Genomic DNA, 71,367 nt, shown 5'->3' on the forward strand with positions numbered 1-71,367 from the left:
GGCGCCCCCTCCGAGCCGCGCGCGCTGCCTGGCTGGGCTTAGGCTGCGGTGTGAATGGAGCGGCGGAGGCTCCTGGCTCCTCCTCCTCCCCCGCCGCCGGCCCCTCTTATTTGAGCTTTGGGAAACAGGGGGCAGCCAGGCAGCTGGGGTAAGGAGTTCAAGGCAGCGCCCACACCCGGGGGCTCTCCGGAACCCGACGGTCTGTCCGCTCCCCCCTTCCCACCCGCCCTCCCACTCATTCACTCACCCACCCACCCAGAGCCGGGACGGCAGCCCAGGAGCCGGGGCCCCGCCGCCTCCTTGCCGCGATCCTGGACTTCCTCCTGCCGCAGGAGCCGGCTTCCACGTGTGCCCCGGAGCCGGCGTCTTCTCACTCGCTCCGCTCCGGCTCTGGGTGCCTTCAGCAGCCCGAGCAGCCGGGGCTCCGGGGCCCAGGCTGCCTCTGGGCCAAGTTAGGTGAGGCCGAGTCCAGCGCCGAGCGTCTGCAAGGCCGAAGGAGCCGCGGGGCGTCCGGGGCTGAGCCGCAGCAAATGGGCTCTGACGTGCGGGACCTGAATGCGCTGCTGCCGGCGGTACCCTCGCTGGGTGGCGGCGGTGGCTGCGCCCTGCCCGTGAGCGGCGCCGCACAGTGGGCGCCCGTGCTGGATTTTGCACCCCCGGGCGCCTCGGCTTACGGTTCGCTGGGCGGTCCTGCGCCGCCGCCAGCTCCGCCGCCACCCCCGCCGCCGCCGCCGCCGCCTCACTCCTTCATCAAACAGGAGCCGAGCTGGGGCGGCGCGGAGCCGCACGAGGAGCAGTGCTTGAGCGCCTTCACCGTGCATTTCTCCGGCCAGTTCACCGGCACAGCTGGAGCCTGTCGCTACGGTCCCTTCGGTCCTCCTCCGCCCAGCCAGGCGTCCTCCGGCCAGGCCAGGATGTTCCCTAACGCGCCCTACCTGCCCAGCTGTCTCGAGAGCCAGCCCGCTATTCGCAACCAGGGTAAGCGGGCCGGGGGAGCGCCCCCTACACGCGGGGTGGCGCCGGGGCTGCCGCCGCGCTCTGGCATTCCCCTGCCCTATCCCTTCCCAGACCCCGGCTCTTAACCGGCTGTCCCCCCCCCCCCCAGGACTGTGCGGGTAGCGGAAGCAGCGGCTAGGGGAGAGGAGGCCTGGGAGAAGGAGTACGTGCCGGCAGAGGCCCCTGACATCCTGCAGAGCCGGGAGCCCGACTGGTTCGCCTGAGCCGGGAGGTCATCTGGGGCCCCTCGGACCCCGGGAGATTCCAGGACTGCTAGTCTCCGTGGGAGTGGGAAGGGGGAACCGGTGCAGCGTCTGGCTCTGTCTCAGGAAGGTGCTCTGTAGCTCAAGGCCCCACAGAACAGTTAAGAGGCACTGGACCTTTTTAGCTTTTACACTGTGGGGCCAGCACCGGGGGAGCAGCCCGTGTTCCTACGCTGCGCCAAAATGTCAGGGGCCGCTCCAGCCTTTACTACGGTGACGCCACACGTTAGACGCCCGAGAAGTATCACGGAGCAAAGAACGAGTAAATGAACGGGCTAGCAACTAAACAGTGGCTTTTCTGGAACCGTGTCGGTTTCGCGTCTGGTAGTATATATAATAGCGGATGTCTCCTGGGTTCCAGCTCAGGCGGCGTCCGCAAGGGCTCCAGGGCTGGACGAGAACTCGGTTCATCCCATTCCAAGCCCTGTGGGACCGGGTCCTACGAGAGGCCGTGGAACGAGGCCCAAGCATCGGCCTGCCTTCAGCGCGCCTTGGTGCCTTCTTGTTAAACTCGGGGCTCCGCTGAGGAAAGGTTTTTGGCCAATTCGGGTTAGAAGAAAAACAGTTTGTTTGCCGACTTCAGTCAGTGTACATCGAGGGACACAGCCAGGAGTGTCCTTCTCCCGCTCTGGCGCCCGCACACCCACTTACCTTTCTCAGGGACTAGAGCCGAACCAATCGTGCCAGGCCCCTGTCGTTTGTTTTCCAGTTTTACTCTAAATGGACTTCTGTGCTCTTTGAGAATTTAAACCAATTCGGGTTGATTCAGTATTTTAGGAAACGCCTTACAAACGCAATGCCGGATGCTTTTGCTGGAGCAAAATTTCGTGCGGGCCTAAGGGACTGGGATGTTTCTGGGATGCTGGAACGGGAGAAGCAGAGCGTGTACCGTTTGCAGGAGGTGCCAGGGCTCCCACGGCGCAGAAGGGCTCAATGCTGCTGGTCCATGGTCGATGCCAACACCTTTTAAACGAGTATCTTCAGGTGGTCCCTAGCTGAAACCAGCCTGGAGCACCTGGCTCACCAGAAGCCCCGGTGAAATCGAAACCACCCTCCCCTCTTCGTTTAGGGAATCCGAGATCCGTGTTCTGTGGAGGACCCTCAAGCAGCACCCCGGGTCCCTCCATTCTAGGTGTTTCCTAAATGGAAGTTAGTGTTTCCCACTCAAGGGATGTTGGAACAACTCAGTGTCGATTCAGAGGCTTCCGTTCTCTGATAGTGTCACCTCTAATTAGCAGGCTGTTGTTACCTTTTACAAATCTCCAGTTTTCAGTTTCTCCATCTGTAAGAGGAGAGCTGAGATGAGCAACTTGGGGGTTCAGCATCGCCTGAAGTTCTGTGCCACTGGAGCAGAAGCCCAACTTTCCCCTGGCTTGGGGCTCTAAATTCAGAAGGCAGCAGACCAACCTAAAATTGACTGGACCAGAAAGGGCAAGACTGGCAGGCAGGTGTGTGATGTGAGTGAATCTGTGTGTGGATGTGTGCTCTTTGGAGGGGCCTGAGAAGCCATTTGGTTTTCTGGGGCTCAAAATACTACTGTGCTGTTATCATTTATTTGAGACCATCTAGGTTCTGTGGGGATTTCACTCTGTTTGGGTCTCTTCTATAGGCAGGTCTGGTGCCTGGGATCCCCTCAGTTCAGCATGAAGGGGCTTGCCAAAGAGATAAAAGGCTTGGGAGTTGGGGACCAGGACTAGCAGGTGAAGGAGTTCTCTTCCCTATCCTGGGGAAAAGCCTGGTGGAGAGTCGGCCCCAGATGTATGCCACAACCTGTAAGGCGGTTCCTGTCTGTGGGTTTAGGTTTTTCTTGCATTGAACATGTGAGTGGGTCATGCTTGCCTGGCTGTTGGGACTTACTGGGCAGCTGGGAGCTGGGGTGAGATGTCAGAAGTTGCTCCAGCCTCAGCCCTGGCCTTGGCTACCCTGAGGCCTGGAAATTCTGGATTGATTCTCTTGATGTCTGGGGTTCCTGTGGCTCCCCCAGGAATGCAAGGTCTGGCAGGAGGCTTGTGTTGGGGGAAGCAAGGGCATCAGCTCCTTCCCCAGAGTATGAGAATGGCCATCAGCAGACCCAGGACAAGCTCCAGCAGAGAGGAATCAAGACTCTGAATCCCTGTCCCTAGGCAAAGCAGCCTAACCCTGGCCCACAGGAGAGGACAGTTGGCACCCCCAGGCATCATACCATCTCCCTCCCTTTCCCATTTCTTAAACAGTATAGGTGGTATCTTAATCTTCTAAACATTAATTCAGCATTTATTGAGCATCTACTCTGTGCAAGGCACTGGAGATTGAGCATTAAGGCAGTGTGCATCCTTGCACACTGGAGTTATGGAGTCTGACATTAGAGGACTTCCTTATTTCTGGATGAGAAAATCTAGGCTCTAAGAGATTAGGTGTGCAACAGGTCCCTCTGTGGCACAGCTGGGACTCAAACCCAAACCGTACTAGGCTATTTCTACCTCCTTTTCCAGGGATCTTGGCCCCTCTGTTGAGACAGATTTCCTTTGACCTGTTGGATGGGCACTGAACCGACTGTAGTGTGTGTGTGAGGGTTAGATGGTTTGTCAGGGCAGAAGTGGGGTGAGGACTTGGGTAGCCCCAGACTTAATGCGGGATTTAAGGAGGGGGAAAAAAAAGATTGCTTGTCAGTCAGCCTCTGATTCCCCCAGCCCCGAGGGCGCTCTGAATCGTAGGGCAGGAGGCGGCCTTGGCATCACCAGACCACCCTAGGGTAGGTATAGAGACCGGCTCTACCCAAGGGCGAAGGGCGCCCCCCTTTGGGTCACGTTGGAGAGGGTATTCCGTTGGGGGACAGATTTTTCCTTATTCTGCCACAGCAGTGGAGTCATCATATTCAGCCTTATGCCCCCCTCCCTGACTGAGCCTGCTGTCCACTCTACGCCCCAGCTTTTGGGAGGCCAGGCTCGGCCAGGCGGTTCCCGGGTTCCTCCGCTGCCGCGCGCGGGGGAGGGAGGTGCAGAGCGTGTCTCGCCTCTCCGCGCGGTCAAGGTTGCACTCCCTTCCCGGGCAGAGACTAACCGTGGGAAAAGCGCTACCTCGGACGCTTAAAGCCTCTCCCTCGAAGGCCTGTACAAGGAGCCTTTGAACACGCTGCCCCTTTTTGCCGGCAACCGTTCCTCCCTGGGCCCCTGCCCCCGCGCTCTCCGCGCGGGGCCCAGCACGAGGCCCCAGGACAGTGCGATCTAATCAGTCCCGGGTCCGATAAGCTTCTAATTAAAAGAGCCCTCTGTCCCCTCCGCAGGCGCTTTCAACACGGCCCTTCCCGAGGGTCTTGAGGGAGGGGTTGGAGGCTGGCCCCTGCCACCCCCCCAACCCGGTCTGCGTGTCCTGCCTGGGAGGGGCCCTTGGGAGCCTCGCGGGGCGCGGAGGCGACGTGGCGGGTTCGGGAGCTGCAGCCCGCAACCCTACAATTGCGGAGCCCGCCTCCAAGGACAGCACGTGCTCCGGGCCACTGCCTACTCATCTGCTCAAGAATGGAGAAGGGTTCGTCTAGAGACAATTTCTTTGTGGTTTCTATTTCTTCTTCTTAAAAAATATCTTTTCAAAATTCGGCCTTCTCTCTGCAAAATTGGGTACTGAGAGCCAAATTTCGTTTGTAAGCTGACGGGTAGGCCTCAAACAGGGCCGTGCCTTCGCTCCCAAAAGGAAGCTCAAGCTGCTCACCCACGCCTGACAGCTACTTAGCAGGCGAGAGATGTAGGACTCGAATCATGCAAATTGTAAAAGCTGGTGGCTTCTTAAATTGTCAACCTGTGAGCTTTTGCCTGCCTGGTACGATCCGGTATTTACGACCTGCCACGACCCTCTCTCCCACTCTGACACACCGCACTGCCCGGAGCTGGCAGGAGAAGCTCCGTTTTTGTTTTTGTTTGGGGGGTATGTTTCAAAGATGGGGTAATGGTCTCCTTCCTCTGTACATCCTAAGTCTTTGCAGACACTTGTTGCAGAGTCTCTGTCATGCCTGGGTGTTTGACACATCCCACTCCCAAAAACTGAGTGGAGTTTGGAGATCCAGCGCAATGGCTAGGCGAGGAGCTGGGGGAATGAGCGGGGGATGGGTCGGCACCGTGGCCCTGCGGGAAGCCTTTGTGAGCGCCCGAGCCGATCTCATTCGCCTCCTGGCCTGGACCTCAGGCCAGAGACGCTGGGGCCTGCGCATAAAAGGAGGGAATCCCACCATTGCGTTGAGGGCCCCGGGACTGACCTTCATCGTAGCTGGAGGATACTTTTTCCCCAGAGGTGGCAACAGTTTTCCAGAAGCTGGTGGGGTATATGTTTAAAGCAATTTAATAACAATAATCACAGAAGGAGACCACAGTTTTCAATCAAGACACCACATTCTGTTGGGTGTCTTGGGGAAGAACCGGTCCGTCTGGCCCTTGGGTTCTTGGTAGGGAAACTGGCAGGGGACCCGTGCACTGCCATGGAGGGAAAGGGAGCTACGGAGTCAGGTACACCCTAAAACAGGCACGCTTCCCCACCTGGGGCGAGGAACCCCGCGGTGGTGGTCAGAGTAAGGACGCACTGGATGCGAGTTGGGTCCGAGAGGGTAAGGAGGAGGGCATCGGTCCGATGCCGGCGGGCTCAACTGAAAGGGCCCCTTCTTTTAACCTTCACCAGCTTTCCTGAGGGCCTTGGGTGTCGTCGTGTAGGGTCGCGCAGCCTCAGATAACATTACTCAGTAACTACTCTCCCCATCTAAGGCCCATGCCGGTTAACGGACTCCAAGTAATTAATGAAAGTTGGTGCGCGGTGCCCTGATTTACGGCTCCGAGTCAGCGCGGGGTCAGCGGAACAGATTCATTTCGCTCGCCCGCGCTGCCCCTGAGCAAGAGCCACGGTGTTTCTCTTCGGAGATGAAGAACTTTCTCTGGCGAGCGGTTGGCGGTCTTCATACTTCACTTGCCTGAGGATCGGTTCAGCAGCGGCAAACACCGTGGGAGACGAGGGGCGGACATGAATCGGGAACCGGCGGGGAGGTTAGGGTTTTCCTTGGGAAAGGGCGGCGCGCCGGCCCCGAGGTCACACCTTTGGGCTTGGACCCGGCTTCCAGCCGAAAGTTCTGGAGGCCGGTGGGGTGGCATAATCCTCCGCTGGGGTTTCAAGTTCGGGGTTGGGGAGGCCGCGTGCTCCTCGCTCCGGGTTCTGGTTTGGTAGACGCACCGACCCGGCTCCCCCCGCTGACGTTGTGCTTCTCTCTCCGCTGCGCTCGCAGGATACAGTACAGTCACCTTCGACGGGACGCCCAGCTACGGTCACACGCCCTCGCACCACGCGGCGCAGTTCCCCAACCACTCTTTCAAGCACGAGGACCCCATGGGCCAGCAGGGCTCTCTGGGTAAGCAGGAGGGAATGATGTGGGGTCCTTCTCCCCTTCTTCCGTGCCAAACCCCCCGTCCCCGGAATTTCCAACCCACCGCAAATTGTGAGAGAAGGGATTGTTAGAAATAATCAGTCCAGTCTCACCCAATTTAAAAGAAAAGATTGAGTTTAGACCCCACCCCAAGTATGTTGGGGACAGCTCTACTCAAGCGAGTGTACGAACGTCTCGAAGGTCTTTTCGGTGTACTAGGAAGTGACTGCTAAGGGAATGTGAAGTGAGAAGCAGATTAGCTTCTTACGATCTGGACGCTTTCTCTGGGCACGCCCCGGCATCCAGGCCCATTGCCCCCAGCTTAGCCTCCGAGCCTGGCTGGGGATGCTCTCTGTCCCAGACTCTGCCCGCGTCCTCGCACCCTCCCCCCCCATTCCCCCCCAGCCTTTGGGGCGCGCTCACTCGGCTCTCCTCGGCTCTCCGCAGGCGAGCAGCAGTACTCTGTGCCGCCCCCAGTCTATGGCTGCCACACCCCTACCGATAGCTGCACAGGCAGCCAGGCCCTGCTGCTGAGGACGCCCTACAGCAGGTAGGAAGGCGCTCAGAACGGTGTCTGGGTTCCCGGGACCCCGGAGGGGGCGCGCGAACCGGCGGGAGCCGGAACGTCCGACGCGGGCAGCGCGGACCGCGGGCATGTAGGGTCCGGAGGCAAAGGACGCTTTTAGCTACTTAAAGCAAGTTTAAGCAGATCTCCTGGCTCTGATTTGAAAGAAGCAGATTTCCTCGTCTCCTGGCGCTCTTGTTTTGAATATAAACGAGGGCGGTTACTGTTTGAGCTAAAGAAGAGTGGCGCTTCGAGAAGTTATTTTTGTAAGGGCTCCTAAAAGAGCCCTTAGCTTCCTCGGGACCAAAGATTAAACATGGAGTGCACTCCCACTCCGTTCTTCTCGCTTCTCAGACCCCTCCTCGCCCACTGGCCGCACCGGCCGGCCTTCTCTGGGAGTAATTCGAGGGCGCGTACGCTCGGACCACAGACCGCTCCCCTCGCGGGTGCTCCAGAGTCTGTGGCTGCGGCGGCGCTCGGTGGGCGTGGCTCCCAGCGCCGGGCCCCGCGCGGGACCCGACCCGGACTGCCGGCCGGACGGCGGTCGGGTCGCAGCGGTGGCCCCCGGGGACACTGCTCCAGCCCGCGCCGGCCCTCCTTCCCGTTCCAGGGAGGCAGAAGACCAGCTTCTTTTCCTTCCAAGCTTTTTTTCCTGTCCCTTGTGTGTTCTCCCGGCTCTCGCTCCACCCTCAGCCTTTTCTCCCCCAAATTTATTCTTCAACTTTGGGTGAACTTGGCCGGCATCCCGCTTCTCCGATAGGGTTGCCTAGTAACTGGTGCACACACCGGCGCGCGCGGGGTTGGAAGGTGGGGCGGGGGGAGGGAAGTGGCGGCTCTCCGCCTTTGAGGCGGGGGATTGGGCGAGCATTACCTCATATTCCGCCCCTAACCCCCACCCCGGGGATCCTGATACCGACTGCCCCCAAACTCATCTCCATCCTCCCCCCTCCGCTCGAGGACCCGGGGCTGACGTCAAGGGAAGGAGGTAGTGAGGTAATGAAGGAAGGAAAAGCGCCTGCCCTGGAAGATTGGGTGGGGGCAATGGCCGCGCCTGGGGGACCTCCAGTCCCACAGGTGGAGGAGGGGAAGGAGTCTTCCCTCCCCAGCCGGCGAGGGCGCATCCCAAAGTCTCGGTGTGCTTATGAAATTGAGCCTGGGACTGGTCTGATTCTCCTCTCCGGGGGAAGTACAGGGTCGAGCTCCTTCGAGTTCTGTATGCCTGAGGCACACGGATTTCGGAAGCCTTTCCTTTTGATGAGAAGATCCGGCATACCTAATTGGATCTTGGATTCGAGATCACTCTCCTTCCCTTCCCTTCCCTTTCCTTTCCTTCCTTTCTTTCTTTGAGCGAGAAGGAACAAAGAAATGCATGAAGGTTGCAGAGAGAGAGAGGTAGAATGACCACACCTCCTCATCTTTCTTTTGTCACTAGCTAGAATCCAGTTCTGTTCTTTGGCACCTCAGTCCCAGTGTCCTGTCCCAAGCCCACAGTCTCTGGGCTTCCCCTTGGTGGGTCCCATCACTGGAATGGGTGCAGAACCCACAACCATTCTCTGTTGTGAACACTCCCACTCCCACCCAGCAAAACTGGTGGCAGGACCATTGCCACTCTTGAGGAACTCTTCCTGCCATTGCCAGAGTGCCATTGCTGTTATTGGAGCATAGCCACTGGGGGCGTAGTTGGGATGGTTCCCCATGGTATGACTTTGGCCCACTCCTCCCTCTTTAGTCCTGATTGGAGCCTTACCCCAGGTGGAAAGGAAGACCTTGACACTGGAGTGGGTGTTGTTTAGATGTGCTGGGATATCTCCTTGGGGGTTGGGGTCTGGGAGGCATTGGAGTCTAGTTCAAAAGGGACACAGGTACATACATTTCTTACTCTCCTCTCTCCCAAGCCTCGAGCCACACTAGGAAGGGGCCGCCAGAGGGGCTGAGCAGCCTAGAAAGAGGGGGTGGGTATAAAGTGATCACAGCCACTGGTTTAACAGCAGTTCTGAAACTGAGTCCCTGTGGTGGATTTTGCCCTAGGGCTGGATTTGTGGTTGCCACTAAGTAGGAAAAATCACTAGGTAAAATTCTCACATTTCTAATCCAGCTTCTGATTGTCCACTACATAAAGCAATTTTGTCAGGTTCATCTTTTGGAAATACTTGCTTATCCCTTTCTTCTTTCTACATAATTGGAACTTTTTTTTGCTTCTCAATTTTTATATTTATGTCACAAAAATAGCATTTTCTTCTGTTAGAGAAAATTTCTAAGCAATAACACCTAAGCAAGAATTTGTGACTCCTGTAGGGAAAGAGTTTGCTCCCTTGAAGTTTGTACTGTCTTTGAAATTCCACTCACCCTCAATTCATAACATTTCTAATCACTTTTCAAAGGTCAGGTACTTGCCCTGCAGTAATGATGAATGAACAGGTGTAGGGATGTTTTAAAATTGGTTCTACGCATTGACATTACTGCAGTTATGTCATTTCCTTCTTTCTTATTCATGAAAAAAAGTTTGAAAGGGTATTGAACTGCTTTTATGAATGCAATATTTGAAAAAGCATAGGAAACAAGACTAAATTTTAATCACTTAATGGCTTAACATTTGGGTTTTAGTTACTCAGTGGTGCTTCTTTGGTCCCTGGCTCCATTCCCTTCTGTCTAAAATTGGGACCTCCTGGGAAAGACTTGCTTGTATTTTTTTCATTTGCCTTGTCGCACTTGACCCCCTGGGGCAGCCTGCCCAGCCTCTTACCCGCTGCCCTTCCAAAGCTTCTGTCTCTCCAATCTTGAATTTAGTCTTCCTTCCCAGCATGAAATAAAGGTAATGGTACATATACTGATATTAAATAAGCAGTGAACAATGTGAATTTGCTTTGAGGAAATTCTCAAAATTCTCTCCTTGTTAGAGGGAACTGTCCAGTGATTCTCTCTCCTCTCTCAGGTAACAGATCTAAGGAGTTACAGCTGTGCACATTTGTGTGTAGATATGAACAATAGTGAATGGAAAATGTCCCCAATCAACTTATAGGAAGTGATAGGAGATGGTTTTCCCCATCCTCTCTGCCATCCTCCATTTTGAAGGTGGATAGATTTCTGTCTAAAGGTCACTGAGGTTTCAGAAACCAGATTTCAGCCCCTAGGGGACCCAGTGATCATAGCTGGGTGAAACATGAGTAAACAATGAGGATTTATTGCATGCTGCCTATGTGCTGGACACAGTGCTAAGTGCTTCACTCAGTTCATTCATTTAATTCTTCTGATTACTTTGTGAAGTAGGTACTCTAATCTCCACTCTACTGAAGAGGAAATAGGTTCAGAGACTCGAAATAACTTGCTTAAGTCACACAGCAAGTCAGAATCAAGACCAGGACTTGATCCTCAGTCTCTCTGACTTCAAAACCCATCTGTGCTCTGAATCATGGAGGGATTCCAGGACACTCAGCACCCCCCACCTGGAATGTTCCCCTTATACAGTCTGTAGCAGTACTGTTGCTGATAAATATGCAGAGCAAATGCTTATATAGACTTGCTTCATCCGCACACCATTCTAGGCACTTTACAAGTATTGACTTCTTTAATCCACATGACTCTTGGAGGCAGGCAATAGATTATCATCCCCATTTTACAGAGGAGGTCCTGGGAGGTGACTTTGCCCAGTATGACACAGTAAGGGACAGAGCTGATGTTTGAGTTCAGGTAGTGAGGTTTCAGAATCCCTCCTCTTACCCACTTCACCCTGCCACCTCTCCTGATAAGGAAAGGCCATTTTATTTCCAAAGGTGGCATCTGTCCGGGGTCTCACTAGAGAAAGGTCTTTATTTCCCAGTTACGAAAGAAATCCCATTATCCATTAGTTTTATCCATAACTATCAATAGAAAGCCCTTAATGGATTGGGGGCAGTATTCTTCCTGGTGAGTATTGTCAGAAGCAACTTGAGCTTTCTCCTGAAGCCCTCACTCACAAAGCAGCTGTCTGTCCTTCAGACCTCAGACTTCTCTAGCTTTGCCTTAACCACTGGGTGTGAACTATTAGGGGTAAAGTTCAGTCCAGACACCTGAAGACTTTTCTCCCCATCCGTCCAGACCCAGGAAGAACGACTGCTTCTGGGGCCACCGTGATTGTGCTCAGAGGCAAGGTTCCAGGGAGGTTGGACCTCCCGCTCTCCTGAGGGGAGAGGGTAGTGAATCCACTCTCACTAGGCACAGATTTGTCCTGACTTCTGCCTAGAACAGGCAGCTGGCAGTGTCTTCCCTGCTCACTTCCTTGGAATCTTCTTTCACAAAGCCCTCTGCCTTCTCTTCTTGCGGACCTCCTTGGAGCCCCCCATCCCTGACTCTGCCCAGTTCATGGGTTGATATTCACAGCTACTTTGAAAAGGAGTTCTGTGCCCCTGTGTTTGAAAAATATTCCCCACACTTTTTTTTAAGATATTTAGATATTAACTCTTTCATTAGGTTTGCACATCCTTCTTTAGCAACTGTGCTACCAATTTAAACGAGCCTATTTCCTTTCGCCTCCTAGTAGGTAAAACTGCTCCACCTTGGGAAGCAGTAACTGCTGATTCAAATATTCTTAATTGAATGTTGATGATTCACAAACGATGCGGTTGACAGTGGAGGCTTTTTGGTTGACAGTGGAGGTTTTTCATGTGAGAGAGACTTCCGTAGCAGCCCTAGAGTTTCTGGGGAATCCAGGTCAGCGGGAAGTACATTATCTACCATTGAGGTTGGCCTTCCACTTAGACATGAATCAGAGGAACAGCTCATGCCCAAGGAAATAAAATGACAATTGAGAATGCCTCTTTTCACTTGTTTATCTACGTACACTTTACATGGTATAAAGTCTCCCTTAAGACAATACTGGTATTTGTTTCCCACATCGGGAGGCACGAAGGCAGAAAGTCTGAAGTGGTTTCCAGGGGTGGACAGTGTTATCACAACCAAAGGCTTGAAATGGACTTGTCTCCAGGGAGGGGGAAAAATCTAGTTTCAAATATTCCTGCAACTTTTGTGCTGACCAAGTGTTTATTAATAGAAGTTGAATCCCCAGTGGGGTTTTCTTTGGTTAACTGGTGAGCTTGAGAGAAATAACAATACCAAGAGATTGACTGTAAAATAATTATTCACCATGGCCTGCTGGGCAGAAATTTCTCAACAGGCAGCCTCCATGGCGCCTTGGAGGGAAGAACACAGGAAAAGGGCTGGCTGCAGCCTCGGTGCCTAAGCCCTGGTTATCAGGTAGGGGGGGAACCCACAGAGGCCTCTCTGTTGGTGTGGGGCAGAGCTGTTGAAGCAAAAGTTGGCCATCATGAATTCTGATCACAGGTGCCAGCTAGATCTGCATTTTTCTTGGTCGGCATTTTCTTTTCTCATTCTTTCTTTTTTTTCCTTCGATCTCGTGGGGGAAACTCTTGACGTCCACCAAAGTGCTCCTTTGCCAGTCAACCACCATCTGGCAGAGGTAACCCCAACCTCAACCGGGTTCAACAGCTCTGTGCCAGTGGTGACATGAACTTTTCTACCTTGTTCTGCTGAATATAGTAAACACACTCAAAGATGCAAATGTACTTGAATTACACATGCATTTGAAGAGTGGGGGAGTCGCAGCCCAGATAATAGCTGAGGGCTTTTTTCCCCCTCCTTTATTTTTGTGTGGAGGTCAAGAACTCAGTAATACTGCAGTCCAGGCCAAAACAAACTCTATATGATCTACTACCAATTTCCTTTTAAGTTCCTCTTTTTGCTAGGACTGACTTCCTTTTATTTTACTCCAACTTGCATTAATCCCAGTTATAGAAGTTTCTTTCCTCTCTCCCTTGCTTCCAACTTCAAACATTTCTTACGTAGGAAACAAGGGGCCTTAAAAAAAAAAATCTAACTTAAAAAATATAAAGGATACCATGACTTTTGGAATATATTTTGGCAGCCTGCGATTTCAGAGTTCACTTCCGAACAGACGGAGTCAGACGGGGAACTGAAATGCCTACGTGACCACTGTGGTTTGCTTTGAGCCAAACCACCTGCTTATCTGATCTCCTCTGGGAATGAAGTGGTCGACACCTACAGTGGTTACTTAATAATTAGATGCTTTATTTGTCAGAGGCCATATATTCCTGGACCAGTGCTGCCTCTTTTTGTGGGTTTTCGTGATGAAAGCTGGGTGTTGACCGATTGCCCAAAGCGATCAGAGCTGGAGCATGCTCGGGCCCAGTATTTTTAGCTTGGGTTCACGTTCTGTCTCCTCCCCGACAGCAGTTGCTGTCATGCTGTCACTGACTTCCAGTGAAGAGGTTGTGCCAGCCAAGCTGACTGGCCGGGACCCCGAAGAACCCCAGCCAGCAAGAAGGCAGGATGTGGTTAAAATGGTGCGCTGATCCTATCACGGAACTCAGGAAACCTATTCGTAGCTTGGAGATTTTCCAAAAGTCCGTCTGCCCTATCACCCTTCCCATCTTCTCTCCCCTCACGAGAATTTGCAAGCTGAGCTATCAGGACCACTAAAACAAGAAGTGGAGCTCCTCCTGTGATCTTGGCATACTATTCTTAGTTAGCTGAAAAGGATATGTCGGGCATCTTGCATCTTAGAACTTTCTGGAGACAGAGAAGGTCACCTTGCTTCCTGGAGCGTGTTCTCTTTCACCTCCAGACTTGTCTGTATTATTGTTACGTTATGACTACTGTTCTTTAAGTAGTAGAGGATGACCTGGGAGGCCAAATGATGCAGGATGCCTTCAGAGGGGTGCGGCAGGTGGGGCGGGGGTATCAGGCAAGCAGGCGCCAGGCACTTCCCTGAGCCCCAGTCGTCCTCTGATAAATGGGGATCATAACCATACCTGCCTCGCAAAGTTGTGGGGCATATTGAGGATGTGTGAAAAGTACTGTGCAAAATTTGATAGATTAGAAAAAATTAAAATATATTATCTGATACATATCTAAAATGTATTATCTGATATTATATTATCAAAGAGCTACTTTTAGGGCTTTACAATATTCCTGTAAAGTTAGACTGATTGAGATTAAGATTTCCATTTGGCAGGAGCACCTGGGTGGCTCAGTCGTTAAGCGTCTGCCTTCGGCTCAGGTCATGATCCCAGGGTCCTGGGATTGAGCCCCGCATTGGGCTCCCTGCTTGGCGGGAAGCCTGCTTCTCCCTCTCTCACTCCACCTGCTTGTGTTCCCTCTCTCGCTGTGTCTCTCTCTGTCAAAAAATAAATAAAATAAAATAAAATAAAAAAGATTTCCATTTGGCAGATGAGAAAACTGAGGTACAGAGAACTGAACTGATTGGCTCAAGGTCCTAAAACTTATAGAGCAGTGCTGTCCAATAAAACCAATGCAAGCCCATATATATATATATATAATTTGGAATTTGTTAGTAGCTGCATTAAAAAAATAAGACAGTGAAATTAATTTTTAAAATTCTATTTTTAAATAGTCAAAATTTTGGGGTGCCTAGGTGGCTCAGTCGGTTAAGCATCTGACTTTGGCTCAGGTCATGATCCCAGGGTCCTGGGATCAAGCCCCATGTTCATCTCTGTGCTCAGTGGGGAGTCTGCTTCTCTGCCCCTCCCCCAGCTCGTCCTCTCTCTTTCTCTCTGTCAAATAAATACATAAAATCTTTTTAAAAATAGTCAAAATCTTATTTCAGTGTATGGCACTAGCCATATTTCAAGTGCTCAAGAACTGTGTCTGAGCAGTAGCTCTCATATTGTGCAGTATAGAATATTTGTTAAGCACACACTAGGAAGATACATGTATGTAAGACATAGACAGTATATTTGAGAAAGTTTGCTTTCTGGGGGCTGAGAAAATGGCCCTAAAAATACTTTCTCTTTGGGGTACTTCCTTATAGAGACCCTTAGGAATCTACTGGACTATTCTTTAAGTCTGTGAGAAAATTCCTAAATCACAAAGTTAGATATTTGGCACTCACTGACCCATGTGCACAAACTCTGTCCCTCATCTTACTTCTCATCGGCCCTGTTGAAAATTATGATCTTAGTCTTATTCAAGGATGAAATAATTTCAGAAAGATCCCACATCTCAATAGGGCCTCGGAAAATTGTCAACCGGAGCTGAGTGATTTTAGTTGGTGAACAATTTTTTAAAAATCAGTGACAAAAATACAGAGCTGCCTGGGGAATACAATGCCTGTTGGCTGAGATTAATGGCAAGATTAATAAATGGATTGCTTGATGAAAAGGCGCGAGAGAACAAAAACCAGTAGAGATTGTGGAGGAGGCTGCTTATTAATGAGCTGTCAGCCCAAAGAAAGTTCAAGAAACTCTTCTGTGTTAAATGCAGCAGGGCTGGCACTTCTAATAAAAATTGGGGGTCCTTCAGAAATTAATTACATCGGCCTTACAGCAAGAATTTGTGGAATTGCGAAACGTAGTGGCACGGACCAGCACGGGCCGCTAGTGCAAATAGAGAAGCTGCAGGAGAAACTAATCATTTTTTTTTCATTGATATGTAGGATATTGTAGTAGCATAATAGCCAGTCAGACCTGAGGATGAATGATGGGGTCCAGATACACACTGACTAATGAAAGGACACCATACTTCGAGCTTGGAGTCACTTCACATTTCATACGTAAAATTCCGTCCTGGAATCTGATTTTCTCCTTATCCTGTGTGCCCGCCACGAAGGAGTTCCAGATCACTTTCAGAGTGATTATACGAACGTCAGAGGCACTCTGCCATGATTTATCAAGCTATGCCTAGAAGGAGCACAGCATCCATTTATCCCGAGTTGCCGTGATTTCCTTGTCCTCTCCACAAGTTCCCAGTTTGGCTGGCCTGACAAAACCTTCTCTTAATTAAAATTGGGTGTTGCCTCTGCCCGAGGAAGCAATCCGAAGGCATGCCACCACAAGATGGAGATTTCTAGGTTTGGGGTCTGATATCGCATGTTAGATGTTGCAAGCTGCTCTCTTTCTCTGCTTCCATGAAGGCAGAGGAAAGGTATTCCTCTGTAATGTGTTTAGACCAAGGGTTTGAAGACAGCCCATCCATCTCTTGGGTCTCAAATTTCATAATTAACCATTTCAGTTCAGGACTGAATGTCTTCCCCATAGAGCTTGGTAATTAAGGAGTTTTCTGCTAATTGATTTATGTGCTGCTTTTCTAGGAATGAGATAAATATAAGAGGAGAGGAGAAAACAACTTTTGGTTGGTTTACATGTAGTGTACTTTCTCCTTTGGGGTCTTAATGTAAATGATCATCCATTATTTTTCCTTCTTAGAGCTTGATAGAACTGGGGCTGGGGCTTTTTTTTTTTTAAACTCCATTCGACTTGTACCAGGATTATACAATTTCCAAAGAGGAATTCCTTCAGTTGTGCATAGACTTTACCATCCTCTTTCCTTTGCTTGTCACATCCTTGAGTATTAGACCATCCACCACCCATCACTCTTTGACTTTTCAGACCCTCATAATCCACATGATACATGTCCTTTTGATTAAAACAACTTAATGGCCTTTTCACGAATAATTAATCTGCAGTCTTTTTACTTTCAGCTCCAGGCTTTTAACTTTAATGTTGAGTTATCCAACCTGTGTTGCCTTTTAAGGGTTCCATTCCCTTTAGCCTCTTCCCCTGAAAGGTTTAATACCTTTTCAGAAACTTCAGTGTTTGCTATACTAAGGTTTTTTTAAAGGCTTCCAGATTACTCTCACATCCTTCCTGCTCTGTGTGAAGTGAATAACTAACTGTGCAGGAATCAGTGGGATGAAATGAAAATCATTTCAGACTCACAATATTCTGTCATTTTGGAAAACACGGAGGCTTTCGCTGCAAAGAAAAGGTAAAACCCATTGCTTTTTGAAGAAATAATTGTATATTTCTTTGTAGTTATGTGTTTCTAATTCTGGATGTTTTTCTAACAGTGACAATTTATACCAAATGACCTCCCAGCTTGAATGCATGACCTGGAATCAGATGAACTTAGGAGCCACTTTAAAGGGGTAAGGTTTTCTCTGTTCCATTGCCCTTCAAAAAAAAACATACACCTGTTCGAACCATTTTAAAGGCGCTTATAACTCACGAAGAAAATGCAGTTTTAGAAAAATAGTCATGGCTCTCTGTAGAACTAAGCTGCTTTCCTCCTTCCCCCAGTTGGTGGGTTGCATTCAGTATTAAATTTTCAGGAATATAAATAGGGGATTTTTGTGTGTGTCCGGAACAAGGGAGTTGAGACTATTGAGAAAAAGTAATTTGGCCTTTACTTATTGAGTGTTTTAGAGTTCTTCAAAACTGTGTCAGTTCAACCTCATTTAATGTTTGTTTTGCTACTGATATCACAGATGTTAACTATTACATTATCTTGTCGAGAAATACTTTCAGTTTATAATGCCCGGGATCCAAATTCATATTTGAGTGCTGATTGGGACACTTTTGAGTCAGATGTGCTCATACCCGGTTGTACCAACGGGTTTTCTTCATGCTCTGTAGACAGTCACAACGGGGAGAACACAACATAGGCAGGGGAGATTCTTTGCACCTGGAAATTTTAAAAGGCAAACAGGTGGGACTTGCTTTCAACAGTACAAGAACTCACTGTTCGCTTTCTCAAGTCTGAGTCAATGGGCATTAGGATATGACTCCAGTGACGTCCCCGTAATTGTAGCAGGTGCTTTTCTCAGTCCCCTCACTTACTCTTCCTAACAATACTGTAAGGCTTAGGTATGGTTACCCTGTTTTCTACAAATAAGCAAATCAAGCTCAGAAAGTTAAGTCACTTCCCAAGTTCACATCATATTAAGTGGTAGAGGTGGGATTCCAAGCCTGGATCTAATTCCAAAGCAGAGGCTCTTTCCAGCCTCCCTATGGTGCCTTCCACCCAGTGGCACTGGAGACTAAGTCCAACACTCTGGACGAGACAACTAGCTTCACATCTCTGTGTATTAGTGGCTTCTCATTGGATTCTGGGATCTGGGAGCTTGCGAGAGCCACGCATGCTCCAGTCCCCATTCCCCACCTCTTCTTCTCTTCTAGAGTTGCTGCTGGGAGCTCCAGCTCAGTGAAATGGACAGAAGGGCAGAGCAAGTGAGTGGATGATACGATGATGGCAAAGCCAATGATGTAGGCCTTGTTGACTGGCGCCTGGGGCGATGCAGGAGTTAGCATTGACAGTGGGTAATCAGGGTAGCAGTTGGTGCAATGGGATGGGAAGGATCTCTCCCTCCCTCTCTCTCTCTCTTTCCCTCTCTCCCTCTCTGCCTCTTATTTGTTGTAGACATATTGTGGGCAAAAACGGAGGTGGTGACATTTCTCATCAACATACTCCTAGAAGACAGTTTTTACAACGATGTACTAGGAGTCCTGCTCATTTCCTCTGGAATGTTTTACCAAACACTAAATTTGTGGTATTATACATCTTCCTGTTAGATCAGTCAAATCTTTCAGGCATCTATAACTTGCTTTTTCTCTATTTGCTTTTAAATCTCTCAGGGAGAACTTAATTTTTACCTCAAATCTGTGGACAGAATTCTTACAAAAACTTTTTTGTTGTTGTTCTCAAACATCTGTGCCTTCCGCAGCCCTATAGGCTGCACCCTGGGACATTTCTGTAGCTATTTCTTTTGACTTTATTTTCTCTGCATGAACACCAGAATTGGTCTCCTTCTTCTCATCCTTCTTTCTTTTGTTGGCTCAGTCCTGGCTTTTGTATCATCCTTCAGTGATCAGCAGAGTTGTTTTTCAATCTTCCAGGACTTACTGTTAGATCCTTCTTTCCACCACCAGCTCCCATTTTTTCTGCTATTTTATCCAAATCTCAGCTTCCTCTCTCTAGACCCAAAAAGCCTGTTGATATGAATTTTTTCTCTCCACACTTGCGTCCAAGGGGCTGCTGACAATTTCAGCATTTTGTCTTTCTACCTACTCTCAACTTGTCTGATGTTTCTTGGCTTCTTGCTCTTACCCTTTCTTTCTGGATCCCTTCCTTTTCTTCTCTCTCTTCTTCTCAGAATTCAGAAACTGTCTCCACATTAAATGCCAAGAGCAGATATAACTTGATTGTGAAGTGAGTAGTATGTTTCAATTTTTAAAATTTCTTCATGTTGGAGTACAAGGTTTGTTTGCTTAATTACAAAAATTACAGATACAGAATCTTGGCATGTGTTTGATTCTGAGTCTTTCCATAGTTGAGATAATTTTGATACCTTTTAAGGTCTTTAGACACATGATATTAGTCACTTGCTGAGGAATCAGAAGTTGTATTGTGAAGATAAAGCACAAAATGTGAATAGTTTGTTTTGTTCAATCCACTTTAAGGAAGAAAGAAACTAGAAGAGTTTTTATTAGTCTGGTGCTTACATTTTGGAAAAGGATTTCTGAAACCAAAATGTATTTCTTGAATACTATTTTTATTCAGAAAGCTGAATGAAAAGGATAAAATGTCTCCAGTAGGTAGTCCTACAGAAGAGCAACTCTTTGGAGAACAAGGTTGCAATTGTATAATTTACTAACATCTTCTCTCAGGCAGCAGATTTATCCCTTTAGAATGTATTGTAAGTCAACTAATGTCTGCTTCCATTTATGATTTGACAATTTATCTAAGGGTGGATGCTAACATTATTGGGCCCTGTGTAAGGGGCTTTACGTATGTTTTCTCCTTTGACCTCGTGACTATCCTAGGATACTAGGGTATGTCCATCTTTCAGATGAGGAGGGTGGAGAGACTAAGCCACCTAATCCAAGTTCACATAGCAACGTGAACTTTATTTTTTATTTATTTATTTTTAAAGATTTTATTTATTCATTTGACAGAGAGAGAGAAAGAGCACGTGAGTGCATAAGCAGGGGGAGCAGCAGAGGGAGAGGGAGAAGCAGGCTCTTCGCTGAGCCAGTGTGAACTATAAAATGCTTGTTGTGATGTGGAGATTGACATTACAACACACTGATGTGTCATGACCCACAGTCTGCCTCTCTTATGGCTCTTAAAAATGGCTGATCCTTAGCTCTTTCCTCCAAGCTCCTGAACTTCCTAGAACTGAATTCAGTTGAATCTGTTATTCCAGTAGAAAATTGGGCTCTTCTCCAGGGGAGACACAATCTGGGTAGGCGTCATCCTTCTCTCTGATGCCATATTCACTTCCTTTTGTCATGGTATGAAAACGCTGTTAATATGGAAAATATATTTGAGTAAAAATATTCCATGAAGAAAGATAGCTTTTTTTTTTTTAACTTAAATCCATAGCTAGTGTCTTGATACTATTTGAAGTCAATGGTAAGAAAAATCATGGTGACACAGTAGATATAGAACAGAAAAACTGGAGGTTTGCCTCATGTTTTGGAGAAAAAAGATAATTTCCATATCATTCATAAAAATGAGACATTATCCCAATTTTTTTTATTAAAAAGATCATGAGCTTCAGATAAACCCCCATTAAATATTTGTTCATGTCTTTTTTCCTCAAAAATTTTACTTAAAAAAGAATCGGGTTTTTTCCTTGTGTCCTAAGCAGGTCCGTGGAGACATCTTTCATTAGATGTCAGGGAGCGGTGTTATTACAATGGGTGGGGATGGGATTTTTAGGGAGAGCATGGGCAAGATGAGATGAAAACATGATATAATGGGGAGGAAGAGATACTTTAGCCCCTGATTTACTCCTCTCTCCTCTTCTATTCATTTTCTGATCTCTGTGTGCCCATTGGGATCAGAACTACTTTTATGACCTCAAATGGGAGAGTATTATATTTCAGCTTAAGTCAGAGAAGGTACTTTATGAACCCACTTTCTTAACTCTGACCCTTTTCATCACTCACAAATGAAACTAGATTTTTTAAGTGGGTCACTGGGAGAGAAAATTGTCAGGGATTCCTTCTAAGCATTAGTCCACCTTTATGAATAATTCTGTTTATGGTGCTTTTGCATTCATTGCCTGATTTTTATTTCTTTAAAAGCCTTTCCTGTGTGTTCTTAACGGCCACTGATTTCCTAAATCTGCTCACAAGCCGCAGCTACTCCGTTAGTCTCTGTTTTGTCTCTTCTGAAGAAAATATCCTGCAAAATGGAGTAACACATCAACCTTGACTGTGGTCCAAGTTATTAAAACAAGGAAGAAGTTATTCTCTGGGGAGTTGGGCAGGGGGAGTGGGAAATCGAACACAATAGAAATGTTAAAGGAGTGCTGAGCAGAATGAATGTCCCTTTGCTGGTCCAAGAAGTTCACAGACTGTTGGGAACACACAGTATTTGACCTGTGGATGGTTGAAAGGAAAAACGAAAGACTCACGATGAGTGATGTATGGTGAAAACAAAGCTGCGCGTTTTGGTAGGGCCAAGGCTGTCGAATCTGGAGAAAATCCCCGCTAGACATGGTCTCATCCCTGAGAACCTGTGCCAAAAGAGATAACTGTCTTCTCTGGCTGGGAGTTCCAATACACAGCCCAGCACCTTCCCATTCCAGCTCATAAACATAAGGTATTCGTCCAAGAGATTTACTTCTTGAAAATAGATAGCCTGCTTTTAAGTGGCTCCTGGAGCTTGGGATGCAGAGCAAAGGTGGAGAGAAATAGTTCTGTGAATATCAGCATTCCTGAGTGAAATCCTCCAGCTCCACCCCCAGCAAAACTTTGTTAATTTCTCCTTTTAAAAATGGTTACCTTTAGGGGCACCTGGGTGGCTCCCTTGGTTAAGCAACTGCCTTCGGCTCAGGTCATGATCCCGGAGTCCTGGGATCGAGTCCCACATCGGGCTCCCGGCTCAGCGGGGAGCCTGCTTCTCCCTCTGACCCTCTCCCCTCTCATGCTGTTTCTCTGTCTCTCTCTCTTTCTCTCCAATAAATAAATAAATAAATAAAATCTTAAAAAAAAAAAAATGGTTACCTTTATGCCAGGAAAGTAGTTCTTTGTCATCCCTTGGATTCCGCTTAGATCTGTTAGCCATACTGCCAAGACAAACATGGGACTCCTGGGTTGGCAGGGTGGGGATGGAGACTGATTTTGATCTGTGTCTCCTGTTCCTCGCATCTGGAGTGGACTTAATTTCTTTGCCCTCAGTTCTCACTTCCATGCTACTTGTTTCAACTCTCCTTGGCTGTTCACCTTTCCCACCCTTTTCTCTTTGGGCATGTATTCAATTAATATATGTAACTTTTTAAATTATTTAAGTAATCATATAAATTATAGAACACCTAGAAAATACAACTATACAGGGAAGGAAACTCCCCCCCTCCCCCGGTAGTTCAGACGAAATTACTGTTAATATTATGTTGCATACACTTAGACTTTTTTCTTTTTGGGGGGTGCATGGTGAGGGGCAGAGGGAGAGAGAGAATCCAAAGCAGGCTCCATGCCAGCACCCAAAGCAGGGCTCCATCTCACAACCCTGATACCAGGACCTGAACCAAAATCAGGAGTCGGACACTTAACCAGCTGAGTCACCCAGGAGTCCCTAGATCTTTTTCTATGCATACGTGTACATTTGTGTCCTTTTCTTTTCTATAGCAAATAATTGGGCTTCAACTTCTGTAAGCCATTGTCAAGTTCTGTATTTCAACTATCAAGAGGGTGTTTTGAAAATATTCTTAACTTGTTAAAAAATATTTCATTTAAAAAACTACTTTGGCCTTTATAGACATCATCTCTACACTATGTCTCTATTTATTTTTAAGCAAGGAGTCATTTTCATCTTGTAAAGGTGAAGGGAAATGACAGGTTTGTTCAGATCAGAAATACAAAGAGACCAAGAAGGTGGTGGTGAAGGGACCAAGATGGATGTGAGGAGGATGATGGACTCAGCACAGAAAGATGAAGTAGGGTTCTAGCCTATTGATAAAGGTGTTTGTGTGTGTGTGTGTGTGTGTGTGTGTGTGTTGGAGGGGGGAGAAGTATAATAGGTGTGTGGCGGATGTCTTTCATGACCTAAAGGAATATTTTGCACCTCTCATGTCTGTGATCCCATCTTGTACCCTTCTGAGACCCTCTACTCACCATGAATCCTTCTTCCTATTATTTACCCAAGAAAAAAATCATAACCTCCAGCTAGGAAAATATTGACATGGAAGCTACACTAGTAAAAAGTCATCTGTATAAACACTTCTCTGAATTGAGGGTCTGTTGCATATTTGAGTAGGTTTTTTTTCTTATTAAAATTGAAAAAGTTCATTTACTCTAGCTTTATTTTTAACTCTTTATTTTTGTTTATTTTTTTTAAAGAATTTTTTTTATTTGAGAGAGAACACAAGCAGGGGGGAGGGGTAGAGGGAGAGGGAGAAGCAGACTCCCCACTGAGCAGGGAACCCAATGCCTGACTTCATCCCAGGACCCCGGGATCGTGACCTGAGCCGAAGGCAGACACTTAGCTGACTGAGCCACCCAGGCGCCCTCTAACTTTTTATTTTAAAAGCAAAGCCACAAATATAATGTTCCTAAGGCTAAGATGGTGACTTTATCAAAATGAAAACAACTCTTACCCCCTTGATTATAAAAGTAACACAGGCTTACTATGTATTTAAAACATCAAACCAGTCCCAAAACATCATAAAGGAAAAGAGGTATCTGTTACCTTACCACCCAGTGATCACTAATTTTTATTAGGATGTGTTTATATCCGCAGAGAGAAACTCCTGGAAACATTGACCGAACTAGTAACTGTAGTTGTCTCTGGGAAGATTAGAGGGAGAGGGGGAAAGCCTGATAGAGATGGGTTTAAGAGATCCTATGAGGGGATAAACTGGAGGCACTTGTACAAAGACGCTTGCATGGAGTTTTGCTGCAAAAAGGAGCAAAGAAATGGGGTTCTAGCTCAATGAGGATAGAATGTCAGGAGAAGGTGGTTTCTTAGTGTTTTGCTTTGTTTACTTATATTTAGAGAGAAATACCTGCCTTTTTGTTTACTGATGAGAATGATCAAGAAGAGGGAAAAAGTGGGTGGGAGAGGATAGAATATGCTGGAACACTGTCCTTGAGAGAGAAGAGGCTCCATGGGTAACTGGCCACTGGGTAGCTAAGAGCTGGGATAGGTCATCCAATAACTGTTGAGCTGCAAGGGCTCTTTGTTTATAAGGATATTAACCCTTTGGTTGTCCTATGTACTGCAAGTATTTTCTCTGATTTTATTTTGACTCTTAATGGTTTTGTCTTTTCCTGTCAGAAATTTCTACTTTTATAGTAAAAGTGATCAGTTTTTGTTTTATGGTTTCAAGTTTTTGGCCTTAGTATCGTGTCTAAAAAGATTTAAAAAAAAATTTACTTATTTATTGGTATTTCTTGGTATATTTTTAAAATTACTTTTTATATTTAAACATTTAGTTCATCTTGAATTTATTTGGCAATTTGATTCCACCTTGATTTGTTTCTAGAGGACTAGCCAGTATCCCCAAACTATATTGAATAATCCAGTCTTTCATCATTAACTTCAAATATTTCCTTTATCAATCCTTGGAACCTATCAAATTCCTTGGGTCCATTTCTAGATGCTTTACCCTCTTCTTTTGATCAGTCTGGTTCTTTTTGCCAAGTATCAGGCTATTTTCTTGAGCTCTAATTTTATAGATTGTTTAAATATCTGATAGAAAAGTTTCCTAGCATTGTATTTCTTTTTTCAAACTAATTCTGGCTATTATCTCTTGTTCATTCTTCAAGATGACTTTTAGATTCATCTTGTTGATTTCAAAGAAAGTCTTTATTGGGGTGCTTGGGTGGCTCAGTTGGTTAAGCGTCTGACTTGATTTTGGTTCAGGTCATGATCTCAGCACCATCTGGCTTCACACTGGGCGTGGAGCCTTCTTAAGATTCTCTCTCTCCCTCTCCCTCTGCTCCTCACCACCCTTGCTCATGCACAGGCACTCTCTCTCTCTAAAAACAAAATAAAAGAAAAAAGAAAGTCTTTGTCAGTATTGGTTTGTTAATTGTGACAAATGCACTCATTTGTGCATTTGTGAGTGAGATGTGAGTAAGAGAGGAACCTGGGCATGAGATATATGGTAACTGTCTATATTATCTTAGAAATTTTTCTGTAAATCTAAAACAATTCTAAAATAACAAGTTTATTTTTTAAGTCTTAATTAGAATTTTGAGGGGATTGCATCAGGTTTAAAAATTAATTTTGGAGAAGATTGACTTTTGGAAAAAAGAGCTAACCCTTTCTTCAAGAACGTAGATAACAGGGGTGCCTGGGTGGTGCAGTCAGTTAAGCATCCAACTCTCGGTTTCAGCTCAGGTCTGATCTCAGGGTCATGAGATCGAGCCCCGCATGAGGCCCTGAGCTCAGGGCCAAGACTGCTTGGGTTTCTTTCTCCCTCTCCCTCTGCCCCTCCCCCTACTCTCTCTAAAATAAATAAGTAAATCTTAAAAAAAAATAGAATAAAAGAACGTGGATGGCATTCCTGAACATTTTTTTCAAGTCTTGTTCTGTGTCAGATGTCTCCATTTTGAATTTCTTCCTTTTCAGAACTTTTTAGCAATAATGCCTCTGACTTCAAAATTTCTTTGAGGATGAGTGTGATTCCATGAATATGTTACAAGGATTTTCCTTTGTGTCTTCACCTTGAAATACTTTGTGGTGTTACTAACATTCGTTTGGAGGGTGGGACCTGTGGAAAAGATGATTAGGCACACAGCCTTCACACCTGCAAGCCTCCGTTTCAACTGGAGAAGCAGGGGACATCTTAATCTTAAGAGCCCCCGTGCTTGATCCTGGTGTTTTAGGGAGGACAGTTTTTTTTTTTTTTTTTTTTTAAATTTATTTGAGCATAGTTGAGTAAACTTTTTCAGATTCAAGAGTGTGCAAGCAAGCTGCGTAGGAGCCTTTAGGAATCCGGGCTGCAAAGCCCCTGCTCCATCTTTCCTGGGCAGGGCTTGTCTCATGTGGATCTGCGACAGATGTTCTTGGTAGCTAGCAGCAGTTTCCGGCCAGAGAGCCAAGTCTGTGAGAACAGCGAACCCAGTGAGTTAGATGAAATTGGGATTATGATAAACCATCACCTCAATACCAGACACATGTAAGGAGAGATCCAGAGATTTCTTATATAGTCTTATTGAGATGGTCTATGAAAATACAGTTCCTGTGTGTGTGTGTGTGTGTGTGTGTGTGTGTGTTGAAGCAGGAATGAAAGTCATGCTGAAAAATCATCTTCCAAGTGGTAGGGGTCAGTAAAATTGTGGAGTTTTTGGACTATGTTCTCTCCAAACTGTTGTGAGAAACTGGATTTATTTTTTTAAAGGTTTTATTCATTTATTTGACAGGGAGAAACACAGCTAGAGAGGGAACACAAGAAGGGGGAGTGGGAGAGGGAGAAGCAGGCTTCCTGGTGAGCAGAGAACCTGACATGGACATGGGGGCTCGATCCCAGGACTCTGGGATCATGACCTGAGCCGAAGGCAGACGCCTAACGACTGAGCCACCCAGGCGCCCTGAGAAACTGGATTTAAATATTTAAAATATCTCTTAGCTCTGCTCTGAATGTTAAATAGGAGGGAAAATGTCACTTGGAGGAGGTTTGTGTACCATTTCAAGTGGTGAGGAAGTCTCGATGGTTCATAAGGGCTGATTTATACAAGCATTGTTGTCAGGCTGTTAACCATCCAGCCCGTGTCCCCTGTTAAACAGCAGCCGATGACCAGGTTGCGTGAGAAGTGAAGTGAAGACGAAGACATAGGAGCCATGACTATAAAGAAGCTTTCAAAAGAGGAATACAGACTAGGTTTTGGTAATGATAGCATTGTTAGAACCAGGAGGTGTCTTCCAGAAGGTAATACTTTGAAGGGACCAGTACTCATTTATAGATACCGTGTTTTGAGAAATTCCCTGAAGAAATAAATCCAGTGACTTTTGGGTAATTGCTAGATTAGGTATGGATCAAGACTTTTTCTATAGTAGGTGGTAGAACGCCCGTTGAACTGGCATAGGTCAAAGGGGAAATTTAAATTTGGTAACTTAACTGTATTGTATTTTAAAACCCCATGTCTGGATTCAGGGGCTCAGACGATGTCATTAGAACACTGTTTCATTGTCTCTTGCCTCTGCTGTTTTCTGTGCTGGCTGCCTTCCCAGACAGGCTCTCTCCATTGTAACAAAAATAGCTCTGGTTCTGGGCATCTACGGCCTGACAAGAATACCTCTCTATTGATTCTTCAACAAAAGACCCAGGGAAGGCTCTGACTGGCCTGGGTTGGGTCATGTGGTTGGAGAATTCAGTGATCTGATTGGCCACATCCTGAGCATGTCCTTACCCCTGGAATCTGAGGGCGGGATTAGAAGAAAAGTGGAAAGGGAAAGGGCCGTGTTTCCAGAGGAAGGTGGGATGGATGTGGAGTGGGCAGCACAAGAGAGACTCAGTAGAGAATTAAAATAGCCAAAGTTAGGGGGTGTCCAGGTGGCTCAGTCCATTAGGTGTCTGGCTCTTGGTTTCAGCTTAGGTCATGATTTTGCAATTGTGGGATCCAGCCCCACATCAGGCTCTGTGTTGCTCAGTGTTGAGTCTGCTTTGATTTCTGTCTCCCTCTCCCTCCTGCTTACTCTCTCTCTCTCAAATAAGTAAATAAATAAATAAATAAATAAAAATCTTTAAAAATAAATAAATAAATCAAAGTTAGTAAAAATGGCGTGAGTCCTCTTCCCCTCCAGATAACTTTGGAGCTGTTTGCCCATAGGGATGTATGATACCTGGAGAGAGAATAAATGAAGGATGGTGCAGAGAAGCCTTCTTTCTAATGCTCACGAGAAAAGCACTTATTAAAAGGTACAATAGTTAGAGTTATCATAGTATACTTTTTAATTGAAAGTGACACAAGATAGATTAGGTTTTTGTTAAAAGTCAAAAATGCATCTTTTTCTTGAGATCTGAACTGAAATGAAACACCTGAGGGGAGGAGGAAGACTCAGATTTTTTGAGTAAAAAAATAGCTGGTTGTTTTCTGTAGACTATACTTCCGGAGGAATTTTATACCGTGAACTATCAGACTGCAGACATTACTTATATTATTGTTTTTGTTTTTTAAGCTCAATCAAATTTAACTTGGTTGATTCATTTTTAAGTTCTAGGTTCTGGGCTGGATTCATAAAAGAAACTGCATCTTTTGTATATTCTCAGGAACAGAATATGTTCCTTTGGCTTTTATATATTCCCATTGATTTGTTATATTCCCACTATAAATGATGAAATTACACAAAGAAAAGAGAATGGCTAGAAAGCCTTGCTGATGATGTCTGTGCAGAATTTTATTTAAATATTGCCCTTAGCACATCACATTCAGGCAGAGAATAAAAATAGCCTTCATGTTGAGCTCGAGGTGATTGTGGCTAGGTTGCCACCACCTCTGATTTTGTGCAGAAAGAGAATTTAATGTATATTCATTTTCCCGAGTCAGATCTTCTAAGTGGATATGAAAGTGACTTCTGAAAATACTCTGGCTACAGGGAACTTGGTTTTATTTTGTTGGTTGTCCTCTCTTAAGTCTCTTTTATGCTATAACTGTCCTTCTCACCCCTAACTCCTCTTTTTTTTTTTTTCTCATGTTACTGGTAAGTTGGAGACAGCAAGTCGTTTGGCCAGTAGAATATCTTCCAATCTGGTTTCGGCAGATTGCTCTCACAGCATTTTAACTTCGGGTTTCCATCCCCTGTGTTGCCTATAAATAGGTAGTTAGATCTGGAAGCTTGCTTAGATTTGGGTTTTTTTTTTTTAGCAAGATTGGTGTGTTTAGCCTCCTCTCTTGTGTTTAACCTTTAAGGATGCACACTCTTTGAACACGGTTCCAGTATCCTTTTCCCTCAAAAGTGGCCCACTAGACAGGGGTGATGGTTCTCAAGACTTGCAGCAAAGTGTATTTTCAACACCAAAAGGAATCAAGTATTTAAGCGTCTCATATATATAGCCTGAGTATTAAGGATGGACAGAGAAGAGGGGTTGATGGGTAAATTCCATTTTCTGGATATGCAAGAGTTTGAAGTTCTCCCAGGTGCTTTCCTTCAACCTGATTAACTCTGCAGAGGTGAGAAGACAGAGGTGAAAGGGGGGGATGCCCACCTGGCCAAGGACTAGAGGTGGGAGAGAGAAGTCACAGGTGGAGGTTTCCCCTTTTTGAATATTTGTATCAAATGCTAATTGCCTTCTTTCTCTTTTCTTTTTTCTTTCTTTCTTTCTTCTTCCTCTTCTGTTGATAAGGGATTTCAGGGCAGCTCTGGTTTTCCTCATCTGTAAAACCTCAATTCCTTTTTATTAATCTTCTTGTGCCTGTGGAATATCAAAATTAATCATTTCTAGAGAAGCTACTCTTCTAACATCAAGTTTTTTTCTGGGCCAAACCTCAATGTACAAGTTTTTAGGATGAAGAGGGCTCATAATTTGTGTTATATGAGGGACATTCTTCTCTTTTTTGCAAACTTTCTAAGGACATGTGTTTATGTATTTTAAAGCTGTCTGGGAAAAGCAAACTTTCTCAGGATACATTTTTATGGATCCTCAAGCTGTTTAGGAAAATGGGCAGCCAACACCACCACCAGGAATGACGCAGCATAGGATCTACTGATAACTGTTTCTGCTCAGTTTATTTTCCCAGTTAGGTGGAAAGAATTTTTCTTTTTTTTTTTTGTAAAAATTGTGCTCAGTTTTGATTGCTGCTCTGTCGCATGTAAGCAGGCCATTTCCATCAGCTAGCTTTGTGCTTTCCTTAAACCAAAATGAATGTTGGGCCTCAGAGCAGAAGCTTGAGTGTCCTGAAGAGTGAGTATCTTGACTTGTTCCTCATGATTGCTCCCCTTCTCTTATCCTACCCACTCCCAAGACATTTTTAAACCTTCAGCAAGCCTAATTTCATTCATGCCACTAGAAAAAAGAGCTGGGAATTAGTCAAGGGTCTTGATGATAGAAGTGAACCCAGGATGGGGTTATTCCACCAGAATTGTCTAGCTAGTTTTGAAGGAAGAGAGCTGTGCTGACCCGGACTCAAACCCCATCTCTGCCACTTGCCATCTCTCTGACTTTGGGCAGATAACTCAGTGTCTTCTTAAATCTTAATATTCTTTGCTGTAAAATGCAGGTCTTACTATTAAGTCCTAGTGAACATTTATTGAGGGCATGTCATGGGCCAAGCAGTGTGCTTTACTTACCTAGTCTCATTTGATGCTATAAAGGTCCGATGGGGAGGTGCTGTTTCTCTTTTGGACTAATCTAGATTAATCTGGAGAAAAAGGATCCAGATTAATTTAACTCTTTCAGATGTATCTGCAAGAAACTGAGTAAGTCTGGTTCTCTTGGTATGGGAGGTTGAATAATGACCCCCAAAGATATCGAAGTCCTAATTCCTGGAACCTGTGAATGATGCCTTATATAGCACAAAGGACTGTGCGGGTGTGATTAATTTAAGGATCTTGAGATGGGGAGATCATCCTGAATCATCCGGGTGGGCCCTAAAAGTAATAAGTGTCCTTATAAGAAGAAGACACAGGGGGAGATTTGACTACAGAGGAGTTGTAGGGGATGTGATGAAGGAAGCAAGAGGTTAGAATGATGTGAAGAAGGGACCAAGGGATGCAGGCAAGTTCTAGAAATTGGGAAAGACAAGGAAAGAGATTTTCCCCTCAGCCTCCAGAAGAAAATAGCCCTGCCCACACCTTGACTTTACGACAGGGAGGCTGATTTTAGACTTCTGATCTCCGGAATTGTAAGGGAATAAATTTGTGTTTTAAGCCATCAGATTTGTGGTAATTTGTTACAGCAGCTGTAGGAAACTGATCTGCTGGAATTCACACTTCTCTGCCTATAGCTTCAATGTTTAAACCCACTTGCAAGTGGGCCAATGAAATTTAGAGTGAACCACCAATACTTGTAGATGATAAGTGCTTCTGGATTTTGTCCTCATGGCATTGGCCATGTCTGCTGTACAGCTTCTTTTTAAGCTTTCAAGAGTTTAGAAGGTTCTGATACTCAGTTTTCAAAGAATCAGGTGCTTCCCCACCTCTACGTTGTTGCCATGTGGAAGGAGACAACAAAATCAAGATGGAATTTTCCAGTTTGTAGCTTAAACTTCCTTGCACAACCCTTAAACCTGAGGCTGCAAACTGGTGGCCCTCAGGCCAGAGATATTTTGTCTGATCTGACAGTGATTCTATAAAATCTCAGTTATTTGCCAGAATTTTTGATTGATTGATTGATTATTTGAAAGAGAGCAGGGGCGGGGGGAAGAGGGACAGAATCTCCAGCAGACTCCCTGCTGAGCATGGAGCCTGATGTGGGGCTTGATCTCATGACTCCGAGACCATGACCTTGAGCTAAAATCAAGAGCTGGACACTTAACCACACTTAACCAACTGAGCCACCCAGGCACCCCATTTGCCAGAATTTATAGCTGAAGTGATCTCATATAAAAATCTTGATTTCTGACTTTTCTGGAAAATGGAAAGGTCTGGCAACACCTGGTTCATATAATTGCCAGTCCCTGGCTGAAAGAACAGAGTACTTACTTTCTTCCTCATTATCTCTGTTGGAAGGTAGATCAAGCCACTGTAAACATTTCTACCCTAAGGGAGGTTTGGGTCTCTTGATTGCTCAGTCTGGTGGGATTCACACTCCATTCTAGGGCTGCTCCATGAATAATAACACCTTGTCTCTGGGTCATGATAAATTTTTAGCCTACAACTGTCCAGAGCTTTGTGATTGCTTTATTTGGAAAGTGCATCATTGGTCCCAGAAATCTCTTCACTGGGTGGTGGCTCCTTGCCCTTCTTAGAAGGCTTTATGGCTCCAGACCTCTAAAAATTCTGCCTTCACTCCTATTTGGTTCATCTACAGCATACTCAGTGGAACTTTTTAAGACTAATTCTCTTGGAGGAAAAGCTTGGCTTTACTTGACCATCTAAGCTAGTAGCTGGGTCTATTGTTCCAATGGCAGCCACCATCATCCTGAGCCATTCTGTCTCAGGTTAACTCCTGCTGATGACATTTGTCCATCCAAATGACTAGATTTTCTATGATGGCTTCCCCTAGGTTGCCTCATAGAGAGAACTTTTAGAATCCTATCACTTTCTGAATACTAGTGAATGATTATGTGCATTGTAAATATAATAGTTCCCCACAACAGCAAGAAAGATCCTCCCCCACACCCTTTTAAAAAATGGAATCACAGAAAAGGTGATTTTCAAAGGTAGAGATAATGTGAAATGGGATGGAAAGCAAATGTTTTGGAAGCCAAATTGAGTAAAAAAGATTTCAACAGTTGGGGATGACTTGCTAAAAGAAATAAAATGGATTTTGAAGGATAAATGTGTAGTCTTGAACTGCAGTTAAAGAAATCGTATCTTCAAGCTCAAGGTTGGAGATACGTGCCTTAACTGTGGTTCATGCTTGGACATTGAGGATTCTATATGACTGAGGAGGACCATCGTGACCTGAGTGCTAAGAAGTGATGGGCCCTTAGATGTGTTCATCAAGCCCTGACAGCCTGTGAGCCTAAGGCATTGTGCTGTGTTTGACTGGCATACTGATTTGGAAAAATTTGCAATGGAATCCCTTCGGGGGAGGCATGTACTCTCTGGTTTTATTCATTTATGGTACACCCCCAATTCTTAAGGCTTTTGTGTTTATGGATGGTCCTCCTTCCCCCCTCCTTTATAGTAGCACTCTTCTGGGGGCACTGGGATCCATTTCGAGCCCACACATTGAGAGAGAATTAACAAAGGAAGGGGATCAAGAAGAGGATGATATAGATAGGAAAGGAATCAGACACCAGTTTCTGTCATAATCACTGAGAGAACCACAGCTCTCTACCTGGTCCAGTACCTGAAGGACTGTCATGTGGAAGAGGAGTTAGGTTCAGTCCTTCTCATGGAACAATTATAGACTACACAACTTCAGTCACCAAGCTGAGAGAATACAGAGAGGAGCAAGTTGGTCTCTGTCTTCGAGGCCGAGTTTACCCCAGAGCAGAGGGGACCCACAGAGATGGCCGTAAAACACACAGTCTCTGTGGTTCTCCAGAAGACAGAAAGGGAGAGGCCAATTTCAGCTTGGCTTAGAAAGGCCTTTCCTCACAATTAAAGCCCTCCCCCAGTGGAATGGGCTGCCTTAAAAACTTGCCAGCAGTCGTATTTCCAACTGTTGAAGACAAGCTACAGGAATTTGGAATGAGGGTTGCAGTAGATGACTTTTCTCCCTCTGTTAGTGTATGGTCCCAAGACCACCGACCTGCTTTCCTTTACTTACCCAGAGAGAGTGGTCACCATGTGAAATGCTTGTGGGTTGTACTCAGTGTTTTAGGCAGACCACACGGGGAAGGGTGTTGGTTTGCAGGGTTTCCAAGTGTGGAATTGCACTGATGTGTCGTCTGTCTTCTGGAGACGCCAGCGTCGGCAGGCAGGGCCCAGTTGTAGTTTTTATTCACGGACCTGGGAGAAGAAGCAAGGGGCATATTTGGCAGGTACAGTCTTGTTTCTGGTTGCTTCTTTTGTGTGTTGACTGCATCTGGCTCTGAGGATTATGTCATTACCTGTGAGTGGGGCAGCACTTCCTTTCCTGGGACAAGTATTTTGAGGGAAGCCTATTTCCTATGCCCGCCAGGAACCCAAATAACATCATATCCAGCAATTAGCTGCCAAAATAAGAGATTCCTAATTCTTCCCCTTTGATAGCAGAACTTTAAAGTAATTCAGATTTCTGTCGTGTCCCTTAGAGATCCCTCAGCCTTAGAAAATGTGTCACCTTTGGCTCCATGCAGAGACTAAACTGAGCAGAGGCAGCATCTCTTCACGGCCTTCAAGGCAGAATGTTCTGGCAGCGTCCTTCTTGTCCTGTCCTCTCTCTGCTACCACATGGCCACTGTCATCAGCTCTTGCGTCCTCACTGTTTATATAATGTGATTGTAAGGAAAGCAGACAAGGCCTCTTTCTTGGCAACTACATTTTAAGGTTCAGAGAGGCAGATGTTATCTGGATTTGGCATTTCTTTCCAATTCTTGCATGCTTAACCCCAGTTTAGTTCTTTGGGACATTTCCCCCTACCCACAGATATGTCAGAAATCACCTGGAGAATGTGGAGACGAAGTGTAGTAAGTTGAAGTGAGCAGAACTGCCACCCAGTTCCCCAAACTGCTATCATTGCTCTCTGCAAGGGAGACAGGCAGTTCTTTCTAAAATGCTTGGAGCCAGAATTCAATGTGAAACCCCACAGCTGCTGTGGCTTTGGGACGTGTGGACAAGTCAGTCATCCTGGCAGACACCCTTCCCCTGCAGGGTTCTCTCCCCTGGAGAAGTGGAGGGGAGCCAGCCCCAGGGTTTCCCCACACCCTCAGCTGGAGTGGGCCGACCGGCCAAGCTACCTGCCTCCTACACCGGGACCCGTGGAGTCTCTAGAGTAACAGAGGCAGAGGGCGGAGGTTCTCAGCCCTGACAGCAAGTTAATTACACCTGGAGGCTTGGCGGTAGGAGAAACAGTGCATGGACCCCATGACTCCCCAGAGTTAATTTTGTAAAGCAGCTTTATAAATTCCACATACCAAACAGTTCACGCATTTGGAGTATACAAATAAATGGTTTCTAGTATATTCAGAAGGTTGTATGACCATTCCCACAATTTTAGGACATTTTCAGCAGTCACTCTCCCATTCCCCCCAACTTCGCCAGGCCTAGGCAGCCAGTTACCGATCCACTTTCTGTCTCTACAGAATTTGCCTGTTCTGGACATTCTGTTTAAATGGAATCACACAGTAGGTGTGTCCTTTGTGGCTGGCTTCTTCACTTAGCCTGTTTTCAGGGTTTGTCCACATTATCGTGTATCAGTACTTCTACCTTTTTATTGCTAAATAATACTCCCTTTTATGAAGATACTATAATTCGTTCATCCGTTCATCAGCTGATGGACGTTTGGGTTGATTCCACTTTTCGGCTATTATGAGTAATGCTGCTAATAAACGATGTGTACAAGTTTATCTGTAGATACATGTTTTCATTTGTCCTGGGAATATACCTAGAAGTAGAATTTCTGGGTCATACTGTAACTTTAGGTCTAATCTTTTGAGGAGCTGCCAGACATTTTCCAAAGCAGCTGCACCATTTTACAGAGGCATTTCATAAAAGCTCCCTGTGCTGATTCTAGATGTGATTATAACATGCTTCCTATGTAGATAAGAATCCTTACTCTGCCTCATTTGGAAGTAAAAGCACAGCAGAATAGATACCAGCTTTTACCTAAAGGAGAGAATAGTTTTCGAGTCTTCACGTCTTCCAGGTTGTTCTTTTCAGCATTCCACAGTCCTCAGCTCTTGCTGGCAGCCCAAGATGAACGTGAGCCCCAACTAGAGGACTAGCCAGTCTAATGCTGGGTAGGATTATCCAGCGTCCGCTGACGCCAGGGGTTGCCTGCAAAGAGTGAAGTTGATCTGGAAAGCTGATCTGTAGGTTAAGTGCAGCAGGGCCACAGATGTGTGATCCCCACTTCTGAGAATGTGACATTTCTTCTTTGTCATCACTTTCTTGGTGCTATCTGGTAAAAACGAGTCATGATGTGCCGACAAAAATCCATTGCACTTAATGTGGAACTTGAGGTATCTACTCATTCCTGAGATATTCCCAGCTGTCAGTCCTGCTGGCTAGATGGTAAACAACTTGCTGGGGATGAAATCCTGCCACTGTGACTTTTCCCAGCTTATCTGAGAGGTGCAGACCCAGATGGCCGGCCTGTGAGAACCTGAGCATGAGGGAGGGCTTCGTGGTGGTGACTCCAGGGTTGAGTGGCCCCGCCCTTCACAGAGGCCTGTTTCCAGAGTAGCCCCAGTGGAGGGATGCAAAAGCCAACTGTCCTTGTCCTGTGAGCTTTTTAAAAACCTTCCTTCTGCTGCAGATGCGCATTTCCAGATGGCACCTGTGGACTGACCTGAGCCTTGTTGTCCTTTCTTTGTGTTCGCAGCCACGGCACAGGGTATGAGAGTGATAACCACACAACGCCCATCCTCTGCGGCGCCCAGTACAGAATACACACCCACGGCGTCTTCAGGGGCATTCAGGTGAGAACTCGGCGTGGCCTCGCTGGAAGGGGACTTCTATGCCTCTTTCCTTTCTCAACAGCCTTTCTTTTCCCTGCTGATGGCCATCTGGCCATGGTAAGTCTGGTCCTAATTACAGGCTCCTTTGACAATAGGGACCTCTCCACTTCCACTAGGGCAGAGAGGACAGCCTCCTCTCTACAGGTCCTTGTGACCATGGCCTCGTTCCTGACTCAGACCAAGATGCTTCTGGCAGAACCCCATCCCTCTCCCCTTGACTGGTTAATTCACCTTTCCAGGTGGGCTGTGCAGCTCTTGCAACGAATGACCTGGACCCTTGGCTTCCAAGTCAGACCCTTGACTTGGTCTGCATTGTCCAGTGCCCGAAGTTGACTCTTCTCTTGCCAAGTGTTCTACTAATAACAGTAAATAATGACAATAACAGCACCACCATGTGGGTGCCGGACACGTTCTATATGCCAGGCAGTGTGCTGAATTTTATATACGGGCTTTTTGTCTTCAAAGACTTGATTTTTTAGAGCAGTTTTAGGCTTAAGGAAAAATTGTGCAGAAAGTACAAAGAGTTCCCGTATCCTCCCTCTTCCCCCTCCTCCCTATTATTAACATCTTGCCTCAGTATGATACACTTGTTACAGTTGATGAGCCAGTATTGATGCATTATTATTTTTTTGAAACATTATTGTTAACAAAAGTCCATAGTTTACATCAGGGTTGGCTTTTTGTGCCATGGGGTTCCACGGGTTTTCTTAAATGCATAATGCCACGCATTTACCATTACATTATAGTACAGAATAGTTTCACTGTCTAAAAATAAAAATGCCTGTGTTCCACCTATTCATCTCTCCCCTCTTTCTCTCCTCCCCCTGACAACCACTGATCTTTTTACCGTCTCTATAGTTTTGCCTTTTTCCAGAATGTCGTACAGTTGGAATCATACAGTATGTGGCTTCTTCAGACTGACCTCTGTCACTTAGCAATATGCATTTAAGGTTCTTCCTTGTCTGTATTTTATTTTTCCATTTAGTCCTCAGTGCACCTTTACAGGTGGGTACCGTTACGTCCATTTTACGGATGAGGAAACTGAAGTCCAGAGAAGATGAGTGACTTGTCCACAGTCACATAGCTAGTCATGACATGACTTTTGTCTGATTCCGGGACCCCTGTTTTTAAGCACCGTGTTGCATTGCTTCTTAGGGAGACAGAGGGCCATGAATAGTTTGTGGGGGGAGGGGCCTCCAAGGAGAGTGAGGGAAGTAAAGTAAAAAGGTAAATGTTTTGGAGAATTCGGGAAAGTCCATGGCAGGCCACCTCAGCCAAGCCTCTTTGGGGAGGTCAGAACTGCACATGGTTACCAAGGGTCTGCATTTGTGACTTTCACTTATGAGTGACAGCAGTGATACTTTCACGAGAATAGTCAGTATTCTAGAAGTAAGTTGTGTGTGAGCCAGGTCCCCACATGAGGTGTGATGCAGGTAGCTCTGAGATGTTCTGGTTGATGTTTCCAGGAGCATCATGGTGATAGAATAACGTGCTCCCTCTGCCCAAACCTTCCAAGGGTGACAATAAAGGTGAGGGTGACAGAAAGCCGAAATCCAATGGAGGTACAGGAAGTCATCCCAGTCTCTCCTCCTGGCATCCTCCACCAGGGTCCTTGACTGACCTTGACAACGCGACTTTTTATCCTGTTGCTGTCTGTGCTGCATCTAGATTGAACCAAAGGAAATGAAGAAGCCCCTTTTGCCTTCCTTTCCACAAAGCCCAGTTTGTGAGACTCACTGTCACAGCTGCTGATAGACTCCAGACCTCACAGGTGTTGTTTCACCACCGACTCGTTTTCTCCTAGAGTCTGATAGTCAGACGCAGCTGGCTCGCCATTTAAATTTACGTCACCCTTTGACCTCGAGACCCTGTGGCCTATCAACAGCAAATTTGTATGTCACCACAGTACTTCTCCTTCAAAAGAGGTCTCACAGTGCAAGGCAGTGAGAAATAGAATCTAGACTATAAGCATGGTGTGGAAGATGCACAGAGCACAGGATGGGTTAAGCTCAGAGGCAGTTCTGGGTCTTAACACAAAGCATGGATGTGCACTTTGGTCTTGACTTGCACATCTATAAGAGAATGAGGAGGATTCAGTGGCCCCTGGGGCACTCCCACTTCTCCTGTCCATGAGTCATTCATCCTGAGAGCCGGAAGGGGAATTTGTTTCTGTGTCCCCTTAGCACCTTGTCATAGAGAACTGACCATACACGTACCGACTCCCACAAGGTGAAGGGAATCAACAGTGAAGGACATAGAAAGTGTCCGGAAGGCAGACACAGTGTTTTCTGGTCTCACCATTAAGTGATTACACTGGCTACGCTATTGGACTCTGGTGGTTTCAGCCCCTTCACAGAGAGAACCCCCAATTCTCAGGGGCTCTTCCTTCCTTGTCACTTACTCCCACCTGGAAAGCCTGGTCAGTTTGGGGTTCATTCAGTATCCCGTGTTTTTCTTTTAATAAGGACTCCCCCATACGTGGCAGACTGGGCCTGAGGTCATGTGGCCGTGTGTCCAAGTGGGAGGAAATAGATCCTGGGACTTTGGACTTCCAGACCTCACTGCCTCAAGTGGAAAAGCTGAGAGACAGGATGGATTGGGAGCTCTTGCAGTCACCAGCATTTCTTTTCTAGATCGTCTGGATCAGCAACCCCAAACAAACTTCAGTGAAGTACCAGTTCTGGTTGATCAGTAGTAATGATGTTGGCGTGATGCACTGTAGCATGCCCTGATCTGTCATCCATTAGTGATGTCTGCTGTGGGCATCTGGGGTATGGATGGAAGTGGTTTTAGGTTTTATATCTCTCATCCCTTCTTTGGGTATTTTCTAAAGCTCACTTCCCCTCAGGACTGACATGAATGTTCACATGTGGCTTAAAGCCTCCATTTCTCTTACACTCTGCTCGTAGGATGTGCGACGTGTGCCCGGAGTTGCCCCGACTCTTGTCCGGTCAGCATCTGAGACCAGTGAGAAACGCCCCTTCATGTGTGCTTACCCGGGCTGCAATAAGAGATATTTTAAGCTGTCACACTTACAGATGCATAGCCGGAAGCACACTGGTAAGTGTGTCCCCTGTCCAGCCTTGTTTCCCGTGGCCTATGGGCAAGGGTAGTTCAAGAGCTCCTGTTCCTGCCTGGTCCCACTGCTAAGGACACAGGAAATTTCTTGGATTGACAGTAGGCAATGCTTTGAAAGGTCTGGCCAAAGTGTTAAAAAAAAAAAAAAAAAAAAAAAAGGCTGCAGGGGCATTTTGCATCCTGACTGTCCATCCTTTAATAAAGAATTCAATAAACTGTCTTCAGGAGGGCAGAGCAGAGTGGTGGAAAAAGAATTCCACCAAACTAAAGAGACTTAACTTGTGTTTGAATTCTGGCTTCACAACCAAGTGGTGAGACCTTGAGCAGTTACTTAACCTGTCTTTGAACTTCATTTTGTCTCATGGAAAATGGAGTTGGTAACGCATATCTTATTCCAGTGTTAAGACTAGATTCACTTTTTTTTTGAGAAAGAGAGTGAACAAGCAGGGGAGGGGCAGAGGCAGAGGGAGAGACAATCTCAAGCCAACTCCACGCTAAGTGTGGAGCCCAATGTGGGGCTTGATCTCATGACCTGAGACCATGACCTGAGCTGGAATTAAAGAGTCAGATGCATAACTGACAGAAGCACCCAGGCGCCCCAAGTCTAGATTAACTTTTAAATCAAATTAAATGCAAGGCATTAGATATGAAGCACCTAGTATAGTACCTTATGTCAATAGGACTGAATAAACAATAGTGTAACTATCAGAATACTATTAGCATCTCTGAAGAGAGAGGACCTATTCTGGGAATTTGGTAATCAGATCGTTTTGAGAGATTGATGGGCAAGGTCAATAAGACTTAAGGAGAGATGGTCCAAAGAAGAACTGAGCTGTGTGGGTTAGTAATACCCAACCAGATAGGAATGGGAAAATGGATTTGTAGGTTTAATTTTTGTTTTCAATCTTAAAAAAAAAAGAGATTTTTGATGATGTGTCAAGGAAAATTGGATTTTTCCACAGGTCAAGGGATCTACCTTCCCCTGGGAAAGAGAATTGGCCTCGTCTGGTTGTTGGCCACCTTGAGTATGAACAGCCATTTCACAAATGTTTGCTCTTGGCCTGTGGGCACTGGACGGGAGTGTGGTTGGGTCTCCACGGCAGGGAAGCAGTGGGAAATACGGGCTTTCCTACAGGGGGGCTGGTGGTTTGTTTGTTTTTTTCCCCTGTAACTGGAAAGACAGTTTCATTGTTACAATTACCCTTACTATTTTGTTATGACTGCTTATTTTGCTTTGGGGAAGTTGAGGAAGAGAGTGAGCTGCATTCACATCTCTTCAGATCGTTGGACTTTGCTAAGTTGTTGTGTTTGGAGGATGCAGTTCTAGAACAAACCTGAGTTTGCACTCAGTAGACCTCATGCTCTGAGGCTAAAGATGAGAGAACTAAGGGCCTGGTATATTTTTACGTGTTTCTCCAAAGGGGATCGTTTGAAAAGTATCTGTGAAGATTATAAAGAAAAACGATAAAGTAAAATTGTGGCTGGAGAAATGCAAGGGAATACGCTGAAGGCAATATGGTTGTAGAAACCTTGACTGGGGAAGAGACACTTAGCAAGAAGTGAGGGGGAGATGTCTGTGTGAAGTGGAAGCTGTGGGCAAGGTAGCCATGACCCCTAGACCCACCGGAGGCTTTAAGAAGCTCTTCTTTGTGGAGGACAAGGAGAGTGGCCTGGTATTTAACAGTCCTGCAGCCCTTTTCTTGAAAGAGTGCAATCTTTTCTTATCTACGTATGACAATAGTACGACTGTTATATTAAGTACTTTTATATTAAATATTTTTTATGTGCCAGACTCTCTACATGGATTATTTCATTTAATCCCCACACACTGACCGGTTATCAGGTGGGTAGGATATAGTGGAAGCGGGACCCATGCTCATGGCTTTTAACTCCAAGTCACAAACCCCCTTCTCAAAGAGTTGATGGTCTGTTTTGGAGCTAGGATACACACAAATGAAGAGGGGTTAAGAGAGTATATGACAATGTACTAAACCAGAGGCTGGAGGAGCTGAGAAGAGTTGCTGATTTGAGCTAAAGTCATCCCAGAAGGAGGAAGCGCTTGGGCTAACCATCAAAGGGTCGGTAGGGTGCGGTAGAGGAAGGAAAGAAGGAGCAGAGGCAGAAAGGCAGGGAAAAGAAATGCGACTGAGTAGGGCTGTTTAAGTATAAGGCACTGGGCTAGATATAAATACAAAGTGAAGGAAAGGCTCCTGCCCTCAGGATTTTCCAGCCCCTGGAGGCAGGTAGCTCTGGACACAGCCTACCACGTTAGATGTTCTGTAATACATTCTGTACTGAGGAAGAGAAGGGCTTTCGATCTGAACATGAAATTTCCAGGAAGTATTGCTGAGGAAGCAGGCAGCATTGATGAGGGACGTACAGTCGACTTTTTGATGGGGAGGAATGAATGTGGAGATAGGGACAAAGGGCATTTGGTGTGAGCGAAGTGCAAGGCAGATTTTGGGAATGGTGAGCTCTGGTATAGCGGGAATACAGATTAATCAGGGGAACAGAGGAGGTTATGAGGCCGGAAAGACAACGAGGGAATGCCCTGCAACAGAAAGAACAACTGGTCCCGGGATGGCTTCCTCTCTATCCCAGAATACCGGTGACTCAGAATTTTCATAAGAAGTTGGGAAGGCCCGGGGTCGCTCAGTGCACTCATGGAGCTTCGTTCACAGTGTTTGGCTGAACTTCCTCTAGCAAGGACAGGGTGGGGCTTCTCCCTTCTGAGGCAGGAGGTTGTGTAATCCCACTACTGACTTCTCTCGGATAAAGGAATACCGACACCTTTCTTAATACTTTGGTTCCTGGTTTCACTTGAGTGTCTCACAACCATGGAGCTGTTCAGGCTTGATCCAGAAATGAGAAGTCAGTAGTAGAGAACACCGAATCTTCAGGCCATAAAACATAAAACACTTATTACATGGGGCCAGCTCCAAGGCCTATCCATCGCAGAATTCTGCCTCCAACTCAGTTGAAGAGTTAAGACTTCTTTGGCTTATGATTTATCTAAAGATTCTCTACCAGTATTTTTGGAGCATGCCTCTGGGCTTGGCACTGGGCGAAGAAGCCCTTTATGTGGATGGCCTGGTTCAATCTGTTCATAAATCCTTTGAATTTGTGAGATTATAGGCCCCCTTTCTCAATAAGGAAAGGGCACGTCACCCAGAGCTTTATGTTGTAGAGCTGGGTGTGACCCTTGTGTCCAGCTTCAGAACCTGAGCTCCCCTCCACTTATAACTCAGAGGTTAGGGACCATCCTCATACAACCAGTCCCCCATTCTACACTCACTGTCAAGAGCCTGTGTGTAGGAGGGCCTTGAACCTCACGTAGCAGCATGCTAACAAGGTCTACCGGCGTGCCTTAGGCATTTTGGGATCCCTCAGTCCCAGGGGGAGAGGTTGCCTTTCATGCGATCCCCATTTCCAGCAGCATTTTCAAACGGCATATGTGTCTTCCCCAAGGTGAGAAACCATACCAGTGTGACTTCAAGGACTGTGAACGAAGGTTTTCTCGTTCAGACCAGCTCAAAAGACACCAAAGAAGACACACAGGTTTGTAGGCTCACTTCTCATTGCTGGCAGTTATGTTCTCTTGGGTTGCAGTTGATTTTGTGATTTTCTTTGTTGTTGAATGTGGATGTGAGAGGGTTAGCCATTTGCTTAGCTTTTCCCAATCATCATGGTTCCCCCCCCCCCCCCACCGCCCCTGGAGATTTTCCTTTTCTGAAGAAAAAAAAGACAAGGAAACATCCCACATTTCTCCTGCAAACCGCAGAACAGTGGGATCCCAGTAGCCATGTGTTGATGATACACTGAGTAGCGGTGAAGACCAGGGTGGTGGAGAGCATGATCCAATTTGTAGAGTGTGATTCACTTTTTCAGTCTTGGACACAGCCGAGACTCTGGTGGAAAGCTGGACGTTTGTGGTTAAGGAATAGTTGTTCCCCAGACAGAAGCAGGTCATCTGGGATTACTGTGCAGAATCAGGTGGTCTGTGCCAGGCCTGGGGCATGGGGGACATCTGAGGGAGAGGCAGACATCATCACCAGGGGGCTGGAAATGCCTGGCTCATCCGGCCACCTCCAGGAAGCTGGCCCCGGGGGCCTCATTATGCTCCCACATTGTTAGGGCTGCGGCTAGACCTTCTCTGTCCATTTAGGTGTGAAACCATTCCAGTGTAAAACTTGTCAGCGAAAGTTCTCCCGGTCTGACCACCTGAAGACCCACACCAGGACTCATACAGGTAAAACAAGTGCGTAAACTTTTCTTCACATTTATTTTTCATTATTTTTTTAAAAATACTGTTGAATGAAGTTGTTTGTGATGTGAGAGATTGGAAAAGACGAGTGTAGAAGTTCTGAGAACTGTGCATGGCTGTCTTTAACTAATAACATTGTTTCAGAAGGGATGGGGTGGAGACCACAGAGCAGAAGGGAGATGTGAAAAGAACACTCTTTTACTGCGTGTCCAGAATGAAGGGAGGAGATGAGCTAGGTCCCCACTGTTACCAGTTTGCTACATTATACTGTGTCACTCAGTTTGATTGGATCATCAACTTTACAAACAGCAGAAATTCTCGCAAGCCAAATATTTATTCTTCGGAGAGCTCACATTTCATGACACTATTTTCAGAGACCTGAATCCTTGCTGGGCTAAAAGTTAATGTCCCAGGAGCAAACACGGTTTCTGCCAGACTCATATCAGCCTATGGATATTATTTCCTTTGTACTAGTATAGAGAGGGGAACAGGACATTTATTCACTGGTTGCTGAAAGTTTTTGCTTTTCCGCAAGCTTGGTGTGATTCATAACGAAAATAGCACCACCTTTGTTGTGTATTTTCTAGCTTTGGAAGGAGGGCCAAGGCTTAGGGTTATCTCGCTGTATCTTTGCAACATCCTTCCTTGTAAGAAGAAGAACATAGGCATGTTTTATCCCCATTTTTCAGATGAGGAAACCGAGGCACGTAGTGATGAAATGACTTGTCTACAGTCCCGAAGCTAGTAAGAAGCAAACCCAATTCCTTCTGCTCCCAGCCTACCCTGTCCTACAGCCTTCTTTCTTGGTGAAAGAGCATAGGTTCATCTCACAGCCCAGGGAGGATAGGAATCAGGAAGAGAGCCAAGGTCAGCAAAGCTGAGTGCCATTGAGAGACTGAGGAGAGTGAAGACCAACAAGAGAAAGGGTTGGGCTTTGTCCATTGGAAGATGACCTTTGACAGCATGGCTGGAGGTTGGGGTGGACGGCCAGGAGCCAGATCAGGAAGAGCAGAGGAACAGTGAGGGAGGTGAGGGAAAATACGAGGTCACGAGCCCCCGTGCAGCTGCAGATTCTCAGCCCAAATAGGCTGCCATTTATAGACAGGGTCAAGGTACCCATGCCCCAGAGTGGGGTGGGGTGGGCATCTCTTTTGCTCTACTCAGGTGCCTCTCGTGTTTCTTCTTTTCCTTAGTCCTGAGCTCATACTTTGGTGAGAAAGTTATCGTCCCTTTTATCCTGCCCCCCTCCTCCTCCAACCCTATGTGTATCTGTATATGCGCAAAATGGCCCATGTCACTGGCAGACTGTTTTACCCTATATTTGATCAGCCCCCAGTTCTGACCCTGGGACAGCGCCTCCCCTGGGACATTCCTCCCTGTGTGTCCCAACCAGTAGTTCTCAGAGGAGGCAAAGTGGGACCAGTGATACCCTGGGAAGATCTCCCCGGTGGAACAGACGTTGGCGCCCGTGGCATTCTTCCTTCAGATTAAGCCACAGCTCAATCTCCGTAAGGGCCAGGCCTGGGAGGTGGGGTACGGCCAAGGGCGTGGGCTTTGGAATAGACAGACCTGGATTTAAGTCCTGCTTGGGTCTGCCCTCACTAGCGGTCTAGCCTCATCTCCAGAGTGGGGATACTAATGCTTGTCTTATAGGACTGTTGTAAGGAATACATGAAATAATGTATGTAGATGATGCCCAGCACATGGCTGGGCATATATTAGGCATTTCATAAATGCTGATTATCCTCCCTGTCCAGAATGAGGCTTGGAAGGAACTTGTGAGAGCTCCTTGGATGGAGTGGTCTCGATCTTTTGGCAGGCTCGTTAAAAATCTTAAAACCAAAAAAGAAAAAAAAAATCTTAAAACCAAAAAAGAAAAAAAAATCTTAAAACCAAAAAAGAAAAAGAAAATCTTAAAATCATGCCTCACCTCGAACGGGGATTATGCTCTGAGTAACACTTTGAGGTAAAAGAAGCAAATGTCCTGCAAACTGGTATCAGTGACTTATTTTAAAATACCCAGCCCATCCAGAATATCTCCACAGGCGAGATATTAAAGCTATGGTCACGCTCTACTACAGGAGGGCAATCAATCAGTAATATCCAGGGTGATGATCCTGAGCCCCTGCGGCCCAGTGAAGCTCAGTTCCCTGGGAAGACAGTGCAGGGGAAACATTCATGCAATTCACAAAACAGTCTAACAGCAAAGGGTGAAACAAATGTTTTCCCCTCGATTACATACAAATTGCCCAGACACTTTGATTAACTAGACTCATTCCTTCCCTGCCATTTCCCCAGGCCTCTGACTTAATATTTCATACTTTTTATAGTAGTTTAATCCTGAAGAACGCAGAGGTGCTGCCATTTCCTGGAATGGGCCCGATTTGTTAGCCTAGGGGAAGAACTAGAGGGAATTGGGAGTGGGTGCCTTGGGATGATTTAACTCGGGCATTTGATAGCTGAACTTGTGCCCAGTCTCTCTGCCGCAAGCGTCTCTGACTGGTAATTGTGTCAACAGGTGAAAAGCCCTTCAGCTGTCGGTGGCCCAGTTGTCAGAAAAAGTTTGCCCGCTCAGATGAATTAGTCCGCCATCACAACATGCACCAGAGAAACATGACCAAACTCCAGCTGGCGCTCTGAGGGGGTTCGACTGGGGGACACGTCTGTGTCCCAGGCAGGACACTGTGTGAACTCCTTGCAAATCTGACTTTAAAATTCCTCCTCCCTCACCTCTCTGAGAAGGAAATGGCAGGTGGTCTTCTTCATCCAGCTCCCAAGACAAGATGTCTGTACTACTGGATCCTACCAGGTTTGCCCGGAGGCGTGGGGCTTGCTTGGCTTGCTTTTGGTTGACTCAGAGGCCCTGGAGAAGTGGCTGACAATGTCCAGTTAGTTAAAATCCCATCTCCGCCGCTTGGTCTGGATTTCCCACCGGAAGAAAAGCCACTGTTGATAATGTCCCCCCGCCCCCTCTTCTTCTCCTTTTACACTCCTTTTCACTAGGAATGGAGTCATTGTACCATTTTCCATCATAGAATATTTATAGGCCAGGGCATGTGTATGTGTCTGCTAATGTAAACTTTGCCATGGTTTCCATTTACTAACAGCCAGAAATAAATCAGAGAGCAAGGCACTGGGGCTGAGTCCCGTCCGACATTCCGGAGGTTAGGCAGGCGGCGAACCTGGAAGGCAGGATGTAATGCTACCAGGCACCTTAAAAAACGTGTGTGTTTCAAGCAGCTGAAGAAAGAATCAGAACTAACCAGTACCTCTGTAGAAAAATCTAAAAGAACCTTCCCGTTCAACTAATTATGTTAACATTAGCACAATGCTGTTGAGAAACTGTGCTTGGAGATCTGAGATTTTGGTTTTGTTTATTTTCGACTTTTTTGAGTTGTAATCACATGCATCTTCAGAGATGTACATATCTCCTCACACAAAGGAAGTCGGATTCATTTTTATCATCTGGGGTGTCCTTAGAGTGTACAGACCACGATGGGTATGTGGCTTCAAGTTGTAAAAATTAAAGTGATTCTAGAAGAAAATTGGGCTGGTCCAGGATCTCCACTGATAAGACTGTTGTTAAGTAACTTTGAGTCTACCAGTGTATGTGACAGAATGAGACTTACTAGTGTGAGGAAATCCATTGTTTAAAGGTGGTTGAGTGTGTGTGTGTGTGTGTGTGCGTGCATGTGTGTGCTTAAAGGAGGGTGTTTATTATTTACTGTTGCTTGAAATTACTGTGTAAATATATATATCTGATAATGATTTGCTCTTTGACAGCTAAACTTAGGAAATGTATAAATGTTAGATGCATCACTGTTTTGGTGTTGATGTTACAACGTATCAATGATAACACTAAAATGTAACCTGCATTTTTCACTTCACTCTCAATTAAAGTCTATTCAAAAGGAAAGTGGCAAGATTGTATCAGCTGCATTGTGTTCAAACCTTAAGAACAGTTGAGACTGTCTTAAACAGGTAAGAAGATGCTACCGGACATCAATGATCACTAGTGTAGTCTATCCATGTCCTGACTACTCTCTGTTTCTTTCTGTCAAACCTCAGAAGGCAATTACCCTTCCTGGAAATAGCCAGCATCGTAAAGTGATAGTGCTCATGCTGTGGTCTGATGGGTCCGTGGATGGCTTAGTGGGAAGCGCGTTCGAGGGTTTATTTTAATCAGGCTATCCTTGTATCACTTGTTATTCCAGGTCAGCAAATGAGAATAGGGATGCTGATGATGACTGGTCTTTTCTGGAAAGTTCACTGGTACATACTGCAGTCAGGAGGCCATAGGCTGAACACCTAGCACAACTGAGTTGCCAACTGTAGTTGCTATAAATCAGCTCAGCAGGTTGAAAAGGGCTTAGACTTTCCAGGGCAGCAGAGTCTAAAAGCAAAGGTCTACATTATGTATAAACTATGAACTCTCTTTCTGGTTCTGGTGTACGGTGGTCTCTCAGCTGTAAATAAGGAGATTAATTTGGTGCCGCCCCTCTCAGCTCCAGTAGCTTGGAGTGCGCATGGGTCCAGGTTTCCTTTCTTCATTTACAATGTATCCAGAGCAGACAGCAGCTCAGCCACAGAGACCCTCTTCAGCAGCTCAGAGTTTGGGCCGCCTAAAAGTCAGGTCCTGGGGCCCCTCTTCGTTTGCATCTGGCTCTTGCATCACTGTTAATTATAGCTAGTATGGTGACTCATTTGTATCAGCCAGTTTTATCTTTTCCTGCCAGAAGACAGCATTTCTCTGGAGAAGCTCAGGACAAGCATGGCCAACGTCAGCAAGTCAGAGCGAGCCAGGTTTTACAACAAAAGCAAAGCCACATTGTCTCAACTACAGGAGGAAGACCAGAGATTCTCACACAACCTTAGCGATTTAGCGGGCAACAGTTAAGGTCATGGGCTTTGGTAAACTGACCAACCTGGATTCAAATCCTAAATCACTAGTTTCTTCTGTAAGGTAGGAGCAAAAGATTTCCCGGCTAGATAGGATTATTGTAAAGATTAAATTTGAGAAAGAAAGAAAGAGAGAGAGAGGGAAAGGAAGGGAAGGGAAAGAAAAGAAAAGAGAAAAGAAAAAAGAAAAGAGAGAGCTAGGACATAGCAAAGGCTTAATAAGCATTACCTAGAAAACCAATTACCCAAGAACTCACCTGCTAATTTCCTTTAGCTCCGCCCCCCGGACGTCCCCTAGCAGTGTCCAGCCATCTTCATCAGTCAGCTCTGCAAAATGACAAATCCCCCCAACCAGAGGTGAGGTTTGCAGCAATAGGGCTCTTGCCAGCATCCGTACAGAGATGACATCTGCTTGCTCTGTGTCTTTTGTGAAGCTCTGGGTGGCAGTGAGTGTGTGCTTCTGAGACCCACGGAACTGAGCATCAGTCGATTGTCAGGGTGATAGTTGGTCAGTGGGAGTTCTCTGCCGCTCCAGCAAGGGGCTCTGTTTGGTGCACGTGTCAAAATGTGCATTTTTCCCTCTTGCTTTACTATGGTGTCTAGTTCAGTATATGGTTCAATGTCTTTGAAAGCCCCCTTCTCCTTTGCTGGGATCTTCGCAGACTGTTCCAGTCATCCGTAGCCCCCTCATGTGTGACCTTGTGTAACATTCTAAGTACATAACCTTAAAGAGTAACTTCAGTGGGTGTAGCGCTTTCCCATCTAGGACAATCTGTAAGGTCGACAGGGCAAGTATTATTGCCACTTTACAAAGGAGGAAGTTGAGGCAGGACTTGGTCTTGGTGTTCTGTATCCACTGCATCATGCTTGATGGTGTAGACTCGCACTCTGCTCCATTGTTTCAGATCAGAATATCTTTCCAGCCAGACTGTGAGCTGCTAGAGAGGAGCAGGTCTCTCCCTTTCCTGAGTTACTTATAGAAAGGCCTTCTCAACCTTCAGTGACCATATGCATCACCCGAGGAATCGCTAAGGGGCATGCTCAGATTTCGAAGTTCTGGGGCAGGGTCTGAGAGTCTGCATTTCTCACAAGCTGGGCCGTGAACCACCCTTTCCATAGCAAGGACCTGGAGAGTGGGCTCAATAAATACTTGCTGAAAGGCGACCGATGAGATTTTGCTCTAGACAGGCCACGCTGAGCCTGTCTAGCCGAGAGAGAGCAGCCAGGGGACATGGCCCGTGGCTGTGCTGCGGTGGCCCATGGAGCTGTGGGTGGGGACATGCATGCTGCATGTGTTAGCCCCAGTGAATCCATCCATGAGAAGGTTTGTTTTCCAACCCAGTCTCCCCATCCTCTGCTGGTGACTCGCCCCAAGCAGGGAGGCCTCCCTGGGTGAGACGAAGTGTGCTGTGTATCCAGCCCTTGTACCGTCCTCAGTCCACATCGCCACAGCAGGCCTTGACCTCCCCGACACCCACAGCCTGGAATTCTGTGGTTTTGGAGCGAACTTACTCCCTGTGAGCCAGCAGCCCATGTCCTGCTCCTACCAGGAACCACTTGCTTAGTGCCTTGGGTACCAACAGGCAAGGGCAGTGGCTTCCAGAGGCCTGTCCTCCTTGCCCGGTGTTTGCTCTTCCGGTCTTGGTTGAACAGGTGTGTCAGAGAGAGGTGTGTGTGTGTGTGTGAGAAGAACAGTGGTTCTTGACTGGGGGCATTTTTCTTCAGAGCCTCACAGCTGGCTCTGAATTTCTCACAGGTAAATGCCTAAGACAGTAAGGGAAGGCAAGCTTCCACAGGAAGGAAGACAAATCCCTAAGAAAATATGAAGGTGTTGGCCCTTTTCATTTAGGTCTTTGCTTCTAATGACGGTGTTAGGTATCAAGTGATTGAAATCTGCGCAACGCGTAATAAGTAAATTTAAATGATCATGATGATGAAGATCGCACCTGGTCTGGTTTCTTGCGCTGAGAAAGTAGCTGCTTTAGGGGAGGGCACCGGGCTTTTCTGCATTTTTCCTGCAAAATCCTGATTCCGTTAGTTCTTGAACTGGCCTAGAGAAGGAATGAGAGAGCCAGACAGCAGAGGAAGGGGCTGGTGGGTTTCCAGCCCAGCCAGCAGACAGCCATGTGTACTCAAGTCCTGAATGAGGTTGGTTTTCGGAGACAGATGAGAACAAACTCCTCAAGACCCAGGACTCTGGAGAGTCAGTGCCTTTAGGCCCAGACTGAAAACCAGCCGGGTCTGAGTGGAAGCCTCAGACAGAGAGATTGCAGATGTAAGCAGCAAAGGCAGACCAAATCAGCACATGTGAGTTGAAGAGATAACAAGATATTTTTATGGAGCAGGGGAGGATTGAAGGCCGGTCCGGGGGAGATGGGGCTGAGATAAATGCACAGGGTGGGTTGGTTGAAACAAGCAGCCTTTCCCCTCACAGCATCCCAGGAGCATTGGGGATGTTGACACCGGGTAAGAAGGATTGCCTGACACGGCAAGGGTTCTGAGGGCCACTGAGGAGGCAGCTGGACTCTGGGAGAAAGAGGAAGGAGGGAAGGAAAGAGGGAGACAGACAACTCTGGGAAGAAAGATGAGTCGGATGAGGGATGAAGTGTGGATGTCAGGGAGGTCTGACAGGAAGAGGGGGCTTCTGTCTGACAGGGCCTGACCCCCACGTGAACCGACGCCAGCACTGTGAACACACACCCAGGGCTCTCCCATGTCGGAGCTGCTCAAGTGCGAACGCGCAAGTGATCAGAACGGGGGCCGTTTATTGGACCTTTGCGTGTGGACTGGTGCCAGGCGTCCTACTGAGAATATTCCCATTTTACAGATGAAGAAACAGGTTCCAAGAAGTACGGCCCACAGGGTCATCCGGCTTGTATATGGCAGAGTTGAGATTCTCACCCGACTCTTGACTCTTTACCCCTTCCTCGTACCCTGTTTATCCTCCTGTCCCTGGGGCCTGTGGGCCCCACAGACCAGAGGAACAACCGCAATGCAGCCTTGCCCTCTTGTTTGTTCGGGTCCTGGGCATGTTTGTCAAGGGCGGGGAGAGAGGATAGGCATGATTGGCAAAGTGTTCTCTCCCCACATATCCAGTTGTAGAGCTCTTTTGCAAAATATGTTTTCTTTCAGTATTTTATATTAAATACCGGAACTTAAGAAATGACATAGCATAATGTTAGCCGGACAGTGATAAAAGGGGAAAATTGAGAAACACAGTTAAAAGTTCAAGGTCAATGAGTACTTTTAAAAAGCAGCATCCTGCTTTCCCAAGGAGCTGAACGTCAGAGGGAAGGGGCTGAGGAGGAAGCTGTTCGTTTCTAGTGAGGGTGGGGGAGGGCGAATCCTGTGGCTATGTCCCATAGATAAGACTGTCCCCGCGTCTCAGCAGGCGGCCTCCGTTTTTCTAAGATGTCATTGAGTCCTTAACTATCCAAATAAAGAGGGCCAGGGAGACTGTCACAGATGCCTCTCATCCCAATTTTTCTGAGGTCTAAAAATATAATGACCACAGCTTTCCTTCCAGCCCCAGCCCTGGCAGATCTCTCCCCTGGCAGGGGAGGAAGGGCGCGGCGATGCTTGGTCAGGGCTTGTGTGGAGATCTTACGGGGGAAGATAATCAAGCAGGGCCCTTTGAATTCAGTGGGTGGATAACACAAAGAGAATTCTGTGGAAGGTTCCGAATACTGCCATCTAGAGACACTCTTAGACAGCGACCCCGAGGCCCCAGGAGAAGCAGCTGAAGAGATGTGAATTTCGAGACGCTCCCCCATTCCCTAACTGTTCTAGTAACTTCCAACACTAGTGGCAAGACACAGTGGTTCTGTTTGCTGATCCGGCCATGCACCTCTGATGAGAGCAGCCCAGAAAGGCCCAGAGCAAAGGAGGAGTGAGGGTTGTTGAAGCCGGCCGTGGGGTGAACATGTCCTCCAGGACGCAGGAACATTCCAGCAACGTGACAGAGCCACTGAGAGCACAGGCTCTGCCATCACACTTGGGAGACAGCCAACACCTTCCAAACCTCAGAGCTTCCACTCATAACAAAACTGTGCGCCTCCAGGGCTTGTCCAGAAGACGGAAGGGGGCCCTGCAGGTGCTTAGCCCACATGCCCTCAGTCAAAGGCAGCCAGGTCTCTGGCTGTGCATCAAACAGGCTCTGGGCCACCCCCGCCAGCAAGTTATGGTCCCCACCCCCGCCCCCCACCCACTGCACAGAAGAGAGGTGGGCTGCCCTGGGCGAAGCTGGCTAAAAGCCCTCTTGTTGCACAATTGTCTCCATTTTCCTTGCGTGATCCGCCCAGGTCAGGAGGTTGAAGGGACTGGCGATGCAAGGTCATTTCCCCACCTGTCGGTCACCTCAGAGAGGATGGTGTGGTCAGGTGGGACTGGCCGGGACCCCCCCCTCATCAGGTGTCCTGGGGCATCCTTTGTGTAAGGTCCTTTCTGAACACATCCAAGTGCCTCCCTGCTGGGTCACCTTCCCAAATGAGAGGAAAAAAGCCTTGACACAGGGACGATTTTTTTCCACCAGTGTGTATGGGCAAGTGGGACAGTATCAAGGAATTGGCAACTCTGTGGGTCTCAGTTTGCAGACCAGTTGGGGGCCTTGGAGACACCTTGCCTTCTAAGTTGCTGGCTGCATTGCTTGGTTAGGTGCCCCAGATGAGCAGAACAGTGGCTCAAATAACCAAAAGCAGCAGTGATTAAAAACTTCTGGTACTGGGTTCTGAAATGAATTTATAGCATGTGTGTGTTTAATCTGTAATGGTAGATTCATCTTCCAAATTATGCTCATTTCCATGATGCTACTAAACCTGGATGAAATTGGGGGCGCCTGGGTGGCTCAGTCAGTTAAGTGTCTGACTCTTGGTTTCAGCTCAGTTCATGATCTCGCAGTCCTAGGATCGAGCCCCACAGCAGGCTCTGTGCTCAGTGGGGTGTCTGCTTGAGATTCTTTCTCTCGCTCTCCTTCTGCCCCTCCCCTGCTTGTGTGTGCGCACGCTGTCTCTCTCAAATAAATAAAATCCTTAAAAAAAAAAAACCTGGATGAAACTGAAAAATTTACTCATTTATCTGACCATCTACTGCCAAATCACCAGAAATTTCATTTCATTTTGCCCACTTTCCTCCACACTTGTCCTTTTAGGATTATAGGCTCTATGAATAGATGAAACACGGTTTCATTCTCTGGATCTGCCACTTACCAGCCTCGTGACTCTGGACAGGTTGACTTAACCCTCACTTTGCTCATCTGTAAGGTGGGACCATAGCATTGACCTCATAGGCCAGTTGTGTGGGTTAAATGGGGCCAAGTGCCCGGTGTGGTGCTTGGCACATAGTAGGAAGTTAATATACAGCAGCGCTTGCTCTTGTTTTGTCTTTGATACTGTGGGTACCCACTGGGTATCTGTCTGGCTTGGCATGCCTGGGGAAACCTCTCGGCTTTTCCTGGCACCGTCCCCCAGCTGGAAGTTAACAAGGGGGCCAGGATAACGGCAAGTTGGGCCAGTGTCGGCAGGGCATTCAGTCCCGGTGAGTCCCAGCCCTTTTCCTGCTGCAGGCATTCCTTGCCGGCTCCGCGAGGCGGAATGCAAACACCAGGCGAGTTCGGTACCATGCCCCAGGCTGCCAGGATGCACTCCTGGAAGCAGATATGTGTGGGCTCCCCCCCGTCAGAAGAGCTCATTAGGACAGTCTGTGATATGGTGCTGAAACCGGAGGCTCGTTCAGGCGGGCCAGGGATGGGGATGTCTCGTCCCTGCTGAATCTCTGTAGCTGATAAAGGCGGCCTCTGCTAGCAGATTTCATTTTTCACTGGGCCATCTGCATCCAGTCAAGGGTAGCTTGTCTTTCCAAAAAACCTCCTCATCAGCGTCAACCCTGCACAACCTCCCTCCTGGGTTAGCCCCCACTCCTGGTGCCCCGGGGGCTTGGGGACGGTGTGGTGTCAACAATCCAGCATCGTCAGAATGTACATGGAAGCATTGATGTGGACGGGCTCTTTATATGTCGGATGCCCTGTTGCTTTTTATCAGCCCGAGTTATTGCCGAGTTAGCTCTGTGTTAGCTGGTCTATAAATCTTCTCTCTCCCTTGCTTTTCCCCTTTTCATTCCTTCCTTCCACCTCCTACTGGCAGGTTGGAAGTTCCCAGTTTGAGATCGTCGGTCTCTGATGCTGGGGTTCTCATGGCAGTCCCAAGGGGACACCCTGCACGACACTCTCCCTGCCTGCAGTGGATCCCTATAGAAGCCTTACAGGTTTGGGGGGGAGGGAACTTAAGAGAAGGATCAACTTCCAGCCTTAAAGTCCCCCACCTTTTCTTTTGATCACCAAAATGTTTAAGGCCAACTGTAGCAGTCTGGGTCTTCCGGGAGCATCCCTTCAGAGGTGGGATTGGCCAGAGGAGCTCTGTCCCCTGCAGTGATCAGTTCCTGCCCACAGCCAGAGAATGGATGCACTCTACTAGCCACTGACGCCCAATTAACTACCGTTAGAACTGCTTTCATGGCCCTTCTGGAGAAACAGACATTCTGTGTAGGCTGAGGAGTCACGTCACTCACTGTCGAATTTGAAACCAGGGGGGGCAGTTAATAACTTTTTTCATTTAGCAAACACATATCGTGAGCCTTCTGTGAGTCTGACCCCTAGATCAGAGATGAAGCAAACATGGCCTTCCCCGCAAAAGCCTTACGGTCTTAAGCAGGAACTTAAACAGATGGTACAAGCCTGAGCTTTGCTTAAAGAGCCTTGGGAAGGTTTAACAGTCAGAAGGGTTTTCAGCCTGGTCTTGAAGGATGCATAGGAGTTCCTGAGAAAGAAGAGCAGGGAAGAACATTCCAGGCAGAATTAAAAAGACAGGGAATATCTTAGTACACCTAAAGCCATAGTGGGGAAGGAGGACCCTAGGCCGTTGTCCAAAAAGATTGCTTTCTTAAGATGGCACATCCTCGGATCTGGTTACCCAGGGCTGTATAAAGCTGTCTTCCACTGGCTTGTGAGCCAGTTATTAAATATTTAGAATTTTGTTGGGGCACCTGGGTGGCTCCATTGGGTAAACATCTGACTCTTGATCTCAGCTCAGGTCTTGATCTCAGGAGCATGAGTTCGAGCCCCAAGTTGGGCTCCATGCTGGGTGTGGAGCCCACTAAAAAAAGAAAAAAAAAGATTAACATTTCACAAGACAGTTGTTAAAACATTAGTCGCTTGGATTGGGAGTATTTATACCATAGAAACCGGCAAGTGCTACAAAGCAGGACTGTTTTGCTCCTTTGTTTTCTGGAGAGCCAGCTTACCAGCATAAAGTGTGTTTGTACTCAGTCAGTTATTGCCTTTTCCCAGGAGGGCCCTGCTTTGGTTCTTCGTAAGCATCTGGCCTTCAAAGATGGAGTCAAAAGACAAATAGAACAATACTCCACTTCTTTCTGTTTTGAAGATGGCATGGTGTGTGCAAGCCTTGTGCCTGCCTCACGCCGCGGTCCTCTGCTTCCTCCCTCAAGCCTAGTCTAAAGCCTCACTGGGGCCCAACCTACAGTCAGCCCCACTGGGATAGTCACAGGCCTGTTTCCTCCCTCCTGGGTATGGCAGCCCTTGTCCAGAAAGAGCTCCTGCAGGGGTGCTGAGCCTTGGATGCAGGAGATCTCAGCTCAGCCGATGTCAAGGAAGGACCGACTTCTTAAAGAAACTTTTTTTTTTCTTCCTTTGCACCAAATGGACCAGTTATTTCACTGTCGGTTGACACAGCTTTGGCCTTGATAAATCTATGTATGGTTGCTCAGGCCCTGAAATCTCTGGCCACCAACCACCGTCCCACTGTAGGGTGATAGAGGAGTGAAACAAAACACGTTCTGAGCACGGCTTTGCTGATGGCTGGTGGTGTATACAAGTGTATACGAGTTACTTAACCTCTCTGAACCTCATTTTCTTCATCTGCGTAATGGGAACAACAAGCTCACCTCATATGGTTGCTGTAAGGATTTAACTAGACCATGTGCATAAAGGACCCGGCTGTGCTATTTAGTCTCTTTCCCTCCACTTCAGCTCTTACCACCCCCCTGACTACTTCCCCCCACTGCCTTATCGTCTGTTAGCTAATGGAGTCTTGATGCTGACTTTTTTTTTTAATCAGTGATGGATCTACCTTCACATTTCTTCTGCTGGACCCTATTTGGAGTGTATTCATTAGGTTGGGAAAAAAGTCAGTGACCCATCTGGGGAGAGGACTCGTGGCTATGGCTTTATTACTTCCACGCTCGAATCCCTCTGAACCTGTAAAATGTGGATAATAATTGTGTTCACTAATACATTTATTTATTTATTTTTAAAGATTTTATTTATTAGAGAGAGAGAGGGAGAAACAGACTCTCCGCTGAGCAGAGAGACCGATGCGGGGCTCCATCCCAGGACCCCGGGATCATGACCTGAGCCAAAGGCAGACGCTTAACCGACTGAGCCACCCAGGCGCCCATATCTCATAGGTTTATAGCGAGAATCAAATGAGATAATAATGCATTTAAGGCATTTAGCAACTTGCCAGGTGCACTGCGAGCAGTCAGTGATGGGAGCTGCTGGGGTTTCACTTGCTACGACTAAATAGAGTTGAAAGGAGTCTGAGGGTCAAAGGACCATAGAATTGGAAGGAAGCTTGGAATCCAGTCCTCTTATTTACAACAACTCAAAGGGCCACAGAATGAGTGGCAAAGCCAGGACTCGAATCTAGGGATCCTAACTCACAGGTCAGAGTTTACCATGTCTCATCAGCAGGAAATGGTTAATCCTCCCACTGGACTTTTTTTCCCTACTGAAGTTGGAAGACCAAAACAACCCTCAAGGAGGATCATTAATATTGGGGTTTGTTATTTTGAGGCTAATTAGGACTCACATCGTTGTGATCCCCAAGGGAGAAACTGTAAGAGGAGCCCGGGGCCTCATTTCCAAGAATATGGAAGCTGTTACATGTTGCTTCTGAGCGCCCCAGTGGGGACCAGCGCCCCTGAGAGCTGATGGGACATACATCATCCTGAAATCTGGCTGCTCTGAGCCAAATACGAATACAGGCAAGACCCCAAACTGGGATTTTAGTTCTCTCTTTAGGAAAATGAGGTATTTTAGCAGATAAGACAAAACTGGGGAAATTGGCAAAAATCAAATATCAGCCTCATAATAAGTGTATTTGGAACAGAATATTGACCATATGTAATATGCGTGAAAGTGATTTTTAAATAGATTTTTTTTCTTTTTTCTTTTCCTTCATGTTTATGTTGGCCATTAGTTTGAGATGACCATTGACATTCTTCACTGTTGAAAGCCTTCCTCTAGGAGCCAGCCTCTTTTTTTTTTTTTTGCATTTTTGGCCCTTGTTCTAATCTGAATACCCAGGACCTAAAAGCATGGGAAAGGAGGGCTGAGGGGGAGGGAAGCCCCTCTCTCTGTCCCATGTGATGTCTTTACACCGACCCCTAGTTAGTTCAGCAGAGTGGTGAAAATCAAAGGCTTTGGAACCAACAGGCCTGGGTTTGGGTCTAGCTTTGCCGCATTCCTCCTATGATCCAAGGAAATCATTTCGTCCCTGCTCATCGCATTCTCTTTATCTCTCAAAAGGAAATAATAGTGGTACTTGCCTGTATCTGTCTGGGTCCAAACAGGAGGCAGAAACCACACAGTGATTTAAGCAGAGGTGGTTTAATCTAAAGAAGTATTAAGCTTGGAGAAGTCAATAACTAGAAAGATGTGAAGAGCATTCTAAAGGGTATACCAGAGCTGAGGGAAGGTACCCAAGGGAAGGACAATCTTGGGGTGGGGAGGCCTTCCCTGAAGCTGGGGTTCAGACGTGGTTGGAGGTTGCAGCCCACCAGATGGCAGAGACGTTTGCTGGGGTGTTTGGCCCAGAGCTGGTATACAGTGGCCAGGCAGGAGGAAGCAGCCCAGGGATAGGTGAGCCCAGGTGGGTGGGCAAAGGGAAGTAGGGTGTTGGGAGTCTGCTTCCTGGCAGGTGACACTTGGCCTAGGATTTGTGGCGTTGATGTTGGGAGGGCCATGAGAAATGATCCTGCAGGGCACAGACAAGCCAAAGCTGGAGGGCAGGTGCACGGGGAGCTGGGGAGCCTGAGCGGGGTCCTGGAGAGTTTGCAGCAGGAAAGACACAGCGAAGTGGTCAGTGGGCTCTGGGCAGGGCTGTGAGGTTGCTGAGGGCCTGGATACCCTGGGCGGAGCAGGGCACCCCTGGATGGGGGGTAATGCATGGAGCAGCAGGAACAAGCAGAAGCCGAAGAGCACACCACAACCAGGAAGAAACACTTCCTGCTATCATGTTTCTCCATTGCCCTCTACTGATGGAGCTTCACATAGTGGTCGATGTGAAGAAGAAATGCTCGGAGTCTGGTCAGTCGTTGCAAAGCATGTCCTGAAGGGTGAGTTTGGAGCTGAGCGGCAATACATTGATTCACCGGCACACATGTTCAAAGAGTTTTTCGAGGGACTAAATGAAATAAGCTGTGGAGGGTCCTTATCACAATGCCTGGTATCTTTTAGTAAATGGAAATTGTTCTCTTGAATCCTGCTGGAGGGTATCAGTCCACATTTCCCAAAATGTGTACCAAGGTCTTTAATTTATGTGGTAATAAACTCCCTTGTTTAATGAGAACCCAGCTCAGAAGAACCGCCTGAATATCCTATCTAAAAGCTCCAGCCGAAAGCAATCCCAGAAGTCAGTGGCTTTGAATGGTGAGAATTAGCAGGTAACACCTTTAGAGCTGCTGTCTGGGTACCTGCAGCCTGGGCACCGTGGAGTAGGACTGCACCTGCCCCCATCCACCAACATTTACGGGGATGCTGGGGTGTTCCCCAGCAGTGCCTCCTGTTTGTGTCCATTGGATCCTCTCCCGTCCTCTGACATGGTTTCCTGATGATTCTTTCCCACATTTCCCCACATGCAAGCAACTTGATTGGGTCCCCAAACCTTGTGAATGGCTACATTAAAAGAGACTTTAGAGGCCACCTGTCCTGACTTCATTTTCCAGATGAGGCACAGAAAGGTGAAGTAGATTTTCCCAGGTCATTCAGCTCCAGGCAGGACAGTAACTGGAATCTAGGTCTTCTGAGTGTATCACACTGTCTGCAAAGGGCATGCATTGAATGAGGCTTATGTTTTATAACCTGAAATTGCGTTTTCAAAGATGTGTCAATATAGGGTGTGTATTGGCTTGGATAGTGTCCCCCAAAAGTCATGTCCTCCTTGGAACCTCAGAATGTGATTTTATCTGGAAATAGCTTCATGGTGGATGTAAAATTTGTTAAGATGAGGTTATACTGGAGTAGGGTGGATCCTTAATCCAATAGGATTTGTGTCCTTATAAGAAGAGGAGAAGGAAAAAAAAAAGAAGAGAAGAAAAGATGGAGAGACTGAGACAGAGACACAAGGGAGAATGTCACATGAAGACAGAACAGAGATTGGAGTGATGACAAACCAAAAGACATCAAGCATTGCTGGCATCCACGAGAAGCTAGGAGAGAGGCATGAACAGATTCTCCCTCTGAGCCCTCAAGAAGGACCCAGTCCTTCCAGCACCTTCATTTTAGACTTCTGGCCTCCTGAACTGTGAGATAAATTTCTGTTGTTTTAAGCCACTCAGTTGTGGGGAACTTAATACCGTGTTCAAAGATGAATGTCCAGTGGTTCTATGTGTCAGGAGATATTGAGCCTGATGTATGCCCGCGGTTGCTCCTCACACTTCACAGAAAATTTTACTTCAAGTCGTCAATCTTGCCATCAGAATTCACCAGACATCTGTCCTCTATCCATCCCTTTGCTCTGTGATGAGGGAGACGCTGAAGCAGAGAGAGATGGAGTAATTTGCCAGGTCGTAAGGCTGGTGAGCAGTCAGCTGATATTTGGAGGTTTTCTGTTTGCATCCAAGTCACTGTTCTTTCTACGGCACCATAAATGATCCTTTTATTACACAAATAAAATATCCAAACTATCAGGGGTGGACCTGTTCTGAGGCTATTGTATGAATTGAATTTGGTTTTGATCCTTAAATCTGAGAAGGACACAACTCCACCTTGACCCTGCTCCCCCTACCACCAAATAATTTCAACTAATTTTACATGGGAAAAGATGCAAGAGCTGTATATCAAATTGTGGCAGTTAGAATAAACACCACATATTAAAAGAATTGTCCATTATGGTAATATGAAAATTATGAAAATACTAGGAATGAAAGATGTAATTTGTAGAAACTATTAACAGTTTCCTATTTAACAGGAAAAATAAATTATCTTCATAAATCCAACTGCCTTAATAGTCTATCATTTTCCTTGGTCATACTTAAAAATTTGGCAGGAAGAATTTCTTCACACACACACACACACACACACACACACACACTCACTCACATACTTACACTTGCAAATTAATCTCAAACAATTGAGATGCTATTTCACATTTGCTAGAATGGCAACAATGAAAAAGACTAACAACGCCAAATACTGACAGAGATGTGGAACATCTGGAATTCTTATACACTGCTAGTAAGAGTTTAAAATGGTAAAGTCATTTTGGAAAACTTTTTGGCAGTTCCTTATAAAGTCAAATATACACCTATCCTATGACCCAACAATTCCACCCCTTGGTTATCTGCTCAAAAGAAATGAAAACTTAGGGGCGCCTGAGTGGCTCAGTCGTTAAGCGTCTGCCTTCGGCTCAGGTCATGGTCCCGGGGTCCTGGGATCGAGCCCCGCATCGGGCTCTCTGCTCGGCGGGAAACCTGCTTCTCCCTCTGCCTGCCGCTCCCCCTGCTTGTGTTCCCTCTCTCGCTGTCTCTCTCTCTGTCAAATAAATAATAAAAAATTTTAAAAATCTTTAAAAAAAGAAATGAAAACATATGTCATCAATAAGAATTATACCAGAATGTTTATATCACCTATAATCACAATAAGTAAAAATTAGAAACAACTCAAATGTCCATTGGCAGGAAAACGAATAAATAAATTGTGGCAAATTCATAAAACGGAGTACTAGTCAGCAATAAAAAGGAATGAATGACTAATCAATGCAACGATCTGGATGAATCTCAAAAGCAGTTTGAATGAAAGAAACCAGACACAAAAGAGAACATACTGAATGATTCCTTTTATATGAAGTTCAAGAAAAGGCAAAATAACTCGATGGTGATAGAAACCAGAACAGTGGTTGTCTATGGAGAGAGGAGATTAGCTGGAAGAGGGCATAAGGGAATTTTCGAGAGTGATGGAAATGTTCTGTATCTTGACTGGGGTTTTGATTATTAGTTGTATACATTTATCAAAAATCATCAAATTTTTCTCTTAAAAATCTATACATCTCATTGATTTTACCCTAGTTAAAAAAGTACTCGAGTCTGCCTTATCATCCTTCAGGATGAGGAAGAGAAAAAGAATGTTTGCAGTAGAGTCAGTAAATAAAACAAGAATAGAAAAATGTTAAAAATTGTTGAGGTTGGGTGTTGAGTACAGGGTGATTTAGTATCCTTTTCTCTTTACCTTTGTGCATGTTGAAAATTTCCATAATAAAAAGTTCTAAAATAATTAAATGCAAAACCCTAACCATCCTTAGTGTAGAAGGACCCAAGCAATTCTTCTTGAAAATGAAAGCGGACAAAGATGTCTCTTGCTACAATCTCTGTTTAACAGGGATTGGATACCCTGGCAAGATCTATTCACACAGCACCTTAAAATAAAATTGCAAAGCCGACCTGCCAACTCTAACAGACCAAGTTCTCTTAAATATTACACTTAAAGTCTCAAACATATACTGATGTCTTAACACAAAAATGTTAACATTTTTGTTGTTGTTTTTTATTCTCTTGCCATCTCTATGCTTCTGTATAAAAAAATCCTCCAGGTTTCAGAATTAAGGAAGCCTTTACCCTCCGAAGAAACAATTTCATTATCCCATGCGTTTTGGGGGTTAGCTTTGGTAGGGTTGATGGAGTCTGGATGCTGATACAAAACTGTCCACCGGACAGAGGGGACTCGCTGAGCTTTATCTGTGGTCCTGTATCTCAGTCTCCCCCGGATGCAAGTCACAATTCCCAACAGTTCTCTTTACTCACAGAAGTCTGCACACCTCCCAGCCTGCTACTTCACTTGACTGGATTTTGCATTTCTTTGATTCTTGAGATATTTAAATGTCTCTGCTCTAGTTTTAAAGAACCTTTAAACTCGGTAGAGTCCTTCATTCTTTGAATATTTTTTCCAGTCTTGGAATCCAACAACACATAAAATCCACGAAAACAACAACCAACTGGATTCTGGATATTTCTCATTGCATTGCCTTACCTCGTGCTCACAACTTCCAAAGTTATCCTAGTGACAATGAAGACAGGCCAGGAATTTGAAACACTGTAACTATTTAGAGGTTCATGTTCCTTGAATTCCATTTTTCCCTTACGAAGTTGCTACATTCATAATGATAATACTTAAAGGAAATAAATGGCCTCTGGTGCCTCATAAATCATAGCTTTTCCTTGTACCAAATGGTACTTTTGCCCAGAAAAATTAATTCCTCTCCCTGAGGGGCAAGTACTAATTAACTGCTCTCTCTGAAGGGCAAGTATGAATATTAAACCACCAGGAGAAATTGTCTCCTTACAAGTGTCTGTGTGCCCAGATGTTCAGTACTAGGTTGAAATCAGAGCTAAGAGAAGAATCAACTCATTCCTGCAGTTGCTGATGCTGCTGAGAAAGGCCTGCCCCGTCCCTCCCCCCGACCCAGCTTCCCATTAAAAACCAACCAGCCCGGAGTTCATCTTAGTGATCAGCCCGAGTTTCCCTCCCGACTCCTCCAGGGAACATTGTGCGCTCAGGGTAGTTTTGTTTTCTCTGTATTTGGTTAATGTTAATTGATGCCCCAACTTCAGCGGGCAAACTACCTTTTCTCTCTTAATCAATGGGACTCAGAATGAGAGCGTGGACATGCATGCAGCTGCAGAATCACCCTTTCCCCTGCTCTCCCCTCATTTATTTGCCTTCCTTTTGTCCCCATCCCCTGCCCCCAATGGCTCTCAGGGCATGGTTTACTGACGCACAGCCCAGAACTGAATATAAAGTTAATAATACTTAATCCCTCACATTTACCAAGCACGTACTATGTGCCAGCCACTGGGCTAAATGCATTCCGTGGACATTTCATTTAATCTTCACACAAACCCAATGACATAGCTCTAGCCAACTGTTTCCCAGGCATCTCCACTTGGATCTCCCACAGGTACCCACAAGTCAGCATGTTCAAAATGGAACCCATAGTCTTCTTCCCCAAGCCTCCTCCTTCTCCCCCTCAGTGGTTCCATTCAGGAACGTGGGAGTCGTCCTGGTCCCCTCCTTCTTCCTTAGGCCTTCACCCAACATCCAATCAATCACCAAGCCCGGACAGTCCTAAATCTAAATCTCTCTACACTGTCTCCACTTGTCTCCAGGCCCCCACCCCCATCGTCTGTCTCTGGATTATTGTAACCACCTCCTAACTGTTCTCTCCACCACCAGTCCTGCCCATTCCCATCTATACTGGCACAGCAGCCATGAGGGACTTCTCTAAAATGCCAGTCATCTCGCCTCACTGCCCTTTGCCCTTGATAAAGCCTAGACATCCCAGCGGGTTACCAGGCTTTTGAACACCTGACCCCTACCTTGCAGCCTTGCTCAACAACTCACAGCTCCAAAGATCGACTTCATTTTCTATCATCTTTGAGCCTTTGCTCTAAACCTTGTCTGGATCCCTCCTTATGTAGCCTCCTCTTCCCATTTCTCCCAAATCTCTCTTATTCATCCTCCAGGTCCCAACCTAAACAGAGAAGCATTTCCTGAACTCCCAATCTGCCATCCCTGGGACCTCTCCTACAGCCCCACATTTCTCCTAGAATCACACCTACCACAGCAACTCCAGACTCTAAACCCCTACCGCAGGCAGAATAACGGCTTCCCAGAGATGTCCCAATCCCTAGGACCTGTGAATATGTTACCTTACAAAGCAAAAGGGACTTTGCTGATGTGATTAAATCAAGGATTGTAAAATGAGGAGATTATCTTGGATTATTAAGGTGGACCCTAAATGTAATAAGGGCCCTTACAAGGAAAAGAGAAAAGAGAGTCAGAATCAGAGGAGATATAATAAAGAAGCAGGGCTCAGAGTTATAAGGGCCATGATCCAGGGAATGTGGGAGCCTCTAGAAGCTGGAAAAAGCATGACAAGCACAGATTTTCCCCTAGAGCTTCCACAGGAATGCAGCTCTGATGATATACCTTGATTTTAGCCTAGTGAGAACCACTTCGGACTGCTGATCTTCAGAATTATAATATGATACATTTTTGTTATTTTAAGCCACTAAGCTTGTGGGAATTTGTTATAGCAGCAATAGAAAACTAATACATACTCTATGTAGATTTTGTTCATCTCTATATCCCTAGTACCCAGAGCAATGACTGGCCCATAGTGTGCTCAATAATATGTCGGCTGGGGATACTGCTTTGGAAATATTATCCTCCTTATTTTTCTCCTAGCATTCTGCTCTCCCTCTCCCTGTTCTAGTAGCTAGTCCCTGGGTTTCTTTCCTCAGGGAATTGATAGGATAGGAGGAGATGGCCTGCTGGTACCTTCTTTGAGTTTTTATGTATTTTTGTATTGTATTTGCCATGGAGTGAAAGAAATCATGGAGGGAGTGACTCTGAAAAGAAATCAGCACAACTTAAAAAGAAAGAAGGATTTCTTCTGAAGACCAGTAAAACATTCCTTTAGGCAGGAGGAGGGGCTTTGGCAAGGAGATGGCAAGACTCCAGAGGGAGGTGGCTAAGTGATGTGCCTTGGGTAGACGGGGTGGTAGGGTGCCATAGATGGCCCGACTGAATGTCTAATGCCCTCCAGGCCCAAAGGGGACAGGTAGACAGGGGAAGTGTCTCAGGGAGTATCTGTGTGCGAGGATTGCTGGAACAGCAAAAAGACAATATTCCAGGCTTTGGCAGTGAGTCTCCTGAAACTTGCACTAGCCGTTTTAACATTAGCCAAGATTAGACCCCAGTGACAGGAGACTTTGACATAGGAATTAAGTTCCATTCTAGGAAAATAAAGTTATCTTAGTTCTCATGCTCTTGGGTGTGGATTGCAATTCAAACCCCCATATGTATCCGTACCCCCAAAAGTCAACTCTGTTACTTTAGTAACTGTCCTACCACAACTCAAAACTCTTTCTTAGCTGTGGAAGAAAATATATTTTAATAACCCAGACCACAGCAAGTGTTTTAAGTCCATCTTGATTCTTGAAATGAAAATTTGGATCTCTGAGGCTTCTATTTTTGTGTGTTCATTCATCCAATGCATTCAAATAGTAAGATCATATAGTATAGTGCTTCAGGGCAAGCACTTTGCTGGGTTTAAGCTCCTTGCTCGGTCACTTGCTAGTTATAACCCTTGGGCAACTCACTTAAGCTCTTTGCAAGAAGCCTGTGAGTTAAGTTAACCCATAGCCTCTCATCAAGATTATTTGAATGAATATGTATAAAATACTTCTGTTTGGGTGTGATGCCTAATTTACTTTGTGTTGAACTTTTTTTTTAACCTGATATATGCATACAGATTGAACTAATGTTCCTTGCTGTCATTGGAGACAACAGAGATGATATCTTCATATAAAAGCACCCCTCCGACAGCTCAGGTGTTCACGTAAGTGCTAGTTGTTATTAGCCAGTGCAAGCTCTGTTCTAGGTCCTGGAATGTCAGTGGATAAAACAAAAGTTCTGCTCCCATGGAGCTACCATTCATTTGGGGGAAACAGACAAAAACAATAACAAGAAAACCAAATGAATATTTATTAGGCCAGGTGAAGAACAATAAACCGGGATAAAGGCGACAGGAGCTCCATTTTAAATAGGGTCATTATATGGTTAGAGATCCAAAGGAAGTCAGAGAGGAGGGAAGAGCAAGCATTCCAGGTACAACAGTCAAGTGCAGGAGCCCAAGGTGGAGCATCGCCGTGTAGGACGGTAGGAGGCTGGTGTGTTGGGGCCAACGGGCAAGTAATAGGTGAGTTCAGAGAGGTTGCAAGATCTACCTTGTAGGGAATGGTAAAGACTTTTGTTTTTATTCTGGGGTGGGAAACCATTGGAGGGTTTTGAGCAGAAGAATAACTTGATCTGACTTAAAGATGAAAAGGATCATGACCCAGCAATTCCAATCCTAGGTATGTACCTCAAGTACTGAAAACAGGTATTCAAACAAAAACTTGTATGAGAATGTTCATAGCAGCACTCTTCACAATAGTCAAAAGGTGGAAACACCCAAATGTCCATCAACCGATGACTGGATAAATTAAATGTGGTATATCCACACAATGGAATATTATTCAGCCATAAAAAAGAATGAAGTACTGATATATGCTATAACATGAGTGAGACACAAAAACATGGTGAGAGAAGCCAGACGAAAATGGTCCCATATTGTATGAGTCCATTGTATAAGTGTCTATGGGCAAATCCACAGAGACAGAAAGCAGATTCATGGTTGCCAGGGGCGAGGGAAGGTAGAGAGTGGGCAGTGATGACTTAAGGGGTACCGGCTTCCTTTGGGATTATGAAAATGTTTTGGATCTAGATGGAGGTGGTGGTTACACAACCTTTGGAATGGACTAAAAGCCACTGGATTGTATGCTTTAAAATATTTAATTTTATGCTATATGAGTTTTACCTCAGTAAAGAAATAAATAGAAGGATCCTTCAGGCTGCTGTATGGGAATAGGCTGAAGTGGATGAGGACAAAGACCGGCTGGATGGTTCTTGCAATAATCCAACAGAGGCATGATGGCAGCTTGGACAGGCTGGTAGAGGTCGAGGTGGTGAGAAGTGGAGAGATTCCGGATGTATAATTTAAAAGAAAAGTGCCTCCATGTCCTCTCTGAGGCTCAGTGCTCATAGGACCTCATGTGGTCTATATTTCCTACAGCCCTTGTGATTACTCTCAGCTCTGAGTAGGACCGGATTTAGGAAGCCTGGGTATTCTCCATCTTAAGGCAAATACTGAGCCTGAGGATGACCACAGGGAAAGGGATGCTGTGGGCCATAGAGACATTTTGCCTGGGACAGTGTGTTGTGAGTCACATGACCCCAGTGAAGGATTACACTCCACTTAAGAATGGATAGCATGTTAAACCTCTCTATAAACTGTTTTCTTCCTTCCCATCATAAACATTGCTTGAGAGAGAGCCAAATGCACTTACTGGTCTTAATTGTTCAAAACAGTGACTAAGCCCCACTTGGTCAAGATTTTCTTGACTTAGCAGCTGTCCAGAAAGTGACAAATTTATGATTTGAGAGCAATTTCATTTTTTCCCCCCTGAATCACACAATAATTTGTGGGAATTAGCCACCTGATAAGATAAGGGGTGGGGGGTGGGGAGAGGGGGAGGGGAGGGGAGAGGGCATTCAATGCCTCTCAGTGTTCTAGGGAGGGCTGTGGAATTTTCGGAGCAGCCCCGGCACGCACTGCAGGGACCATTAAAGGATTAACGGGCCCTGGTCCGGCGGCTGCACAGCGGTGAGGTTAGTAAATCATGGGAGGCTGGGTCATTATCCTGGGAATTAGTTCAAGTTGTATCCGCAGAGACACCAGCTATCAACCGGAGTCTCGGAGGAGAACACCAAAACCCGAAGCTGAACTCTGGGACTTGATGGGCTGAGACTTCCAGGTCACAGGCAACCGGGCTCGCTTTCTCTTTCTGGCGCAAACCTCCCAAATCTTCAATCCCGCCTTCACTATCAGCACATTTTTGGGGGGGCAATCCGTTGCAAGTTTATTTCTCTCCCCCAAATTGTATTCACTTTGTGCTGAGTTGCTTTAGGGGAAAAAAAAAGAATTGCTGAAACATGAGAAAAAGCATTAATTGCATAAAAAGAAAATTTTCTTCCACATTTCTGCCAGCGTTTGTCAACAATGGAGGCTTAGGTTTTTGCCTTTTCTCTTTCTTTGTATGTAGTTTTTCTTTTTTATTCAGCGGAGGTGGGAGGGGGAGACTTATTTCACGTAAACATGGAACTATGTTTAAAAAAAAACAAAACCCACCCTAATCCATCTGGTCTATGGAATATGGAAGTTCTTGACAAAGGCAATAAGTGGAAATAAAAAATGTATTTGAATTGCTTGCGTTTCACTCCCCAGATGCCCAGCAAAACGGCAGCAAATCTTTCCCCCTGACCCTCTTCAGGACATTTATTAATTATGCTGCCGAGTGAGACTCTGTTTGAGGAATCTGTTCTCTGAGTCCTCGTGGAGTTCGACCGCCATCTGAAAGAGCAATTTTGCAGAAAGAGGGGATTTTGTGTTGCTGGTTTAAGGGCTCTTAGGCCCCTAATGCGCCATCGCTGAAGGGGTGTTAACAGACGAGGTGGAAGTATTCGGCTTGATTCAATCAACTAACCTGCTACCAAGCAAAGGTTCTGGTGTCAGGACCCGGGGTGAGGTGCCTGATAAATGCATCGAGGAACAAGCCCGCTGCGGGAAGGAGGCAAGCGTGGTGGCTGAGAATCCGGACCTCCGCAGTGGCAGCCTGGATGATGAAGTCTTGGCGTGACCACTTTCTGTCTGGGACAAGACACTGGATGCCCCCAAGCCCTGGTTTCTTCATTCATAACATGAATAATGGTACCTTCCAGGTAGGGCTGTTGTGAGAATCAGGAGATAGTATTTATGAAGTCTCTGACATAGAGTGAGGGCCAAGAACATGGTAGCTAATTATTATTATTTTTGTTTTGGGGGGTAAAGGATTGCTTCCTTTGCTGGGTCCAAGAAAAACACAGCTCATGTCCCAGGATGCTCACTGGTTCAATGCTGGACTGTGCTGGACCCCGGGACCATGACCTGAGCCAAAGGCAGACGCCCAATGACTGAGCCACCCAGGCGCCCCAAGAACAGAGATCTTTAATCCTAATGCTTTATGTGGTAGACCTCTCCAAGGTAACCTAAAATGATCTGAGGAGACTGTTCCAGACTAATTTGCTCTTTCCTCATTGGAGACAAATTCTTTCAGAAATACATTTCTAGGGTGCCTGAGTCTCAGGCTCAGTCGTTAAGCGTCTGCCTTCAGCTCAGGTCATGATCCCAGGGTCCTGGGATCAAGCCCTGCATCGGGCTCCCTGTTCAGCTGGGGATCTGCTTCTCCCTCTCTAGCTCCCCCTGCTTGTGCTTTCTCTCCCTCTCTCTGTCAGTCTTTAAAAAAAAGAAATACATTTCTAAATTATTCCGCTGCTACCCAGTTGAATCTTTAAGTCCAAAAACCCTACATCTAAAGCACCCTGAGATAGACCTTCCGCATAACCTTGTATTTAGCAACCCTTATATTCTGGTCCACACTAGAGCCTTCTGGAAGTATTGGTTGCAGTCAAGATTAATTTTCCAGAAAGGATAACTGCACTGTCTGACTCATGGTCATGATTTCTATTTTTTAAGGCTTAATTTTTAAGAAGATTATTACAAAAGTAATATGTTTGCTATATAAAATAATTAAAAATGACGTATATAAAATAAAAGGTAAAAAGTAAACTTTTCACTTGATCCCACTCCCCGCAGGTATCAAACGTTCATTTATATATAACATTTAAAAGAAAAATGGAATCATGCTATATATACTGTCTGCAATTTATTTTTTTTCACTTAAAAATATCTGGGACATCTTTCCCTGAATATAAATTTTAGAGCAGGAAACTAGGGTCCTTGGATCCCCTGAGAGATCCCTGGATGGACTTCAAGAGTTCATGGACCCTGAAATTTTATGTGAATGCAGATGTGTGCATTTTCGGGTTCAAAGTGTTCCATAGGGCTCAGAGAGTTCTATCACCCCCAAACTGTATAAGCAAAATCAACCCAATCCTACCTTCAAGGCTTTTCTATACTGGCTGCTCCAAAAATCACAGTTAAAACCCTTAGACGTCATTGTTGAATTGCCATTGTGATATATTAGTCTAACGGTGACTTTATGAAATTGCCTTTAAATGCTAAGTACCTTCAAGCATAGAAGCTCACTCTCACTCAGTAACTTGCTCAGTAGACCACATTGTACCTCTCCTTGCTCTGTAAATTTTGCAGCAGCCTCAAGCCAAAAACAATAAAATCTGACCTGGACAAATCTGTGCAGTAACAACCATGCTATTAATGGGGTCCCTGTCCTGTAAGGCTGCACGATGTTCTAGCCAAACAAAATGGAAATTGGAAAGAGGAAAACAGATAGTCCTTTGTCAGGTAACCCTTTTAGAAGAGGAACAATAAAGGAACTGGAAGCCTGGATTGCAAGTCAATTTCTAATTCTTTGCTTTCTCCAACCGCAACACAGGTTAATGATTGTTCGAAATGCTCCTAGCCACCTCCAGCCCTGCTTCATCACACGCGGGAATTACCTTAATTTGTATGTTTCCTTGTTTATTATCTGTCTCCATTTGGCACCGCCCAGAATGTAAGCCCCATCATCAGTCTTGGTGTATCTTCAGTTGCCTAAGAAAGTGTCTGGCAAAGAGCATTTAATCAAATCCCTTAAATGAACAAATAAATGGATAAATCAGTGCATGAACGCTGCCCTGCTGTCATCCGTGAGAACCGGACACCTGGACACGCAGGTTGGCGTGTGCCCACACTTCCTAACTTTCCAAAGCCGTGGGAGCCACAGGCCTAAGCTCCTAAAGGAGGAACCAAGCTAGAAAGATGCCTACTGGAATTCCTAACTCAAGCCCGTAGCCTCTCAGCACTCAGCAGGCCGTTAATTCTCGTCGTGGAGGGGATAACAAAGACAAACATCTTTTCCATTCCCTGATTACAGAATGGGAGAATGCTGCTTTTCTTTTTATTTTTAACCTCGTCTTCAGTTTTAGGATGACAAGATGCACCAGCGTGTACCATGCAATGATTTCACCCTCTAGCAGCGGTGGAAGGGGTTGAGTGCAGACATGA

At 46.1% G+C, this 71,367-nt stretch overlaps 1 protein-coding gene across 2 annotated transcripts; it reads left to right on the plus strand.

Moving 5' to 3' along the window:
* The first annotated feature begins 4,753 nt into the window (after positions 1 to 4,753).
* WT1 (WT1 transcription factor) lies at positions 4,754 to 46,156 on the plus strand. Of its 2 annotated transcripts, XM_021684728.1 has the most exons (10): positions 4,754 to 4,763; positions 6,496 to 6,618; positions 7,081 to 7,183; positions 17,079 to 17,156; positions 18,187 to 18,237; positions 36,039 to 36,135; positions 39,084 to 39,234; positions 42,721 to 42,810; positions 43,418 to 43,501; positions 46,035 to 46,156. In XM_021684728.1, the coding sequence occupies exons 1-10, from the start codon at positions 4,754 to 4,756 to the stop codon at positions 46,154 to 46,156; spliced, it is 909 nt and encodes a 302-aa protein (XP_021540403.1). The 2 variants fall into 2 exon arrangements, with proteins under 2 accessions (XP_021540403.1, XP_021540404.1); XM_021684729.1 differs by lacking the exon at positions 18,187 to 18,237 and having other exon boundaries at positions 43,418 to 43,510.
* Positions 46,157 to 71,367: the final 25,211 nt, after the last annotated feature.

Source organism: Neomonachus schauinslandi, chromosome 11, assembly GCF_002201575.2.
Source record: "Neomonachus schauinslandi chromosome 11, ASM220157v2, whole genome shotgun sequence".
NCBI lineage: Eukaryota > Metazoa > Chordata > Mammalia > Carnivora > Phocidae > Neomonachus > Neomonachus schauinslandi.

Excerpts from the sequence above, each read along its gene's own strand:
- WT1 (XM_021684728.1), top strand. Across the intron at positions 18,238-36,038 it reads TGGACAGAAGGGCAGAGCAA|CCACGGCACAGGGTATGAGA; the intron begins GTGAGTGGATGA and ends TTGTGTTCGCAG. Across the intron at positions 43,502-46,034 it reads CCACACCAGGACTCATACAG|GTGAAAAGCCCTTCAGCTGT; the intron begins GTAAAACAAGTG and ends TTGTGTCAACAG.